General features: G+C 42.0%; 9 protein-coding genes and 1 non-coding gene across 15 annotated transcripts in view; 4 read left to right on the forward strand and 6 right to left on the reverse strand.

The window, feature by feature from the left end:
* Positions 1-1723: 1723 nt before the first annotated feature.
* mmp17b (matrix metallopeptidase 17b) lies at positions 1724-12782 on the reverse strand. The gene is made up of 12 exons (XM_046407210.1): positions 12730-12782; positions 9964-10183; positions 8673-8805; positions 8415-8568; positions 8127-8235; positions 7826-8003; positions 7250-7426; positions 5021-5114; positions 3953-4026; positions 3668-3817; positions 3085-3351; positions 1724-2526 (listed from the first exon to the last, which is right to left on the reverse strand). The coding sequence occupies exons 2-12, from the start codon at positions 10090-10092 to the stop codon at positions 2150-2152; spliced, it is 1842 nt and encodes a 613-aa protein (XP_046263166.1). The 5' UTR covers positions 10093-10183; positions 12730-12782; the 3' UTR covers positions 1724-2149.
* Positions 12783-16625: 3843 nt separating this feature from the next.
* On the reverse strand, positions 16626-16697 carry trnaa-ugc. Its single transcript has one exon. It is a non-coding gene; the product is annotated as a tRNA-Ala (tRNA).
* A 1298-nt stretch (positions 16698-17995) lies between these two features.
* Positions 17996-32933, forward strand: zgc:154054 (Alpha-1,3-mannosyl-glycoprotein 4-beta-N-acetylglucosaminyltransferase B-like). The gene is made up of 15 exons (XM_046406153.1): positions 17996-18206; positions 20385-20534; positions 21112-21252; positions 21519-21652; positions 22744-22790; positions 24041-24154; positions 24415-24490; positions 25108-25222; positions 25343-25473; positions 25760-25867; positions 26588-26781; positions 28474-28552; positions 30538-30613; positions 31328-31440; positions 32571-32933. The coding sequence occupies exons 1-15, from the start codon at positions 18116-18118 to the stop codon at positions 32586-32588; spliced, it is 1587 nt and encodes a 528-aa protein (XP_046262109.1). The 5' UTR covers positions 17996-18115; the 3' UTR covers positions 32589-32933.
* Positions 32934-34274: 1341 nt separating this feature from the next.
* LOC124068175 (short coiled-coil protein B-like) lies at positions 34275-39398 on the reverse strand. Its single transcript, XM_046406165.1, has 4 exons — positions 38958-39398; positions 38164-38232; positions 37985-38065; positions 34275-36956 (listed from the first exon to the last, which is right to left on the reverse strand). The coding sequence occupies exons 2-4, from the start codon at positions 38177-38179 to the stop codon at positions 36814-36816; spliced, it is 240 nt and encodes a 79-aa protein (XP_046262121.1). The 5' UTR covers positions 38180-38232; positions 38958-39398; the 3' UTR covers positions 34275-36813.
* Positions 39399-39745: 347 nt separating this feature from the next.
* mgst2 (microsomal glutathione S-transferase 2) lies at positions 39746-42352 on the reverse strand. Of its 2 annotated transcripts, none has more exons than XM_046406164.1 (4): positions 42217-42352; positions 40845-40944; positions 40077-40229; positions 39746-39976 (listed from the first exon to the last, which is right to left on the reverse strand). In XM_046406164.1, the coding sequence occupies exons 1-4, from the start codon at positions 42218-42220 to the stop codon at positions 39868-39870; spliced, it is 366 nt and encodes a 121-aa protein (XP_046262120.1). In that variant the 5' UTR covers positions 42221-42352; the 3' UTR covers positions 39746-39867. The 2 variants fall into 2 exon arrangements, with proteins under 2 accessions (XP_046262120.1, XP_046262119.1); XM_046406163.1 differs by lacking the exon at positions 42217-42352 and adding an exon at positions 41225-41473.
* Positions 42303-48906, forward strand: setd7 (SET domain containing 7, histone lysine methyltransferase). 3 transcript variants are annotated; one of them, XM_046406154.1, is made up of 8 exons: positions 42303-42436; positions 43328-43457; positions 44106-44307; positions 44524-44713; positions 45590-45671; positions 45795-45912; positions 46176-46333; positions 47007-48906. In XM_046406154.1, the coding sequence occupies exons 1-8, from the start codon at positions 42397-42399 to the stop codon at positions 47197-47199; spliced, it is 1113 nt and encodes a 370-aa protein (XP_046262110.1). In that variant the 5' UTR covers positions 42303-42396; the 3' UTR covers positions 47200-48906. The 3 variants fall into 3 exon arrangements, with proteins under 3 accessions (XP_046262110.1, XP_046262111.1, XP_046262112.1); XM_046406155.1 differs by lacking the exons at positions 45590-45671; positions 45795-45912; positions 46176-46333; positions 47007-48906 and having other exon boundaries at positions 44502-44705; XM_046406156.1 differs by lacking the exons at positions 45590-45671; positions 45795-45912; positions 46176-46333; positions 47007-48906 and having other exon boundaries at positions 44514-44705.
* Positions 48907-49594: 688 nt separating this feature from the next.
* On the forward strand, positions 49595-53616 carry zgc:113425 (uncharacterized protein LOC541425 homolog). Of its 2 annotated transcripts, none has more exons than XM_046406161.1 (7): positions 49595-49747; positions 49850-50128; positions 50416-50475; positions 51123-51254; positions 52020-52166; positions 52860-52917; positions 53053-53616. In XM_046406161.1, exons 2-7 carry the CDS (start codon positions 49964-49966, stop codon positions 53160-53162), a joined length of 672 nt encoding a protein of 223 aa, XP_046262117.1. In that variant the 5' UTR covers positions 49595-49747; positions 49850-49963; the 3' UTR covers positions 53163-53616. The 2 variants fall into 2 exon arrangements, with proteins under 2 accessions (XP_046262117.1, XP_046262118.1); XM_046406162.1 differs by having other exon boundaries at positions 53056-53616.
* A 1908-nt stretch (positions 53617-55524) lies between these two features.
* rab33ba (RAB33B, member RAS oncogene family a) lies at positions 55525-58379 on the reverse strand. The gene is made up of 2 exons (XM_046406158.1): positions 57869-58379; positions 55525-56597 (listed from the first exon to the last, which is right to left on the reverse strand). Exons 1-2 carry the CDS (start codon positions 58094-58096, stop codon positions 56097-56099), a joined length of 729 nt encoding a protein of 242 aa, XP_046262114.1. The 5' UTR covers positions 58097-58379; the 3' UTR covers positions 55525-56096.
* A 1517-nt stretch (positions 58380-59896) lies between these two features.
* On the reverse strand, positions 59897-63797 carry LOC124068172. 2 transcript variants are annotated; one of them, XM_046406159.1, is made up of 7 exons: positions 63519-63797; positions 63013-63218; positions 62146-62226; positions 61642-61709; positions 61348-61452; positions 61053-61157; positions 59897-60092 (listed from the first exon to the last, which is right to left on the reverse strand). In XM_046406159.1, the coding sequence occupies exons 1-7, from the start codon at positions 63636-63638 to the stop codon at positions 60076-60078; spliced, it is 702 nt and encodes a 233-aa protein (XP_046262115.1). In that variant the 5' UTR covers positions 63639-63797; the 3' UTR covers positions 59897-60075. The 2 variants fall into 2 exon arrangements, with proteins under 2 accessions (XP_046262115.1, XP_046262116.1); XM_046406160.1 differs by lacking the exon at positions 62146-62226 and having other exon boundaries at positions 63519-63796.
* A 3366-nt stretch (positions 63798-67163) lies between these two features.
* Positions 67164-67639, forward strand: part of hspa9 (heat shock protein 9) — a 10995-nt gene continuing 10519 nt past the window's right edge. Inside the window, exon 1 of the mRNA XM_046406152.1 lies at positions 67164-67476. Within this exon, the coding sequence (XP_046262108.1) occupies positions 67396-67476 (81 nt within the window). The 5' untranslated portion in view covers positions 67164-67395. The remainder of the gene's footprint in view (positions 67477-67639) is intronic.

Genomic DNA, 67639 nt, shown 5'->3' on the forward strand with positions numbered 1-67639 from the left:
TAATTCAAAATATGATTAATCAGCCATTTCCATCCTTCATCCTCAGAGTCTGATACCTACAACCACAGGATCCCATAAAAACAAAGACCGGATGCCACATGCAAAAATAAAAAAGTAGCCCATATAGAGAAGCCGAGACCCGCGATCCAGACTGGGATAGTGCAAGTTAATGTGATGAACTTGCTGTTTTTCTGAAGAGATGACTCAAGCCGAAGCTGGGAGATGGGACGGTGATGAATCCTGATGGATGAATTTGCACCAAGCTGCATTTTGTGTGTCTCAGTGCTCCGTCTTAACAAACCGATTATAACACCCAAAGATCTTATTCAACAACTCAACGCCTGCAATTGAATCTACTCTGAATTTAATAGGTTTGGGTCAAATGTCTCATTTCCAATCAAAATTTTACAAAGGTGGTGAAAAATCAACAGTGAAACTAAGGTGAGCATTAGTAGCTTTGCCCTCCAATGGTTTAAGTCCTGCCTAAAAGACAGCTAATTTTCTATGTCTCTACTGGTGACTTGGTCAACAATAAGGGTTATGCACTGTGGGTTGCCTCAATTGGCCAAGTCCTTTATCTCTTTAAAATGCTTTTTTTAAGTCACCTCATACATAAACATAATAAAAGTTTCCACTATTATGCAGATGACACTGATTTATTTAAGCTCTGACCCTGCAAACCATTTTTTAGAAAACTGAATCCCTCCAAAACTGCTTTCACGACATCCATACTGTAAGTGCATGTGTCTGGAACAAATGATGAAAGAACGGTGGCAAGGACAAGGTCTTGTTTCTCTTAACCTGCCGCTTGGAAAAAAAAGAAAATTTTTTTTTTCTTTCATATCATTTTATATTTTTAACAGAAAAGGAAAAAAAAACATTTTTGGTGGGCAGATGAGAGGTTAAAAAAAGATGGGACATGAGCCAAACTAAAAACTCAAAGTACACATTGGTTGACTGACAGCTGATCAATGCTCACAAATGAGTTGGATGAGTGTGTGGGTGGGAACTTCATGCATCTCTCGCTACTGTGCAGACTCTGGCTCCAAATGATGTCATCAGATGGCATCGCTGGTATTCAGGTTATTTTTCACTGTGCTTCTCTTCACACCATTCCCCTTTGGCCCAGATAGTGGAGACACGTCGGTCAGCTTTATACGTCAGGTTTTTTTTAATCTATCTATTCTGTTTTACTGTCAGACTCGGTACATATGGGTGACCATCCTTAAGAGCTGCTGTGGTCTACTTTCAAATGGATGTGGCTAGAATATCTCAGAAGGAAGGCTTCCAGGAGGCATCCCAGAACCACTTCAACTTGCACTTTCAGCACACGGGAGCAGCACTTCTATCCCTTCTTCAAAAAGGTGTTGAGCAGATGTCTGAGCTCCTCACTCACTTTGAATGGACTGAATGGAGAGCTTACAGGCTTTGCTGCCTCCTCATCACATCCGTGCCTGCATGGCAGCTGATGATCCTCAGAATGTGTGGCAGTTGGGTTACATATCCAATGACAGAGGAGTGCAGTGACTGTTAAAACCTGCTTCCATCTCAATTCATCATTTTATATTAGGTTAATAAGTAAATATGCAAATAATAATAATGATAAACAGTTTAAGAAAACATTTACTGTATAAATTGTCAATAAATATGACAAAAACACAGACTTTGTGCCTAAATGCAGACACATAGACATTTGATCCCCCCATTTCTTTCTTTTCTTTTATTTATAATAATAATATAATGATAATATTGGCTGGTACAACTTATAAATCCATACATTTTCTCAGTCGGTGCTGGTGTGCACCCTCTTGTGGCTGTCAAAAAGGAACTGCAAAAACACAGGAAAAACCAAGTTTGACACAAAGACCTCACATGTTCTCTCGTGATTCTTTTTACCTTGTATTGCTAGCACAATGGAAATCAAATGTTTGTAGACCTGCTTTTACTACTTTATTGTAGACTGACACTTTATGGATGAACAACAAGAACCAAATGTGATGTCACGTGATGTACGTTACAAGAATATTACAAAGACTGCAGAGCAGATGTTCCCATATTCACCTGACTGTGCGGCTTGAATATTTGCAGATGTGTTGCTTTTCACCTCCTGATTAAACCTGATAAAACAGCTTTCCTGTCTTGTGCAGCTTTAAATAGACAGAAGTGACCATGTAATCAACAGCAAGGCAGCACCAAAAGGTGTCCTGCTATCAAAGGCTCCATTTTGGCAAGTGCATTGTGTCCAGATGTGTGAACCCCTGTCCTGTACGTCTTTATGTTTGTGTCCATGTCTCTCCCTCCCACCGTCCCTCATCCTTCCTGCTGCTTCCTCCCTCCACCTCTCCCTGAGCTCCTGTCTTCCTGCAGTTGGGGACAAGGAGAGGTCATCCACCAGAGGTGAGGATGAGGAGGAGTCGGTGCAGCCCAGCCAGTCTTTGGATGAAGATCGTGGGTATCCGTCCTGCAGTGAGGAGCCTGGAAACGTGAACTTCCAGTAGGAGTCTCCTTTGAAGAGGTAGACGGAGCCTGGAGGACACAGAGAGATCAACAACCGACAACTTGCATGCTTTAAAGGTTTTGCAGCTCTGTAAAAAAATGTCCCTTTATTCTGATTAACAACGACAACAGCTTTAAAATGCTTGCTTAACCCGCAGTGTGTCTTCAAGTCTCTTTTCTTAACAGTAAGCAACAACAGTGAGTGTGGGTTGGGATCCGGGTGACCCATCCTGCAGACAGAGAACTAAACTTAACCTAAACTGTATTCTAAATCTATAAAATATACAATCAATCATTAAAGAAGAAAAAAGATGATACCAATTTTAACTCATTCTTGAATTATGAATGTGATTTAAAGATAGAGGCTTTAAAGCCCTTATCCTTTAATAACCTCAACTCATCCTCACTCACACTAACTTGATTAATTCCTAAATTCCAAAACTGAACCCTAATAAAAGCAAGAACCAACAGAATGTTCTCACCTCGAGGGATTTTCCTCATCCTTTTACCTTTGCAGGGCATTTGTTCCTTTTTGGAGCAGGTAGATCTAACATGACACACAAATACAAACATGATGCCCATACTCACCATCGCTGTCTGCGGTGATGCCACTGACTCCCTCTCTAAGCAGCTGAGTCCAGGTGTCCTCTTGCTTGCTGTCTTCATCAGGATTTGCCATGTTCCCCCACACAGGGCCTTCCTTGGGGTCCCATAACAGGCCCCACCTCGCTGCTTTCTTTTGCTCCTCCTCTTCCTCTTCCTCAGATGCTAAATTCACCCCCATCCTGAGGGCAGAGAGGGGCTGAGGGTAGCCTTCTTGCAGGGACAGATCCCTGAACAGCCAGAACTGAGAACCTGCAGTGAGACATGACTTGGAAAATGTATGGTTTTCTGATTAAATCAAAGAAAAATTAAGCTGTGGGGCAGGTGACTGGCCAATAATATTGATTTGGAAAATGTACTGAGTTGATCCAGGTGGTTTGACATCAGGTAAAAGTGGGTAGCAAATGATCAACTCAGTGACTAATTCATTTGTTCATTCATGCTTTTAATAATGTGATTAATGAGCGTCTGTGGCAAATGAAACCTCAAAATGCCTGCATGAGATGTGGCGCCATAATAAAGTAACATTCATACTACCACATAATTATGCAACATTATTGGAAGGTACCACTGATGAAGATGATGGCGTGATCTGACTGTCTCTCCAGCACAGCGTCAATACGAGGTAGGTCAGGTGGCAGAGCCCTCCACAGCATCCTGACAGAAGCCCCGCGAGCTGACACCAAGCTGCCGCCATTGACTCGCCACATCGTCCGACCTGGAGGTATGACAAACAGAAGACAGAGAAGTGAAGGAGTGGTTGAGCAGGGGGAATGGGACCAGAGCCAGAGTGCTTTCTTTACAAACTCCTCATTAATGTCTATTTTTAAGTCAGTTTCTGGTGTGTTCAGACCTTTGAAGAAGAAAGTCTCGCCGCGGATCCTTGCCACAGCATCAAAACTGGTGTTACAGCGATCTATGAAGGGGCTGAAGGGACAAAACACACTATGAAATTACCAGTTTGTTTTATTTCAAGCTAACCACCGGGAGCAGGCCTTCCACTGGTCGAGGTTGACAGATTAAAGTGACTATTCCAAAAACTTTTGGTAAAGATCAATCATTTACCCTCCAAAATATGTAATCACGGGGCCAAGGTTTAAAAATACCAAAATGTTTACTGTTTGCTACATGTGCTGTTAAAAACACACACAGCATTTTATATGGAAAACGTGGAGTTGAAGAAAATATCCTATACTAGCCTGCTGTACAGCACTTAGCTTAGTTATGAACATAACACAGTTTAGTACAAAACTACCACTAAGAACTAAACAAATCAGAGTCAGAGAGATGACAAGATCATGGATTGTTGTTGTTGTTGTTGACTGTGTTTTCGATAGGAGTTGGAAAACAGTATTTATTGAATCATGTTAGTTGCAGGTAAACATACAAGTCACAACATGTGCAATGCCTGGATGTTTGGTTTCTTTAAATAACATCAGATCAAACACCTTCTCTGGAATGCTGCATTCTTCTTCGCACAACCTGTATATTACCTGTAGCTAACGGTAACTACTTCTCTAAGCCTAAAATCAATGGAATTGCATCAAATCTTATTTAAAGCAGTTTTCTCAAGTTGGATTAAAATGGTCTTTTTTCGTCTTCACTAAAACAAGAATGTATCAGCTAATCTTCTGATGACAAAAATGTCCAGAGTTTTAGCTGACTAAAAATGGACTAAAAATATTTTAAAATTGAAGTAGCCCTAATATGTCTCAAACTAACATGGACTTTTGAATAGCTGGACACTAATCTAATGCATATTTTAAAGCTGTAAAACACGATGACACACTGACATGCTTGGGATTTGCCTAGAGGTACAGGGAAAACACTGAAAAGCATCGTGAAACAAATTCACAGACTGTGCGTTAACCCGAAGATAAGACAGATGATTTGTTAACATGGCTTATCTCGTGAGTCATACTCATATCTGTGATGTTGACGGTGGCCTTTGTGGTGCAACTGAGGCTCTGGGACAAGACGGGGAGCATCAGTAGCCAGCAACTGATTCCTTTTACCTAAATCAAATGCGGGCAGAAAAGATAAAGTATGAGAGTACTTCATAAGAAGTTTTTGCATTCGAGGATGATCAAGCTCATGAAAAGGTCAAATGAGTGTACAGACACTTCCACAAGCACAAGTACAGTCGGCAGGACTTGAAGCTCTGAAGTATGTCTGCATGCTGCTTCACATCCTTTTTTTCTCTCTCTGTCTTTTGATTTTGTAATGATGTATAATCAGACTGACAGCAATTTCAACATTGTCAAATAATTGTGTCACTATACTGCTCACAACTCCAGAAATGCTATTACATGGAAGCTATAAAAATAGGGAGGGACTTGATTTAGTCAAAGTATTAGTTTCATACTACTGCAAGTGTGACCTTTATCAACAGTTGTTAAATGTCAGAGGCAGAATATTATGTTTGCTGATTATAAATAATCACCAAAGTCAGGTTGCATCTGTTTGTTAAAAGAGGAACTTAAGCCTGATATTATGACATAATGATTATGCAGTATGATAACAATGAAACAAAGTTCTCTATGATTCTGGTGTTATCATAGGAGAATCCCAAAAAATGAGATCACAAACAATTGTTCCTTGGGATCCTGATACAGTAAAACTCAACCTAACAAGACGGACAGTCTGCTGTTTCTGAGACTGTACACCAGTGTTTTGGCCTGAAGCTAACATCATGCCATGCTAACAGCACACAGAGACAAGGCAGATATGCTGATGTTTATCACATTCAAGATCCCAGTTTAATGTTGGCATGTGACAGTTGGCAACGTTTGCCACTGAGCACCAAACACAGCACAGCTGAGACTGTTGGTCCAGGTATTCAGTCAAAACCAAAGAACTGGACAAAAAAAATGGTAACTTCACGATGCCGCTAAAAGGTTAAGAGATCAAAGTGATCGTCAAAGTGATGAGCCTACAATTCATCCTGGGTGTAAACCTGGATGTCTGTATCAAATCTGATCGTTATCCATTTATTGTTTATGGCAACCATTAAAACTTACAGGTAAAGTGATTAAAATTAATCTTTGTTCTTTGGGGAATCCTCGGATTCTGGCAATCATGTGGATGTTGTTTGACACACACCACCCACCTAAACAGTACAGACCAAATACATTCTCCTCCCATGGCAACCGCTCTTCCTGCCAGCAGCAGCCTCCCCCCAGCTGGACATCCGTTGCATATCGAAAACAGCTCAACAATGTCTCGTGGACCACAACAACGACCTGCAGACACCTCAGATCCCAGCCTGATCGGGAATCTATGGGATGCACTGAAATAATCTGAATTCACTCTCCCATCAGGTGGGGCTTCCAGGTGACCCCAACCGCAATGAGCAGGACTCTTAGGATCCAACATTCTGATGCCATTGACCACAAAATACCCCAGAGGTCCTGTGTCCCTTTCTCTGATAGGTCAAGTGGGGCCTCTAGATGGCCCCACCTGGTGGAAACATTCCTCTAAAACCATTACTGTCAACACAGTGTCGACACAGGTTTAGGGAATCACTAATGTCAGTAAGATTTATCTATGATTTTCTGTTCAACATTTCATGGCAGTACATCTAAGAGTCGGCTTTCAAATTATTACACTCAATAAATCTTGTCAGCTTCCACGAAAAGGAGCAACTGAGACAAAACTATGTCCAGAATCTGCAACATCAACCCTGAAGCCAAGTAGGAAGATTAAAACAAAGTAACAAAGCAGCTGCTTGGTGCTCATGGTGCATTTGAACAGAGGTTTGCATATCCAAGCACACAGATGTCTATCTCAAGAGCTGCCGATGGGCTGGAGTGAGCGTGCGTGACATTATGCAGAAGTGAAATGAATTAAGAACTTCTTTTTTTATATAATGCAGTCACATATTTTATCACAGAGAATTTCCTGATTTTGATCCGTTTATTCTTTACAATGCAAGGCTTTCACATGAGCATCTGAGCATAATGTGAAGGATAAAAGTGGCAACAAATGGTTATTTCTGTCTTTACTTCCTCAACAGCATAGCAGATGTCAGTCCAAGCAACTGTCAGCTGTCCATATTTACCCATCATGTCTTCCTTCTTTGGTATCATTATAATACTGTGGTTTGGTTCTTCAAATATATACATACATGTGATGAAAAAACACAGTCTACCATAGAGCTGAGTGATGTGCTCCAGATCTTGGACTCCCAGGCTGTAGTGGAGAGGGTCTCCAGCAGGACCCTGGTAGTAAGGTCTCATCACCGAGTGGCGGGATGAGGAGTGAGCAAGGCCGAGTGCATGGCCAAACTCATGGACCAGTACTGTGAACAGATCTGTACCTTCAGAGGCTGAGACAGAAGACGAGAGTAAAGACAGAAAGACAGAGAGATAAAGGGAAAGGCACCACAATCACCTACAAAAAGATGCAATGTTCATCACCCACTACACAGTGGAGCTGTTGGACAGAACAAACAACAAACTGGCAACGTTGTTCTGCTGAGAATGTCGCTGCAAGAACATCAGATGTAAAATATGACCTCTGGGTGCCACTACAGAATATTAAAAATGATACATCAGTGAGGAATCAGATGGACTCTCTGATCAGCATTAAAACAATGCAAACCAGGATGAAGATAAGAAGGTACTTTATACACTTTGTGCATCATCATTTAGTAGGCCATGCAAGACATGGTGGCCATGTTGAAGAACAGCGTTCCTGTGCAGAAGTTTCCTTAACATCACTCCACCTGGCTGTCTGAAGGCCCACTCCTCCTCTGCATCCAAATGGACTCCTCCTGCCCGGGCAGGATCTGATGGGAAAAAAGCATGGCCAACTGCACCGCCTGCCCCATCAAAGGGATAGCTGTCACCGTGGTAACCATGGAGGAAGTCTACCTGTAGGTCAGCAGCCTCCGGACTGCCCACCTGAAGACAGAGGGCAACAGAAAGGAGAGGCCTGATGGTGATACTTGAGGGCAGATTTATGTGAGAATGTGCAGTTAGAGATGGGTTTCCATCATCTTTCTCACTAACGCAACATCAGACAACCTCATGGAACTCCAGGGGTGTTGGATCGGCCCACACTCGTAGAGCATAAAAGACCAGTGATCGAATCGTTTCCTGGGACAGTTGGGAGGAGGAGGGATATGAACGCAACCTAAGAATGTGACAGAGTGCATTTGTGTGTGGAAGAGTGAGACAGATGAGAAAACTTAAGTAGCTACAGATGACGAGAAGCAAGTAAATGTGCATTTGTAAAACATTAAGTTCTCATGTTTGGTTCTGTTTACCAGGTCAGAATCTTTTATAGATTACAAAAAGTCAGTCTTATCCGACCTCCAGTTAATGTTCCTGCGTGTCCACGTGGCGATTGCCCTTCTCCTCCTTCTCTTCATGTTTGTCCCCTCTTGGTTGGACACTGATTTGAATGGTTCCTCTTGGTCAGGTAGAGAGCAGCGTGGACTTTTCATCAGCGACATTGTCTCCTCATCTGAACAAACAGAAGCCCAGAGGAAGCAGAGAAGACCCAAAGTAGCCTAAATATCACTTTTATGCTTTTTAGAGCTTTTCACAGCAAGCATCTGTAATGCTCACCTACAACTCCAGTGTCTTTGAGGCCTGCAAACCTCTGCATGGCCCTGACAGCATAAGTGACTGCAGTCCAGGCCTGCAGCTGACCAGTGGTGGGGTCTGAGGGTGGGAGGTAGCCATACTTTATCAACCAATCCTATGAACAGAAAAGAGCATAGTCAGCTTGAACGGTAAATCTAAAAACTTCAGCCCTGCATATGAACTAAGTAAAGTCTAACTGGTCTTAGCAGAGTGTTCGCTGCACATGCAAAATCTGCTTTTTCTGGTGATGTTTAGGTTACTCAAAGCACTTGATCAGTGCTGCAAATAGGGGTAGACGGTTGGGCAAAGCAACAGGTCTCTGACACTGAATCAAAACTTCTCTTCTCACACGCCAGACCAGCAGCAGTCCCTGGCAGCCCAGTCACCACAATGAAATGCTGGTATTGTGCATTTTTGTAAACCATGGATAAGTTAAATTTGTACATTTCATACATATTATATCGACGTTTTTACAACATGTATCATATCACATTCAGATTACATGTACACTTCATGGACAAAAGTATTGGGACAGCTGCTGACCCTTCACCAACAGGAACTTTAATGACGCACTCTAAATACACCCCCCCACCCCCGGAGCTGCAACAGCTTCCCCAACATGTTGGAGTGTTTCTGTGGGAATTTGTGCCCATTCATGCAGTAGAGCATTTGTGAGGTCACACATTGATGTTGGACCAAAAGGCCTGGCTCACAATCTCCGTTCCAGTTCATCCCAAAGGTGTTGGATGGGGTTGAGGTCAGGGCTCTGTGTGGGCCAGTCAAGTTCTTCCACACCAAACTCATCCAACCATGTCTTTATGGAGCTTTGCTTTGTGCACTGGGGCACAGTCATGCTGGAATAGAAAAGGGCCTTCAACAAACTGTTGCCACAAAGTTGGAAGCATAGCATTGTCCAACATGTCTTGGTATGCTGAAGCATTAAGATTTCCCTTCGCTGGAAGTCAGGGGCCCAAACACAACAAATCAGCCCCATAACACACCTGAATTCAGTGTGGTGTGTCCCAATACTTTTGTCCATGCTTTTGTCATCAAGATGAGGACAGGATGGTGATGAAGTGAAACCTAAGCAAAAAGCCCGCCAAACGAGAGACCACTGAGACTAAATCAACTGACTAAACTGGACAATTTTAATTTACAACAACAAAAACATGAGAAACATGAGCTTTTCCTAACCCTAAGTGAGGTAACAGATGTATCTGAAAAGTTTGGGGTTTTTTTTGCTCTTCTTAAATGTTCATGATGTTTATTTTACCACCAGCTGGGTGCTCTCATCTTCAGTGGGTGTCACCGGTGCAGAGGAGGGTGTAGTTGTTACATCAGCAGTGGAGGCTGTGTGCACCCACCCGTTGGTCAGGCACAGAAAGAAAATCCACATCTTCATCTTGGCTGCATGTTTTGGCAGGAATATTTTAATATTCTTAAAATCTCAGTGCTGCTTTAAATCCATGGGAGCCTGAGATGATTTTGTATCCCTGGAAGAAAAAACAAAAAAGTAAAATTTGGAGACAAATTGCACTTAGATTTGCACACACTGACAAAATACAGCAGTGAAAATGAGACCATTTAAAGCTGGAAAATGTTGCATAAGCGCAGCCAATATTTCAGCACCAAAACTTGTTAAAGTAGAAATGCAAATTATTCAGTTTGTTATGTTTATGAAGCCGCGTTTAAATGTCCATAATAATCAAATCATGTGAATTATAGCCTGAATTAAACCTGTAGCTCAGTGAACGTTCCATCTTGTCAGATACTAGTCAACCCTTTTCCAGCGTTGATATTGATAATATTTCAAATTTAAATTTGAGCTGTTTGAGCTTTTCGTCTCCAGGCAAGAGAACATAATTCAGTCACAGGTAACTTCTGGACAAGTGGGATTTTTGACTGACTGTGGCACTGCAGAACGGTTCATCAGGAGTTTTCCTCTGGTGACCATGAATGTCCATTTAGTGTTTGGCATCAACAGACTTCATGCTGCTCGTGTTGCTCCGCTGTGCTCACAATATTAAACAGAGCTGAAACTCACTGCAAAGCTCCATAAAGCTGAGGGGAGCCAAAGATTAAGATTATAATTCACTGTGGGCCCTTCACCGCGTGTGACCCACTTCACATCGTTGCGATGTTTTCACACTTTGTTCCCGTAAAAATCTTCATTAGAGCCACTTTAAACAAACTAAGTAAATCTTAAACTCAGAGGTGCAAGTTCTCGCAGCACCATGAATTACTTTTACATTTTTTCCTTTTTCTGGATTTCTGTAAATTCCCCTTCCCCTTCTTCCATCAAGTGTAAATCTACAGAGGATGCACTTGCAGTCAGTTCTCATCTCCGACGTCTTCATTAAATGGAGTGGACTAATAAATGTAATTAATGCCTTTGACTTGTTTTTTCTCTCTCTGTGCTCAAATTATTCCTGGTCAGATGGCTGAATTCTCTCACTGCAGAATCAGGAAACGTGGCATGACGTTCAATGTCACAACGCCATGAATGAGTTAAAGCTGTCAGTGAATGAAGTTGACGGGAAACATCCATCCTGTATTCCCACAGGGGAGACAATACAACCAGAGGCAATCAGAAGATGGAGGGAAATTACCATAAAACATAGAGAGGAGGGCACCAGTGACTGCTGCACAGGACACGGGAGGATGTGAGTGAGTGTGTCCGTGTCAGCCAGGGGATGCTTCATTTAATTATGTTAGAGGGTATACCGTTTCAGCTAAAGCATTGGGGGGGGTGGACAGACTGGAGGAGGAGAACAGTGTTAAAGTGATTAGATTACAGCAGTGAGTAGAGAGCAAAAGCCAAAAGGGGTGGACTGTTAAAAAGCAACAAACATTCTCCTTTAAATCAAAGGTAATATTAACCTAATTCTGTGAAATCAACTTTAATAATAATAATACAGCTAATTCCATTCCACTACTTTTATGTCATATCACACATCAAGTATAAGCTCAGGCTGTCTGACTGGTCGTGACTCAAAACACTTTTTTTTTTTTTTTTTTTTACAGATCCTCAGTCACTGAAACGAAAACTGATGAATCTCAGATTGAGGTAATTTTGCTTGTTTGTTTGTTTGTTTTATTGCTGGTTGGGGTTAATTATACTAACACTTTTTAAAAGTCAGTCAAAGAGGATGAAAGTAAAGAATACAGAATAAATGACTATATATTATTATTATTATTTTATATATTATATTATTTTCCATTTCTGCCCGGATGTCCTACGCACACTGGAGCTTCATTAGACCACATTAAATAAAACACTGACATGCACAACGTGGACTTTGTGCGAAACATAAACCAAGACAGAATGTTTCTGAGTCTACGTAGGGATAAAGATTATACTGCACAATGGGCTTTGACAAAGTGGTGAACCTCTACCCATCCTTACATCCTTACGAGCTTTTCCTGCCCCTGTCATAGCCTGTCCTGATCCTGTCACCTGTTACCAGGTAACCTGTTTACCCGTGGAAGCCAATCAGGTGTTTTTGGAGCAGTCTTTCTTTGCCCCTTTCTCAGCTCGTTTGAAACGTTTTGCTGGCTGTGCATTTAGAATAATAAAAAATCGATGTCACTGATGAGGTGAAACTTCAAGTATGTTGTCTTTCTCCTGTTTTCTGCTGGATACAAATAAGGTTAGAAAATGATCATATTCTGTAACATTTATGTTTTACACAGCATCCCAACGTAAATATTAAGGAGTTCCTTCCTCCAAGAGCTGAAATCTTAGAGCTCAACTAAATATAAAGTGTAAAATAGAATAGAGACAATGTATTCAAACAGGTAACAGAATTATTTTGAACTTGTTTTTGGTGTCTAGTGTAAATCTTCCAGGTTGGGTTGGGTGCACAATCTGCACATGCTACTAAAACTTGTGCTTTCCTTTTCCCTCTGGGAGTACGCAGCCCTATGGAAGTCTAGTCGCTGTATGACTGCAACACACCACAGAAACTTACTAATGTCAAACACACTGACTCCCATTTCTCATCCAGCAGATAAACTGATGAAGTATTTTCACGCTTACCTTCCTCCTCCTCCGCCTTCTCCTTCTTTGCATCCGTCCTCACTCTCTCTTTCTCTGCCTCTATAAGAACAGATGGGTCCTTTCTCTTCCTTTGCTTCTCCCCTCAAAGGCCAAGCTCCTAACCTCCACCCCCTGAAACCTCCACCCCACCCACTGCCACACTGCCATGACCAATGAGTGTCTGCAGAGATAGCGTCTTTCTTTCACTTAAGACTATTTACATACCCGCTCGCTTTCCGTCAGCTCCACGTCTCCACAGATACACAGCATAAATGAAAATAAAAGCTGTTTTTTTCTATTTAATTTCTCTGTTCTAAAATTAAAATAATTAGTCCTGGAACGGCATGTTCTGAATCCAGAATCCTGCCTTTGAACTGGGCAGGATTAGCGAGCACTGTGCAGCAAAGATGGTTTTACATTGTGTGTGTTTGTGTGTGTTTGCATGTGTGCAACATCTGCATGTTCATGTGTATTTTCTGTCACGATGGCATTAACATTTCACACACAATCCTCTTAATGTGCGGATTAAAACTGAAACTAAAACGAAGACGAACAGATTTGTTTCTCTCTCTCTCTCTCTCTCTCCATCTGTGTTTCCTTTTTCTTGTCTTCTTTCTTTGTATTTAAGCCTCGGACCAACTGTTGGAGGATCAACACAGCCAGCACTCTGACCTCTTTCTCGAAGAACAACCAATATCATTCCACTAAACTCTCTCAATTCATCCCATCCATAATCTGTAACAAGAAGTGGAATCACCTGTTGGAAAGACTGAAACGAGCTTAAGCGCATGTTGCACATTGATATGAGCTGATTCGTGTCAAAACTGATATTCTCTTTTTCTCCACTCCATTTTCTCCACTGTTCCTGTTAGCAGCTGAGGCATCCCGCTGGGGTCATTAAGATCCATCTAATCTGCTCTTTGTCTGCTGAGGGAGGGCGGCTGATGGTGGAAACACATGCAGGGCTCATGTGAACCTGATTCCTGTGCTGTGTTTCTGGAGCCGAACAGACAGATCGAGTGACTTACTGATGCTCTTCAACCAGCCTTCTCCTTCTCCTGGCTCTGCACATTTTCCAGAGCTTCCTCGCTTTGCAATGGGGGCCAAGAATCCTTTTTTTGAGTTCATCGCTCATGATTCGTTTAAGTGGAATCGCTTTGGCCAGCAGGACCAAATAGATGGTTTAACTGTATGTTTCTGATGGAGTATTGGAGTGATGATGGCTTTCAAGTGTAGATTTGCCACTGAGTTTTGAGTGGATTACTTGGTTAAGACTATATTTTGATTTTTAAAGATATAATATCGTACATTTATGAATCAAAGTCTAAAATCAACGAGAGCTTTGCTATATATTTTGCTGAGCTGTGTACTCAGATTATCGCTTTTGTACGCCTGACATCAGCAACGGTGGCTGCTTGACAATGAAAACAACTCCCATGATCCCACCCTACACACCTTTTGACTTGTTTTTACTGACTGTATTTTACATAAGCTGTAATAATAATTTTGAGCCTGATCTTATTCCACCACATCTCACAGTCTTCAGCACATGAAGCTGATTCAGTTGCCTTTCGTGCTTCACATCACACATAAAAGCCACTAAAAACACAAGGGAGAGAAATAAAGAAGGAATAGCAAGACACAAATGAAAAAAATAAAATCGCTGGTGAAAGATCAGCTGTGGAGGCAGCAGATCAGAACGTATTTTGGCTCTAAACCATCCAGTGTTTTATAAACCAGAAGTCACCACAATAAATGTTGGGAGTGTACATTTCAGCAAATCATGAGTACACTTCATTTGTATGTTTCTTGTCTTCTTAAGTTGTCAAGTTGTTCTCAAACTGTGGTTTGCTGCTTGCCATCCATCTCACCGATCTCGCCTAGTGATGCCCCACACACACACACACTTCCTGTTCCACATGAGGAACTTCACTGTCACTTCTGAATTGTTGGCATGATACAGACAAATGTTAAAATGACATGTTGTGACGGTCACACATTCATCACTTTGGGTAGGCCTCAAAGATACACACGATGCGTTTAGGTCAGTAACACTACATGTAAAATTAACTTTTATTTGTTTACAAGAAAATTTTCAAAGAGCAGCAGCATGGGATGCAGCACAGGCTTTTCCAAGTTCCTCTGGTAAATAGAGAATAAGTGTTTCCTCTGTCACCGTGACAACGGGCTGCTTCCTCATGCATGCTGCGGCTGGGACGGGTCAAAGGTTGCTCGGGGTGGCGGGTGATGGATGTCTGATCGGTGGCTTGGGTGGGGATCTCAGTAAATACATGAATGGAGCTGTGTGTCTGGTATTGTGTGGCGCTCATCTTGCTGTTGTCCATAGCAACAAAAACGGACTGCATGGAGTCTCTGTTAATTTCCCTGAATGACCTTCTTTGGAGTCCTGAGCCCATGGAGTCCCTCTGTGGACAGTTTGACTCGTAAAGGGTGCCAGCATCCAAAATTATCAAGTGTTGCTTTTTCCGAGATGAAATTCCCAACAACAACGATAATTTTGTTTATACATCACATTTTAAAATAAAGTTAAAGTGCTTTAAAATAAAAACAAATAAAGTCAACAAGATACAAAATGTAAGCTATAAAACAACACGCAGGTTGGATAGGAACAACATACAGAAATAAAATCCATAAGATAAAAGCAAGTCTTTAATGGATAGTTCGGGTTTATTGAGGGCACACTGCATGAAGTACTTAGCCAGTAATGTACTAATGTACCTAAAAAACTGACATAATTTTAAGCCTGTGCTATATTTCGAATATTTCTTTCCAACAAGAAACATTAATGTTACCTCACAGAACTCATTATTTACTTACTCTTTGCACTACTGTACAAAATATCCAACGCTTTATTTCCCCACTTGTGCAATACTTTTCCCCCCACAGTGAAATTCTCCTGTTGGAGATGTTGAATTAGCTAATCGTTCATGATACTCATGATGTTTCTTGAACTGCAGCCACCGTCTCTCTCTACCTTGATTGAGTATATGTATATATCTTCTATACAACTGCATATTTTTTGTCCTTTTAATATAACCTTGAATTTTTGTATGATTTTTTGTACTTCTGCACTGTATTGTCCGGCTAAATGTTGGCTGCCGTAATGACTAAATGTCCTCTCGGATCATTAAAGTCTCATCTTATCTTATCTTTAAACAGAGATGGTGGTCTGTCACTCCCACGATCAGTTAGTTTGATTGTTAAATGATTATTTATACCATGTATGTACTGAAGGTAATAAAAAATATATAAATAAATATTTAATCAAAAGAGCACACTGAGTTTGCATGGACAAGTCATTAGAATGGATCCAACAGACCAGCACACTGGACAAAAATGTTACTGACAAGGACTTGCCCTAAAGTTGGTGTGACGAAGTTGACCTGTGGTGGCTGGTGATGGGATGGTGTTAAACTGTCAGAGGAGCTTTGGGCTCCTGATCCACAAAGAGTGCAGTGTTAAACTGAGATTACTAATGTGGACATCAGAGCTGAGCTGACAGTGATGATGTGCATCTCTGTGGTCTTGTTTATATCATTCAGTTCTCAGTTAAGAATTACTTCAAATGGAATAGCATTGTCCAGAATGTCTTGGTATGCTGAAACATTAAGCTTTCCCTTCACTGTAAGTAAGGGGCCCAGCCCAACACCTGAAAAACAGGCCCATTATGAGGTGTGTCTGGATACTTTTGTCTACATAGAGTACGTTCAATGAGCCAGACGGGCAAAAGATTAATGGCTGGGATAAAGAACAAGGTAGCTAATGCATCTAAGGTGCGTACAGAAGAGACATTTACACTAAAGTTCGTTCGATTTGTTGTGGATGAATAATCACACAACTTGGCTGAGTAAGTGTAAAATGATGTGATTAAAAGCTGGAGATGCCGGGGATTGAACCCGGGGCCTCATACATGCAAAGCATGCGCTCTACCACTGAGCTACATCCCCGTATGAGCACAAGCCTAATCACAGGTTTATAAACATGCACACAAAACAACTTTCGTTCATTTTAAGGTATTGTTTAACTACAGCTAAAAGTTTGGTATTTACTTTATATTATTCAGAATAAAGGAAAGAGAGGAAAGTAGCGTTCGAAATCAATCTCATTTTAGTATGTTAATATGAATTGACTTCACTTCAACCCAAAATGCAAACTTCATTAAACTAACAACATCCTACGCTGTTTGTGATGTGCAGGAAAGCTAACAAAACCATTCAGCGTCAAAACAAACATTTTTCATTTTCGTTTTGTTTTTAGTCATTAAAATTTATTAAAAATTTGTGGACAGCGAAGTGAATGTTAAGTACAGGTGTACTATAAATTATCGCAACAACGAGGACGACGACGACAACAACAACAACAATAATATAATGATAATAATGATAATGATAATGATAATGAAGTATTGAGCTGTTACCTCATCTCATTAAATAAACCACAAAATAAAACCAAGCGTTGTCCTAATATTTAATGCGGAACTGTTTTGCGTTATTTTACGCATTTTCAAAAATAAGAGACAATTTTCTTTCCTGAAATGCGATAAACATTTTTTGTGCAACGCATTTCTTTAACCATTTTCTAGCAAACCTGGGAGATCGCGGTCATATTCAGAGGACGTGCTTTCTCTCATCCCACCAGCAGATGTCGCTATTGCTCTCACATGAATATTGAGCTTTGGTCTTGATGGACGACACGATAGGTTTAAGTCTAATATGCGCCATATTGGAAACGTCACGGCTCGCCTGTAAACACAATTCAGCTGACATTTCATCCTTTTATGGATAAAGAGCGTTAAAACTTTTCCCAACAGATTTTAATTGGTGTCATTGTTATAGTTATATATAATTAGACGGAAACAATAAATTGCCTTAATGAATTGTAAAAAAAAACAAACAAAAAAAAAAACTCGCCTTTGTCAAACATTAATTTGGTTTATTTGCCTTGGTGCGTCGTTGCCCCCCCCCACACACACACACACACACACACACAAGATTTAACGCTAATGAAATACCATCCCTGTCAAGGCTCATTTACTTGAAACAATATCAAAGCAGAAAGCACTATGGGCTTCCTGTAAGTAGCTGTTAGTAGTAGTTGTTGTATCGATCCAGGAGACGATCCTGCACTTTCGATTTTGCAGCATTTTGCGATGAGCGGACACTTCAAGCTGCGGGCTCGTCCCAAACGCGCTTGCTTTCGTGGGTTTTGTGTCGTTGATGACGTGGGGTCACATCTGTCCAATCCCATAGTGCACCTTTACCCGCAGCACACCTGAACCTCCCACATCACATCCACCTGCTGTCCACCAGGAGCCGGTGAGGAAGTCGGCACACCGAAACGAACGGGCTCCTGGTTGAGAAATGAAATGAGGATTTTCCACCGCAGATATGGATTTCTGCTGGCTCTCGCGTGTTTCGTGTCGGTCACTTGGATTAAGTCGACCCCCAGTAATGGAGGTAAGCGGTCCGTGCGACAGAAACGCCGTGAAAACTTTTTAATCTGGAGGGAAACTTTAACTCTCGAGTTTAACTCTCTGGTTCAGTAACAGCTGTTTTGAAATTTTAAATATTTATTTCATTGGCAAAATTTGTCGAACTCGAGTTAAACTTTAGTTTTTTAAAGAACACAACCGGTAGGTACACGCTTCAGGCAGCTTTTTGTGTTGACATATGACTGTGAGTTTAATTGAACTAAATTTCACCGGTGTACGTGTACGGGAGGGTTAACTGTACGCGATGTGAACATCCAGCTGTTAAACACAACACCCTGTTGCTGATCGAGCCTCAGACTGTCAGCCCCATGGGGGCTCCGGCCGATACGGACCCCACAGCGGGGCGGCGGGAGGGGGTCCTCCTAATTAACACCCGGAGGCTCGAGACGTTTGTTAACCCTCGCGTCTCGTGATAGTCTGTTGCGCGGCTGTGCTGCTTCGGTTAGTTTATAGCCTTTTTGGTAGTAAAGTAATTTTTATAAAGGGCACCAAGACCAGGACCCTGGCAATCAGATGTATACCTTTGCTTCCAACAGTGGCGGAAATACATTCACTGAAGTAGTAGTTCTACTTCACTTGAGTATTTTGATTTTATTCAACTCAGAGACAGACAGAGGAATCATGTGTCTCTACAGCGTCGTGTTTGTGAGTTGATTGATCCCGGAAGTTCCAGTCTGTCAGTCTGTTTCTGACACTGCCTAAGTGTCTCAGATGATGGATTTGATTTATGACAGACTGCAGACTTGTGAAACAAGATGCTGTGAGGTTTGTGAGACTTAAGTTTGCACTGTCATGGATTCATCTTGTATGCCCTGGAGAAATTAAAAAACTAAAAATACAAAAGTCAAAATATTCCAATGACCATAATTTTACGGTGTGGAAAACATAGTAATGAAGAATCAGGACATCAGACACTCAGTTTCATTTATTTTTGTTTTATTTTAGCTACGTTAAGGTTTGAACTTAAATTTAACAGCAGTACACTCATGAAATCTGAAAGAGTGAACTCGTGTAGAGAAACTGTCACTTAGCAAGAACTCAAAATTCCAGAAGCAGTTAGTTTATCAAAGCATCACAACATTAACATTATTCATTTCAGATGAAGTGGTCTTTTACAAACAACCGTCAAACTGTAACTCATCGAAACAGAGCATGCAGAGATCATTTCCACAATGTTATACACGTAGCAAAAAGACACTTCATGAAATAATAAGTATTAGAAATGATGCATGATTTTATGTATCGAATATGCTGTACTGTGAACGTATACGATGCACTTAAGAGTTTTCGCATGAGACAAATGAGGACTGTGTCTGTTCTCTGCAGTTTACCGTTTGCACAAAGTTTGCATTTTATTCAGAACACTAAACAACACTCAAATATGTCATTGCTTCTAAAATACAGTGAGCCTCTGTAATTCTGTACATTTACATTTCTGGATCAAAGCACGTGACGATGCAACATTTTGACAGAAATCAAAAGGAAAGAAGTCGAATTTCATTTTGCTTTTGTTCCTTTTTCACCCATGGATGTTATGAAGTTATGAACGGTTACTTCACAGCCTTCATGCTGTTCTGTACATGTAGGAATAAACACTGGATAAGAGGTATCTGTAGTCTGAGACCTGAACTAGAGACTTAGCGCTTTGTGTTTAAAGGTCACTGAGACTTTGTCTAAGTGCTTGTTCTGTAGTGTGTGTTTTGTATCAAAACATTTCTTGGTTACAGTTCAGGATACAATATTTAAGCCAAGGGAAGCGAAGATCTCCGCGAGTATATTCTGAGCTGTAAAGTCACTGTGAAGGTCCTGAAAGGTTACGGCTTTTCTTATTCTAATACTATTGCACTTCTCCTTCGGCATCAGTTTGCTAGCAGTGGAGAAAAATATGAGCTTGTGTGTCTGCACAGACTAAAGAAATAAATAAACACTGTATACCTGACTCAGAACTCACAGACTCACTGTATGCTTTATGGCAGTCAGGTGAGGGTTGAAGAAGAAAATGTAGACTTACCTGAAAGATGGTATGTGTCTCAGTTAAAAGACCTCTAAACGCGTAGGTTCACTTACAGGCCCAGTGGCTGCGTTTCAGCTTCAGCAAAACTACTGCGAAACAGCTATATAATGTTTGTTTCATTGTGTGCAGGCTCAGCAGTGCTGCCAGACCTGCAGACCCTGTACAAGCGTCTGTCGGTGGCTGTGGAGCTGGGAGTGCAGCTCAACAGGGATCTTGGCAGCATCCTGGAACAGCTGGAGAACATCACCCATCCCAACAGTAGCACCACCACCTCCACAGGTAGTGGAGTTCAGTTCAGTTCAGCCCCCAACTAATACAGGTTTTAGCATCTGACACTATTACATTATACTGCAACTTAGTGTTCCCGATGTGGCAGTTAGTGCTGTTACCTCGTAGGCAGTCCTGCATGAATCTGTTGGGCCCCCCTTCAGCTCCTTGGGCTACAGTCTACAAGGCATTTCAGAATTAAGATTGGTTAATCACTCCACCACTCTCAAATTTTTTTCCTGCCAATCTGGGTTCGGGAATCGAACCACAAGCCGCTTCTCCAACCTCTAGGCTACGGCTGCCCCATTGCTGGACACCTTAGCAGTGCACATTCTCAAAGAAAGTTTAAAATGATCAAATCAATTACCCAAAGCCACAGATTGGTTTGACATTGAGCCCGAGGATTCTGTTATAGTGCATTCATGTGTTTTTTTTTGGAGGGGGGCAAATTAAACCTTTAAACCAAAGCCACTGAACAGACATGAACAGAAGAAGTTGTGGTTTTTAGGTCTTCGCCCCTAAGCTATAGGGACACCCTATTCCTGCATATGTTAATGTGTTCAGTTGCCTTCTCCCGTCCTTTGGACAGAAACAGTAAAGCAGCCTACAGATGGTTCAGGTGGACAGACGATCCTTCAGCAGCCTAACGTTTACGTCTTCATGCCCCACCTCAGACAACATCCAGACAGTCTCCAACCCAACGTAATCCTTGGGCAGGGCCGACGTGGAGGTATGTAGCACTCCTATATCACACACACACACACACGTCCCTGCTATTATAATACTGTATGTACTGCATATATGCATTTCAGCTTTGTTTGAAGTATTCAGCCTTTCTTTTCAAAACCAAGCTGATTCGAAAATAATAGACGCCTGGAAATTTCAAACAGCAGAAGACCAAACAGCCAGAAAACAGCAGTTGTGACATTTATGAAGTGTACTTGCCTTTCCCACACTGGTGTGTGTGTGTATGTGTGTGTGTGTGTCCTTTCTCAGTGTCCATAGTGATGGGCATTCCTACAGTGAAGCGTGAGAAGCAGAGCTACCTGGTCAACACACTCAGCTCTCTGCTCTACAGCCTGACGTCCGTCCAACGGCGAGATCTCCTCATAATAGTCTTCGTTGCTGAGGTTACACATACACACGTGTGCACACATTGTTTGGCATTTTTTCTTGCCAAGAGTCACATTACAAGACTGATTCCACACCTCTGTTCACCTCTGGGATCTGAACATGAAGCTAGAGTTGGCAGGCAGTTAGCTTAGCTTGTTGTTTTTAACTGCTTGGTATCTTCCAGTTATTTGACTTTGAACTTTGACAGGCCAGCAGTTTCCATCCTGCTTCTCGACATTATGCTAAGCTAATCTAACACATTGATGCTGCATGATGATGCAACATGATGGTGCTGGCTTTTCTGAGGCAGTGTGTCCTGAGCATGTCACCTGGTGTGGGCATGGGACGTCCAATGACATTCTGAGATGTTTTAATAACTCTCTGGAGAGTTTTTCTGTATGCCTCTGTGCTGTTTATGTACCATGCTGTAATACAGTCCGTAAAGACTGTTGTAGTACTCTTGAGCGCACCACAGTAATTTCTGGTGTTGAGAACAGCTCACAGCCTCCCCCTCATATCAAATGTAAACTGTCTCTCATAAACCTGGCTTGTTTTTTTTTTTTAAATTCAGCTTCAGTAAAATAAACTTTGCTTTTTTGCCTTTACACATTCCCATAACACACCTGCATATGTTACCGGGTGCATACCTGCTCACTGTTGGCACTGAGCACAACTCATGTCACTGTTGTCATTTACCGTCATCAGCTGGGATGACGGTAAATGACACACATGACTTTGTTATGAGCCACCTCATGTAAACAAGGAAGCACCTTTACCCTTTAAAACCTGTCTATTTAGTTTGTGTGGCACATCATGCAATGTAGATATGCATGTTTAAGCTCATGTTGTGAGATGTGCCCTGGAGTGAATGAGAAACACAACTGGGTGAAATGGTAGAAGGTTTCATCTCCCTCTTATCAACTGAAACTGGTTATACGAGGTCTGGCCTTAGAGGGTTGAGGACAATGAGGCTGCGTCAAACCAGAAGACATCCATTCCTGGTTCATTGTTGCCGGAGCATTCAAGACCTCGTGTTTGGTATTAACTGAGCACATCAGAAATCCCCTATGTCACTGACTCCCTCTATTTTCTCTCTCTTTCACATCAGGTGGACTCAGATTATGTTGGCAGCGTAGGAGAAACCATTGAGAAGAAGTAAGTGACATGGAGCTGTTTCATTCTGATATCACTGTTGCTGTTTGTGGCAGCAGCCAGCATCTTGTGTCTAAGCTTTTGTGTTTTTGGCAGAAAGAGTTTTCAGAGAGGCCTGTTCAGGTGAAATGAACTTGTTTCCCTTGCTCACCCTATAACTGATTGCTTTTGTAGCCAGATTTGGGATATTTTTTTGCGGTCGTCAAGTGTGACCACTTCATGAGCTTCTGAAAAATCATTTCATTGTTCACTATTCTTCAAAGAATGAAGTTTTATTATTAATCTTGTTTATATTATTCAAAGCTGCCTTAAACAATGTTTTTTATTAACTGAGTGATGTGGAAGTTCCTGCAGTTGAGCCCACTGCAGGTGCTACCTGTCCAGCACCAAACACACACACAAAGTTCCAACTCTATTCTCTCTTAAGGTGTTACATTAGATGTCCAGACGCAGATCACCTGTTAAAATCAGGTGTCAATGTGCCAGCCGGTTTTCACCATCCATCCAACATGATCTGATCTGAATTTAGATTAATCGACTGGTGTGTGGATTTAGCCAAAGAAATACTGACAAAGCTTCATAGCTGCTGAATTACACTATATAGACAAAAGTATTGGGACACACCTCTTTATTATTGAATTCAGGTGTGGTATGGAGCTGTTTTTCAGGGTTTGGGCTCGGCCCCTGACTTCCAGTGAAGGGAAATCTTAATGCTTAATACTTTTGTCCATATATTGTTTTTCAGGATAATTAGTCTTTTGCAACTTTCATCAAGCTTTACACAGTGGATCAAAGTCATCTGAAATTTATGGAGCATGAGAGCTTGTCACACACGAACAAGGATAAGATGACAGAACTATCGAGCACAGCACTTCCTGTTTGCACATATTTTATTGTGTGTGTGTCCTGATATGTAACATCATCAGTTTTGACCCCACAAACGCTGATACATTCTGCACTACATACTGTATGTTTTCACAAATTGCAAGTCAGCATCTGAGTTTTTTCATTGGATTTGAGATTGATTGATTGAAATGATTATTATTTTGAAGGAATACTTCATCTGTGTTATTTAGACTGTGGTGGCTTCTGGTGTGATTCGCATACAGAGAAACTGACATTCATAATATGTTCATAATATCTGTGGTGCACAGTATTTTTGATAAGGATTATCACCTCCAATGTAAAGACTGCACTGTTTGCATATGCTCTTTGTATTGTCGTGGCGAAGTTAACCGACTGTTTCTTTGTAGTTTTCCCAGAGAGGTGCAGTCCGGGCTGCTGGAGGTCGTCTCTCCCTCACCGCATTACTACCCCAACTTCACCAGCCTCACAGAGACCTTCGGAGACTCCAAAGACAGAGTCAAGTACATTCGGCCTTTGTGCTCCTATTCATTTTGAAGTGCTTAAACTGTTGTTTGGCTAAATTTTGAAACATCTGGCTTTAATCCCATTTATGACCCATTCTTGTTTTGGCTGCTGCTGCAGTGGGATTTACTTACTTGAAGAAGAAAGATAAAATCTGCATTTTCAGTGCATAAAAGAATCTGATTTTGAAGAAAATTTGTTGTCTGGTGGATTAAATACTTAAATAAAAGACCTGAACAAATTCCTTGTCTGTTTGTAGATGGCGAACAAAGCAGAATCTGGACTTCAGCTTCCTCATGCTCTACGCTCAGGACAAGGGAACCTATTATGTTCAGGTAAGGGGTGACCTTTGACCCCTTCCCAAACATTACAGCTATTTATGTTCTGTAGAACTCCTTTGAATGGCCCATGGAATAAATAAGTGAATGAATTGGGAAAGTGGAGCCAAGATGAAAGATACTCAAAAGGCCTCCATGGCCAACCACGTCAATAAACACTTTATTATCACCACTATATCATTCAAACTTAACCAGTTATCTCCAAATGCTTTTACTCGGAGGATACACAGATCCTCAACAGGAAAATTCCTTCTTACATTTCCGGCCACTGCAGTTTCTTTAAGATGAATCGAGAAACGCGTGGGTACCTGTTATGTCCCGCAGCGTCCACCACGTAGGCTCCCATTTCCCACACTCGTTTATGACTTCAATCAATCAGTAGTCATTTGTAGAGAACTTCACAACACAAAACAGACCAAAGTGCTTTCCAGTAGGATCAAAATAAAACAATAAAGCAGTTAACAGACAATAAAATTTCATAGGATAAAATAAGGTACAGTAAGTGTCACTGCTAGGTGTTAGAAGCTACTCAGAATAAATAAGTTTTGAGCATGGATTTAAGGAGAGATTTAAATTGCTTTTAAATAATGCTGTTTGTGTCGGCTGATTTCCAGTTAGAGGATGACATCGTTGCAAAGGCAAGTTACTACAACGACATGAAGACTTTCACCACCAGTATGGCTTCCAAGAAGTGGCTCTACCTGGAGTTCTCCCACCTTGGATTTATAGGTGTGTGTGTGTAAGAAGTATTCAAGGTAAGGGTTGATCTACATGGTCAGCCTTGTTTTTATTTGTTTGGGTTTAGTGATAATAACGTGCTTGTGTGTGTGTGTTTGTCTAATCCTCCAGGTAAGATGTTTCGCACCCGTGACCTCCCAATGATTGTGGAGTTCTTCCTGATGTTCCACAAAGACAAACCCATCGACTGGCTCTTAGATCACATCCTGTGGGTGAAAGTTTGCAACCCAGAAAAGGACGCAGTAAGTCAGTTGTGAAGTGATCAGCTGGAATAAAATACTGAGCTAACTGTACTCTGTATAGTGTACATATAGTACATAAGGTACCAACAGGATACATTCCACACTCCAGTCCATTAAATAGCACTACTGAAATGCTGTTTGCCTCTGAGAAGAGTGATGCTACCAAGACGTTGCTCAGGCGTGTAACAGGCGTTAACAAAGACGCTGTTTTCGTTCATCGTTGAAACTAAAAGCACCGACCGTTTGCTGTGTAGTGACCAGCATGCTGCTGTGTCGTCTCACACAGAAACACTGTAATGAACAGAAGGAGCTGCTCAAGCAGAGGTTCAAGCCCTCCCTCTTCCAGCATGTCGGCCTCCACTCGTCCCTGCCGGGGAAGGTACAGCACCTAAAGGTGAGTGCATCTCCGCTCCGCGGGTCCTCAGCAAGTATTGACATCAGATGGAAGTTAACAACGTGCATTACAACGCCGTGATGACACATGAAACATTGACTGGAAGTATTTATATGACACAGAAAATTTCGGTGTAATTCTACTGCATAAGTTCAATGATATTTGATGATTGCAAAAATGTTGAAGATTGTGTAGTTTTTACTTGTTTTTATCAGATGCTGATAACAGTAAAACCTCACCTGATTGCAGGGACTCTATGAAGATAAGTTTATAATAGTGAAACCAACACAGAAACACAGGTGTGTTTGCTGCACAGGTGTTCTGTGCACAGTTCATTCTGTCTCCTGTAATAAATCACACTCAAGTCACCACACCTAACTTTAAATTAAAGGACTGTTCTGTCACTGAGATGTCAAAGTGATTTGCCAGTCAGTGTTGACTACCTTTTCCTGTCAGATCAGCTGACGTCAGGTGGGAGCCTCGTCAGACAGGATGAGGCTGTGGAGAAACACCTGAATCAAACGCAGCCGGTTTGCCCTGTTAGTTACTGCATTGCGGTGGGGGTGTGTTTATACCAGACATGAAATCTGATAAAGGTTGAATTAAAGATACAGAACCGTTTTTTCCAGACAAAACCATCGCAACATCCAAGGTTTTTTATAGATTCTCCCTCCCTCTTTCTCTTTGTGTGTGTGTGTGTGTGTGTGTCCTCCCCTCCAGGATAAGGACTTTGGGCAGCAGGTTCTGTACCAGGCCCACAGTAACCCAGCTGCAGAGCTGAGCAGCAGCCTGAAACATTACAAGCAGCACAGTCTGGACAGAGCTTACAAAGGACAGGACTTCTTCTGGGCATTAACCCCCACGCAGAATGACTACATCCTCTTCAAATTCCCACAGCCGATTCACATGTCTGGGTCAGTTTGAATTCCTGATTTCCTTTTAAAGTTTGGTAACGCAAATTGGGCCAATAAACTCACTCGATGGATCTCAGCTAACACGCTGGCTGAGGAGGGAGAGAAGAGCTAACGTGGACTCTGCAGTGTTTGATGATTTTTCACAGGTCATATTGTTATCACAATACTCAACAATGTAATGACACATCACAGAAGTGAAGTGACAGGTTGGAACCTCCCCTGTGTTCTGCTGTGTCATTCAGTAAAGAAGAGACACATCAATGAGAAAATGCAAATATTGACGTGACAGATTTGAAGCATTCACCGCACTGTCACAATGTGTTTGATGTTTTGTGTTGCTTTGCTGCTTGACTTTTTCTTGCATTGCATCAGTTTGTACACAGTGGAAACTGCTTCCTGTTCCCATCAACCAAACAGAGACAAAGACACAGAGTGCAGCTGCCATTAGATCAGCACACGTAATTTGCACTGATGACTTTGACAACTTTGACATTTCAGTTGCTCCTCTGACGGATCACCTCGCACCACCTTCCGTCTCCTCCCTAGACGTGACATCGAATGCTCGAGCTTGCGTTAATAATGGCTTCACAGACTGGCAGGAGGAGCTGCTTCAGAGCTTTTTAAACCAGGACAAGTGCTGGGCAAGCGCTCACCTTTACCTGCTTGTCCACGTAAAACTACTATAAGGTTTAGTTTTTGGCCGCTTTTGACCCACCACATTCCCCAAACGTTTGCAGACGTGTGCTTCAGTTACACAGTATCGCATCGGTGCAGATACTCACCGACACATGATCCAGCATTTGAGGCAGTATCGGCATTTCCAGTACTGGTATCCGTGTCAGAACTACTCTAATGATTGTCCACAGATGCTCGACTGATGTTCAGCTGCCCGTTTGGCGTGTCAGGACAGTAACTGTAACAACAAGGCAGCAAAAGGCTCACATTTCCTAATATCGGTTTATATGAGCTGCATTTTGTACTTGACACACACCCGTCGAAACAGCCATACAGACTATAACATAAGCTTTGTCATTATAGGGCGGCTCTGTGCTTCAGCGCTGAGTGAAAACAGGACGCAGTGGGGTGTGGATGTAGTCACTGAAGTGTTTATGTATGGGGTAGCTGCCTGTCTGTGAGTGTTTGTCGTGCTTCAGCTCACACATTCCCCCTGATATTTACAGGCTGTTTTCCCATGTTGAGGTGGCGGACTGACACACCTGCTCTCTGTAGTCAGGCCTCCTTCGGCAAACACACTCAGGCGATTTAAGTCAGTCAGTTAGCCACTCCTGTCTCTGGAGTAAAATTAAATGGATGAACTCGCTGCACACAATTTCAAAAGGGAAATTCCCGCTTGTTTTCTAAAGGGCGAGATGAGATTTCAAATGTTTGAGTGAAACCAGTTAATGAGGTGTTCATGTTGATGAGATGGGACACTTTTGAGATGGGACATTTTTTTGTTATGATGTGTTTTTCTTTTTCAAGAAAAGGTCAAGAAGTTACGATTTGATTGAAGTGACAGGGATGATATTGTTGGGTTTAATAGCAAGTTCAAGATTTGTTTGTCACTGGTTGTTTCATTCCCACGTGACAGTGGGAATGATTTCACATCTTTCATTATGATACACGTGCTGCCTGTTGGACCTGGCAGTACACTCTTTTACTGCACTGATTATGACACTGTCTTTATGGCAGGTACCTGTTTCGCAGTGGAAATATCGAAACCAGCGGAGATAAATTCTACAACACCACAGTGGAAGTGCTGCCCAGCAATGTGAGTAACCTGTCTCTCTGTGCGTGTGTGTGTGTGTGTGTGTGTGTGTGTGTGCGTGTCCATTGGCTTCATTACTGCCGTCAGGTGGGTGTTGGTTTTCATCTCAGGTGTTGATGCCTCAGGAAGGAGTAGCAAGGTAACAGGAAACACCCACCACAACAAGATATCTGTTATCACTCTGTTGCCTCCCTGTGGCTGTGTGTGTGTATGTGTGTGTGTGTGTGAGTCGACTCTTGTGTCACACTACAAGGGAAAAGTGTTCAAGCCTTGGGTGACCTTTGTGTAAAGTTAGACAGACGTGGAATCTCTGTGTGGAAGATAAGAGGGAAACTGCGTTACACAAGATGAGCTGAGGTCCACAGGCTTCACATTGCAGGTGAAACACAAGCCGAACAGGCCGAACAGCAAACCACATGAGAAAGTGACATTAACAAAATGGATTAAGTGCCTGACAAATTTCTGAGAACGTTTTCCTGAATTCCCTCGCCATTAGCTCCCCGAGTGTCCCTCGTTCATCATGAACATAAAGAACTTGTTAGAACCGTGGACAGAGACGGACCATCGCCAGCTGTCTCAGTAAAGCTCGTCTGTGTGGTAGCTGTCCTGGCCAGGGGCTTGACCCGACTGCAGTGCTCACCTTTGATGGCGTATGGCACACCTGGCGTGATGGCCGTGTCAGCAGAGTGTCCTGTGGTGGCTTTGGGGTTGTGGTTTACGCATGCACAAGCTACAGAATGTAGCTGAATGTGTTGCAGCCTGAAGCCCCTGGAAGCTGACAACATTGCAGTTCTTCCACGGCCTGCATACGGACCGGGAGCGTCGCCCAGCTGAGCGCATGTCTCTGGATCAAAGAGTACGACGCAGGGCTCCACTTCCTGTTCATATCCAACAAATTCACACAGGCACTGAAGAGGAGTGGACCAACTTTTCACAGCAACAACCAGCTCTGTAGCCTACGTCACTGCTTTTAACTGACAGCTGAGTTTTTATGTTAAAAACCCAGAAAATGACGTGGATTGAGCCGCCCTTTAAAATCTGAGAGACAAAGGGTTTTTTTGTCTTACAATTTTAATACCATGCCTGGAAAAATAGTCTGAAAGTGTTGGCTCATATCTTTGTTGGGTGCAATAGTAAAAGTTAATTTTAAATTGTTTTTTATGCTGCTTTTTATGTTATAAAAGGGTGCAGTTTAGCTGACTGCAGAGGTTATCTGAGCTTTGATTGTAGTGACATACTGTATATTTTTCCATGGATTTTAATGTCGTATGTAATGCATACCAAGACCTATTCATCTCCTCTCCTTCACGAATAGGATTCCTGAAAGTATTTGTACTGCCTCAGTAAGCTGCTCGTTGTTTTGTTGTTACACAGAAGAAAATCTTAAGTCTGCTTTCCAAGCAGCTTGATGGTGACCTGGGAACTTGGCCTTGATGATAACAGTTAATGATTGCATATAATCACCAAACTGGCATGTGTGAGAGCAGAGTTAAACCTTATTGTGTATTTACATTCTTATCTGCCACCATTTGATTCGATAGTGGCAAGGTCACCAAGCAAAACTGTAAAGGCTTGATCACAAACCTAAAATATACTTTGGGTTCGTCTCTCTAGACTTTTGTTTGACTTGACTAACGGCTGAACACTAATCAAATATAGTCAGTGTCTTTATGCATATTAAATGATCAGCCCATGAAGAATCGCCAACAAACTGCAGTTCCCTTCAGCTCCGTGGAGCTTTGTATTTCTTTAAGCTCATTGTTTCAGTTTTACATCCCACAAAAATGTACAGTTTTACAGTCTCTTATCATCCTCATTTCCAGCAGCAGCAGGCAGCTGTTTTCAGGGAAAAGAGAGTGAATACTGGCTTTTGGTTGCCAAGCTGCTTTGCTAACTTCTTTTCTCTGGCTGCTTTCTTAATGAGGTTGCATTTCCCGAAGGCGTTAAGTCGCAGTCTGTCTGATGTCTGTTGTCTTGTCTTCTTTCAGCCATCAGCACAACACAAACTATTGGCCAGATCGTCTCCTGCCTACCAAGAAGCTGATCAGGGATTCATCGTCATCGGTACACCAACCCACACATTCAGCACACACATGAGGCCTGTTGGGGGGGTCCAAAGGAAAACCCTCATAGCCCCATATGACTCGTAAAACAGTGACAGCATGGAAAATATTAAAGTAAAGTAAAACCTGCCAACTAACATGACTTGCATGTCATTCGGGTTCTGTTGCATGACTGAAATAAGATGTTGTTTTCAGTCTTAAAAGCATTTAAGTTAAATAATAATTAACGCTCTAAGCCACCTAACATGACCCTTTATAGGGCTTTGTCTGATTGAAAATACAGTTGATACCATCCGGAAATTTGAAGACATTAGCAGGACAAACCTTCAGGGTTTACTTTTTAGCCATGCTAGTTGTGTAACTGAAGTTGGGCCACTTATTTTACTTGAATTGTGAATTTTGTTTTAAGCAATTCTTAACAGTTTTTGTTAGAAATTGCAAATTTCCAGAACTGTCTAATAAGATTTTTTTTAAAAACATCAATAAAATCCATGTCATATTTTACATTTCCAAAGATTCTGTTTTGTTGTCTTCACTTGAAAGACTTTACGTTTGAGAAGCCAATCGATGTGATTGGAAGGCTGTAATATTGATGGCAAAAAGTGAGCCTTTGTGACAAACTGTAACATAACAGCATTGGAAAAGGAGCTTTGGTGTGAGATTGTTGTCCGTCTACACATGCACAAAAACCAATGACAGCGTTTGTGTGTTTCAGGGGCGTTTGAGGATGGCGTAGCTCAGGGTGAGATTGAAGAAGCGCTGCAGCCGATCTCAGCTTTGCGCCTCGTGGTTCAATCCGACGCTGACGTCTGGGCTCTGCTGAGCGAGGTTTGACCTTAGAACTTAAAGAACTTAGCATAAAGCTAAGCTGCAGCTTGAATTTTAATTTAATTCAATTTAATTTATTAATCCCAAGCTGGGAAATTACTTCTCTGCATTTAACCCATCACTGATTGAAACACACACACATGCAACATGCAGTGAAACACACAGGAGCAGTGGGCTGCATCAAGCGCCCAGGGAGCATATATTGGGGGTGAAGTGCCTTGCTCAAGGGCACATCAGCCAGCTAATGGGGAGTGGGGACATTATCACTCTACCACACCCAAATTTTTCCTGCCCGTCCGGTGGGAGAATCGAACCAGCAACCTTCCGATCTGATCGTATTTAATGTGCTGTTTAGCTGTGATAAGAGAACATTTCATACCAGGCGACCATGTTGAAAACGGGCAAGTGGAAAAAGGGAAGCACACGGTGCCATCCAGGCCATGCGAGAGACTGAGATTAGAACAATAGCATCTACAATCAGGAGTTGTTCTTAAACCTGCTGTGCCCATTAATCACACGAGTTTGAACATCTACCAGTCTCATCATGTTAGAGCAGGGCTGGTATGGCTGTGGGGTTGCTTTTTTCCACATTTCTGTAAATGCTTCATGATAAAAGCAGGAAGTGTTTATTTGTTTTACAATAACATTAACAGGTCCAACGAGAGTGGATCAAAGGAAGGCTTTGTAAAGTGTAACATTAACCTGCGAAAACCTGCCCAACCACACACTCGTCGTATGGGAACTGCAAAGTGGCACCCAAGACATATCTGATCCAGCTTTAAAGGAATGTGCAGAGCGACCCTGAGTCATACCTCCCTCAGTTTCCTGCTAATGTCACGACTTGTCAGATCAAGACAACCTTCACTTCCAGACAAGAGCGAGAAAACCTTCTTAAACTGAACTGCAGGTGGCACGTGACGATGGCGAGCTTCTCGTTAGCACCGCTGCAGTGATGCTTACCTGCAGTTAGGTTCGTGTGTGGTCGTCTTTGTGATGGAAGCGAAGCAGAAATCAAGTTGGTGATCAGTGTGGTTGAACTGTAAGCTGACGGGTCACACTTGTGTGTGTGTCTGTGTGGTCTTACAGCAGCTAAGGTTTGCTTAACACTCACTCTTGTTCTTGTCTGTCAGATACTCATCAAAGTTTGATGCCCACAGAGGAGAGGGAACCACACACATATCTGCCATCAGGCCTGGGGTTCCACCTGAGCAAACCCTGTGCTGGACTAAGACTACAGGGACCTGAAGAGTCTGAGCTGACTGTGACTGAGGTCTGTGAGGAAGGAGGATCCATGTTTATGGCTCTGAGCGAGACAAAGGCAGTAGCAGTTCAGCAATAATGAAACTTGCGGAGTGTAAGGGAATGCAGTAACCTCGTGAAGTGATCACACTGCTGGCACTGCTGACAGTTGCTGTTTAAAGAGTGAAAACAGGAGAGCTAATTTATTACTTTTTATTTTGTTGTAACAAATAAAGAAAAAACATCCCATGTCACCTTGTCTTTTGAGTATTTAACAACAGCTTGTTTTTTTTAGCTCTATTTACATGAAATACGTAATTGCAAAATAAAGTACCCATGGATTTATGTGACACTGAATAGACAAACAGGAACAACCAGCCAGACTGGTTTTAAGACAGACTTTGATTATCTAGTCACTGTGTAATGCTGTTTGTTTGATCTTCAGACATGGTTTGGATAAGAGCTGTTGTATTATTAAAAGGACAAGGCTGACAGTATTACATATCTTACTGTCAAAAATCTTAGGAAGGAACCCACAGACACGGTACTTAGAGATGGACAAGCACATTGCTGGTTTTCTGGAATTGGTTGGGAATGAGAAAAATATAAAATAACAACAGTGATATCCTTTAATATGGTGCATTTTGAAATTGCATCCTTGAACAGCCACTTGAACACCATTCAGCACAGTCTGTGTCACGTTCAGCATACATGAGCGTTTCAGCAGCAAAATGACAGGTGTGGTATCACAGCACCTTAACAATATTCAACCCTGCTACGAGGGCACAACGTCAGATATTTTCTAAATATTCCAATAGGAGCTTTAGTTTGGTCCTGACTCCTAATGAGGCCAAAGTCCTTCTCCTACACAAACACCGCAGGAGAAGGCAGAGTCTTCTGCAGTCCAAATAGCATTAGTGTTAATGCTAACACTGATGGATTCCTCACTCTGGTCTCTGCTCTTTGTCTTGACAAAGACTATAAGAAAACTGTCCTACCATCTGTACAGTAGGTTGTATAGTAATATACATGTTCACACACACACAGTCAAATGTATACTGTACAGGATTTTTCTTTAAAAAAACAAACAAACTATGGACTCAAACAAAAATAATCTCTCTCAATCATAACTTCTGATCCACTAAAGGTGGCCTCTTTCAGTTCTGTGGAGTTTCATTCTCACATTCTGGGTTAGTGGACTGTTGAGTGTCAATGAGACTCTAACATGAGTAATAGTGGCTAATAAAGTGTCAACATCCTGAGTCCCAAGACTTAAAAGTCAACTGTGTTTCTCCAGAATATCTTTAAAAAATCCTGCACAGTATGCCTGTAACATCCAAATCAACGCACATGTTGATATGAAGATGATCCTGGGAAACTACTGCACACACATTAGTTCAACACAGAGGGACCAGTGTCCTCAGTGTGGACACTCTGTGACGACAACTAAACTAAACTAAACCCAGGACAGTTTGCAGGTTACATTGAAAACACGGGGGGTAAAGCAGCGGGTCACTTGTCCTTGCGGGCACCCTTAGTGACCCTGTGAGCATGTGAAATATAAAACATCGATTAGAACATCAATGACAAACATCTCGTCAAAAAGGATCAGTACTTTATTAAACCACAGTCAGGTCAGTAACAAAAACAACATGTAAACAATGTTCAAATGCAACAGGATTAAGATTACTTTGAGACTTCATCAATGATATTTATTTCACATTTATGCATGAAATACAGTATATTTGTCACTGATTTACTGAAAGGCTAAACCAGGCTTTGCCAGCTTAACAGTAAGCACATACACAAGACTCTCAGTTCAAATAAAAACTGAAATATGGTCTTGGCTATAAACTGCAACAGTGACTGTTAAAGTCCCGTCCCTCCCAGCCTGCATGCAGCAGCAACGAAAAGTGACACCCACGTCTCTTCAGAGAAGTTACAAACTGTAGCAATAAAACCACGTTATGACAGCTTTACGGTATCTATGGCAGAGGCAGCAATACTGACTAATAAATAACAAAAGGAAAGAGGGAAAGGGAGGAGGTCACTGCTAACACCACTGCTGGGGAGACAAACATGCTTTTCCTCTCACCAGCTTCCACCCAGCAAACACTGAAAACTGTGTTTGACCAAGTTGGAGCAATTATGTCCCGAAGGAGAAAAATGTTAGTTAAACGTAAACATTTTGTGTTGGATGGAAGGATTTTTTGGATCTGGGCGGTGGAGACGGCGGAGGGGCAGTAACATCATGAGTTCCAAAGATCTCTTTGAGCCAATGAGCAACACGGCAATGAAAGAACAAGATCTGGACTGCAACAAGTAAAATATATTTTTCGTGGTAATGACGAGACAGATTGACTAAGAACTGACTCTTCAGACTGGGCTGACTTGCTGTCATTTGAGTTCACTTTGTATTATTAAGTGCGCAAACTGCAAAGGTCGTACATTAAAAATGTTAAATATCCCTCCAAGAGTTTATGCTATCAAATAAATATTGCAAGAGTTTGTCAGGCTCTGTGATCAGTTCTAGAGCTACTACTATAATAGCCACTTCCAGGTGTTACTAATACATCTTAGTTAATGCTAACGTTAACTAGTTTGAGTGTAAACGTGACCGCGTAGTCTGGATTAAAGTTATTACCGTTGCTACCAGCAGCCTTATCTCACTGGAATGTGTGGCAGGTTAGCTAATCAGAGCACACAGACGTCTATGAGAGGGTGACATATGACACAAAAACTTCACGGAAATTCCAAAACTCAGGTTGCACAATAAGAATTTTTTTCCTCAGCCAACACAATTAGCAAAAATATTTTAAAAGCTAGCAAAATTCGCCAGCTTAAAAACATAAAAAAAAAAAAAGCATATGTGCTTCCGGTGGTGCAGCAATTTTCAGTTAACTATTCTTCAACTTATTGAAACGATGAAAAGTGTGTGACAACAAAAACCAGCAAACTGATCTGCGTGCGTCACATCCTGCACTGCTCAGACCAGGTGGTCCAGAACCACCACCGACCGCGTCAGAGCGTGAAGCTGCGGCGCTTGTTAAGTCAATGACAGCCATTTATTGACGTATTATATATCAACTATAATTTCAGTATCAGACAACAGCCCATAATGTGAATTTCCACGCCGCATACGTATTGTGCATCTCTATGGAAAACAAATGCAGCACACAGATGAACCAGTCATGTTGATAGCCCGCAGCAAATTAGTTTTTGCTCTAAACCCTCATATACACACATAAGCTATTAAGAAATTGAGTTTTCTACCCGCTAGCATTCAGTTCTGAACCAAGTGTGACTAAGCCAGTAGTCCAGTTTTTAACCAACAGTTTACACAATGTATGTCAGACATAAAAGCACATGTCAAAGCTTTGTTAAACTACACTGTCAGACTGGCATGTTCTCCCTCGCGGCTCGGCTCAGCACTCGGGGTGCTGGGACTGGTCAGGCTGAGAGGGGCAGTTAGATGTGGATCCGAGCGTCTAAAACATGCCGAGTACATCTTTGCATACAGCACAGTACAACACTGTGTTTCAGGGTTGCCGCAGCTTCCACAATGCATTTGACTTGCAAAAAACCTGCGGCGCATATCTGCTAATAAGCTCGGCTTAAAAGGATAATATGCAGCAATTTCCTATTAAAAAAAAAAGCAAAGCTTCTCAGTCGTCACTTACTTCTAGCGGGTTGAAGTATGTGATGGTGCCTGCTGTCTGCTAGTATTTTCTTTGTACTTTGCTGTATTGGAACGTTTCTGGGTGTCGGCCTTTGTTCAGTGGCGTGTTTTCTCCGATTTTCTGCTCTGGTCAAGCTTATCGACGCTCTTTCTCTCGACCGTTAAGCCATGGAGGAGCGGCAGACGTTGAGTTGTGTGTTTACAAAAAGCAAAGCCTTTAACAAAAATGGGGGTCTTTCCAGTCACCTGAAAACGGGTTTCAATTCTCCAGCGTTCTTTTTTCTTAGCTGTACATTCCAATGCGATAAATGCAACACGGCAGCATCAAGAGTCCATGATGTTGATGATCAGAGTCCAGTCAGCTGGGACAAACTGGGTTCAGGTTCAGGTTCTGGAATGCGTGTGTGTGGGTGTGTGTGTGTGTGTGTGTGTGTCAGTGCTCTCCTTGGATTTCCTTACTTTCGTTTACTCTTGGTGTCGGTGGTCTGGAAAACACTGGAGGCAGACATGAGGTTCTCAATGTACTGACCCAGAACCTGGTTCTCCGACTTCAGCTTCAGGTTCTCCTCCTTGACAGCATCCACTCTGGCAGACAGATCTGAACACACAGATTCAGAGATGTTTTTTGACTGTGTGTGCTGCCACTTGTGTTTAGTTTTCCCCACATGCTGCCATCTTTACCACAACAAGTTATTCTGCCACTCACTTCAGCCTCAGCCCAACATGTTGTTTTCACTCTTATGTCAGTATTTCCATAATGTCGTGTGGGAAATGTCCCAGTATGTTGTATGTATGTTGCAGTATAACTTTTCCCCACAACCCCACAACTACTTTTAGTGCATTTTGCATCATTTAAGTGTTTCAGTGTAGAACAGATGTTGTGAGCTGTGACTCGGAAACCTTCGAGCGAGTTCAGGAGCGTCTTCACACTTACAAAAATAAAAATTGCTGTGTATTCATCAGTGCGCTGCAGTTTAGAAAACATAGAAACATCCAACAAAGAGCTACAAGCGGTCATCTGAATTTAAGGAGTAAAAAAAGCTTCATGTAACGAGGAAGTGAGTCGAAACTTTACATTTGGAACAGCTGCATATTGATCACTGACCATGAGGCCTGATGTTACAGCAATTTTTTTTTTCTTTTTTTTTGCCCATTCATGCCGCCGAGCAACAGTGAGTTCAGACACTGATTCTTTCTAGGAATGCAAACTTCAGACCTCTGCTCTGACGGTATCCACATGTGATAATAAAGGGTCAACAGATGCACAGACTGTGGGCTAATCTGACCACCTTCTCAATACTGTGTGCCATCACTGTTAGATAATCAGGCGACATTTGTCATTTTCATCGCCAAACTATCCACACTGGTTGCTGTGGCAACAAATCAAAAGAGCAAGTGGCAGTTTTGATGAAGTGCACACCACAGCGATGATAATGATGGAGGCTCAGGGTTTGATGTGTGCCACCACGTTTCACGCTGCAGTCACAAAAATCTGGATGTGTTAAAACTGCCTTAATGATCTGAGCTAATTTCATCTCAAATGGATGTTAAAACCACGCTTCACTGCCGCATCTGCCACATAGACAGTGTGACTGTCTGAAGTGTGTGTGTGTGTGCCTTTCGTACCCTCTAGAGTATGTTGAAGCTCCAACACCTGGTTGATGAGCCTCGTCTTCTCTTCCAGCTCAGCCTGGTTCTCCATGTCACCTGCAGTCATGAAAAGGGAGGGTCGAACACCATGCAGTGACTGACTGGCACATGAACTAAGGCAAGGCTCACTACACTACGCCTGTGTGTCGTCTCACCATCATCTGAGCTCATGGTGAAGTACTCGTCTTCCTTCTTGGAATGCAGGGCTGCGATTCAAAGGGACACTGCAAAGGAAATGCTTAGTATTCAATCAATTTGGCGTTTATGTTTACAATTCAAAACGTTTGGGTAGAGCTGTTTTTCCAGACCAGGAGCCACCGCGTTAACTACATGTTTCAATGAAAGCTTAGTGTAAAAATCTGCACCGACGCGTTTTTCTCTTTCTATATACACAGGTGTGCAGGGGCGACAAATACACCATAATAATAATAATAATAATAATAATAATAATAATAGAAACGTTTACAAAATACCATTTAATGTAACGCCGAATTTATCTAAAGCACATAGTGATTCACAAAACATAATGTCAATAATGTCATAACGTAATGTCATATAGACGTTGGGCATATCTGTAAAAAAATGAATTTATTAATGGAGTTAATGCACGTATGCAGCCATCGTCGCTTAACAATGTTAACAACTTGACACATACTATGGGACCGGAAAAAAATCTAATTAAAAATGCTTTACTGACGTGAATCAAAGCGAAAGCCCACCCATATCAGGTCTTCTGCTCGCTGAAGACCACAGTTAGCTCTTTAGCTACCCATGTTAAAGCGGGTGACGGAAGAGGCCAGCTGGCGAAAATCAAAACAAAACCGGGAGCCGCTGCTAACTAACTAGCTTGACTGTTAGCATGCTAACACACAGTAGCCGGATGCTGTTCGGCTTCAACTGCCAAACATAATGCTGTGAATAAACAATAACGTGAACTCGGGACACATACCTTGCGACGTGAAAAACAACAATTGCTGCGCCGAGGTGCAGAATTTCGTCAGAAAATGTCAAAGATTTGTGTAATTTCCCCCCGAGCCTCTGAACAACACCAGCTGTGTTCAGGATGTCCACTAAGCGTCCACCAGGCCAGAACACCAATACACCACACGGCCGCCAGGGGGCAGTAAGACACCAGGTGGAAAATAAAAGCGACACACCTACCTAAAAAGGACTTCAGTTTCTAATGCCAGGTGGCTCTTTAAACCTTTTAATGTCATAATGTATTTTAAATGAGCAACAGCCGCACAAGACATAGTTTATTTCACTTAAATACTTAGATTTGCTTTTATAAAATAGCAAGATCATATCACTGTGAGGGGGATTAATCTTGTAATATGGACTACATGACGAGCTCTGGATTATATTTTGTTAGAGTGAAAAACGAGATACCAAAGGTCAACAGTGTTCCATAAAGCACGTCAGGCTTTGAGAAATCTGCAATACGTAAACAACTAGAAGAATGTGTAATTCAGATGTCTCTTACAGAAATAACATTCACTTCACAGGCATACAAAATATTTATGCCTCAAACACTGAATCTTAATTACTTAAATAAAATTTTTATTTCATATTTTATGGCATAAGCTCAGTTCAGTGTATTAGTTAGTACAGGAAACAGAAATTCATTACTTTTGTTTATGTATAATACATAAACCATTAACACTTTAATAAACTCATTGTGTTTTTAAGCACAAGTCCCCCTCAATGTTATGACTGAATAACCATACAGGGCCGAAGTATGCTTGCATTAATTTAATCAGACTAAGTTATTTAATTTATTCACACTGACTCAGCATGACAGCAGAGTGTGTGTGTGTGTTTAACTGGTTGTTCTACACAATTAGGTGGAAGTGAACTCTTCACATATGGATGTCAAAGTACTTGTGTAATATCCCACGTAGAATTCCAATCAAAGCCAGCAGAGACATAGTGAAAAAGACAGCCAGAGTCAGGTAGAAACCAGGCAATCTGCAAACCAGAAAGCACTCAGTCAAAAAGCCTGTCAAAACACAATATCACGCCTTTAAGTAATTTGTGAAAACAACGTGGCATCGGGTAGATGAATCACCTGCTCTCGTTGGACTTCACATAGCCCTGGAAGTAGATTTGTCGGGCGACGATGTAGACCAGCCCTCCTGCAGCTGCGGTCACCTCGCTGAAGAACATGCCACAGGTCCACATGACGACCAGGAACAGAGGGTAACACTCCACACAGTTCTGACTGCAAACACACACACACACACCGCAGCACACATGCACAACGTTAGTGTCACAACGTCTCGGACAGGTAGGAAAAAGACACAAGATGACAGACTGACTGACTCTCTGAAACGGATCTCAGGCTATCATGGAAGAGCAACTTAATAAAGCACTTTGAGTGTACTGCAGGTGTGGGCCCTTCATCTTACTTCATCTTGTTAGCATGATGACATTCGCTAATAAACACTGAGGACAAAGAACAGTTGAGACATGTCATTAGTTTTGCACGTGTTTTGGTCAGAAAACCAAAGTATTGGTCAAATCAAAGTTTCAGCCTGATAAAAGTGACAGAAAACACGTTGAGGGATCACCAAAGTTATTGTAAGATTTCCCTTCCCTGGAAGTAAGGGGCCGAGTTTAACCAATGAAAAACAGGCCCATGCCACACCACGCCTCAGTAATGAAGAAACATGTCCCAACACTTTTGTCTATATAGTGTATTTTATAGTTACAGGGGTTGGTGTAAAAGCACACCTGAGCGTTCGTTAGCGTTTACAATACGTGACACCTCTTTGACAGATGTTTTTTAATGTAATTTCAGAGGTTCTATAACTGTTTGTTATCTCAGTCCTCTTACTGCGCACGGAAGATCCTCTCAAACTCTGGAGGTCCAGAGACAGAAGGAGGCAGGACTTTGTGGGCCAACCTGGACAAACCAACTCGCCGAGCCAAGTAGGCTGGAAGGAGAAATGATTAACTGATTCACACACAAAAAACAAAACAAAACACTGGAAACACGTTCAAACTACTGCTTTCAAAACTGATCTCAGCTACTCTGACTGTCTTATTGTTTTATCCGGTTTTACAAACTGGCGCTGCAGTGCGTCTCGTACTGCTTGCACTTAAAGTTTGGTCCAAAAACGCTCCTACAGTGATATCGCTATGTGCCAAAAGTATGCTCTGCGCCCACCACTGAAAATGTGTGTGTTTAGGAGGCATGCAGGCATTTTAGCTCACCCATGTGCAGGGCAGACAGAAGAGAGACTGAAGCTAACAACAAAGGAGAGTCTGTTCCCATTTCTCTGCCGAAAATACGACTTTACGCGCAGGTTGCCTTGAGTACAAAGCGCGTTTGGCCTGATAAGCAGGAGGCGCTTCTGTTCTGGGGAGAGAAACAGCTTCAGCGCGTCGCACAATAAGCCCTGCCTTGCCAGAAGGGAGGGCTGAACTGAGGTGCGTCAGCAGCGTACCTGCAACAGTTTGTCTGCAAAGTGCGCGTTAACTTTTAACTCCGTCCGTCCAGTGCGGGGGCGGGAGGCACGACGCACGAAAAACAAACAAAAACATTTTGAATCAGAGCGTGACAAATTATTCTAAAACTGGTTGTTGTGTTTTCATAATAAAGGTAACAAAAAACAGAAATGCCGCATAATATTACATCTTTGGAGGTTCAAGAATTTCCCTTCAGGGATAAATAAAGGAATTCTGATTCTGATTCTGATGCATATGAAAGGATGCTGTTCGAAATTCACCAGACTTCCTGTCACGTGGTGTTTGTCTGTGCTTTATGAACGGCTTACACTGCTTTAAAATGCTGACTTTCATGGGCCAGATGTGCACTTCATCTGTACGATGTTTTAGAAAAGAGACGGTCTTGCATTGACCAGTCTAACGTTTAATCTCTCTGCGGTGTGTTGGGTCTGGTTTTCATCCTATGAATCCAGTCAGGAGGGGTGGGGGGCACACAGGGTACAGGATACAAGGGGTACACAGGGAACAAGGGGTACACAGGGAACAAGGGGTACACGGGGTACAGGAGGGTGGGCTTTGTCCCTGTCTGGGATGGGGGTGAGGAGGGCCAATATTGTGGTTAACCTTCATGGAAACTAAGTGATGAAATCTGAACACGTGTTAAAATCACAAAAGAAACCCCGCAATGAGGTGCGCACCCCGCAACACATCAAATCGATACCCCCATTTGAACTGATTCAACGATTAAACTAACGAACCCATACTGGATCCTGTGCGCGCACCGCAGTGAGAAGGCTCCAGGTCAGGGTCGCCTTTAAAGTGAGACAAACACGGGGTCGCCACTGGTCACACATCGTGTCCTGCCCGTGACGCTCCATGGGTGACAGGAAAAGCAGCCTGACTCGCGGTGTGGTCCTCATCCGGCAGCCTCCTGCAGCATGGACAGCGATGATGAAAACGTAGAAGAGTCCGTGGAAGGCAAGCAGTGTCTCGCTTCTATTTTACCCCCCTCTTGTGACGGGATAAAGGCTGTGTGCGGTATTCCTCTGTTGTTTTGAGATCCTGGTGTCAGTTCTCCGAAAATCTCCATGAGTCAGTCTTTCTGAAGGCCCGCCCGGCGACTCAGGAGCGCCGCGGACTTTATTTCAGCGTGGAATCCGCTTGACAAGCGAGCGCAGGCGGCCCGGGGGGATATCAGTGTCCCGCTGCTCGCGTGGCTCCTGGAGCGTGAAATGATTACAGGTGTGCTCGCTCCTGTATTTCACGAATACAAGAATGTGAGCATGTAGGAGTCAGCCACGTTGCGCCGTTTGTGTCAGAAGTAAACTGATGAAAATGTGGTATTAAACACACTTTTTTGTGGACGAAAACCGCACCTGAAACTGAAACATGGGGAGTTTGCTTCTTTCTGAAATGTTGGCACCTCGTTGTAAGGGTCCACTGGTTGACTGGACATACCTGCGACTCGCCAGTAAACCCCTGTTTATTCACAAGATGTCCATGAAAGGCAACTTTTGTTGAGCAGTCACTCCTGCTTCACCTGGTAATGCCACAAATGGCCACAGGGGGCGCTCGAAACACAGTCAGAGACAAAAGAATGAGGACTGGCGACCAGATTTCACAAAACCTCAAATTACTGCTTTTCTAGTGATTTCTTTCTTTCTTTCTTTTATTTTTTTTTTAAATAAATATTCGTACATAACTTGTGAAACAGTTGTGAAGCAGTCTAACTAAAGATGCTTAAGAGAGTCATGAAAAATTCAAAACTTTATAGAACCAATAAGTATTTTGATATTAACAGTGAAAAAATATTATTTTTAAAAACCCATCAGACTCAATTTGCCCATGTGTGTGTGTTTGTGTTTTCAGGTCCCTTGGATGAAGATGGTCAGCCACATGGGTTCTGCACAGTAACCTACTCATCCAGTGATCGATTTGAAGGACACTTCAGCCACGGAGAGAAGAATGGCAAGGGCAAGTTCTTCTTCTTTGATGGAAGGTACTGCAAAGGAAAGACAGAAACAAACGTGGGCATTTACTTGTGCCACTTGACATTGTCTACGTCACCGCTGTCACAGTATCAGATTTTCACTACAGGGCTGTTGTTGGCAGAAGAAAGCACGATAACAACAGAAAATTTCAAACAAATTCTTTAACTTTGTTTAGTTTGTGTTTTGTCTCTTGGCAAGTGAATTACACTCTTATCTGAGAGAGATGGAGAAAGAGTCTGTCAGTGATGAAAGATGTATTCACATCCTTTACTGACATGTTGTGGAAAGCCTTCACAGAAGAGTGGAAGCTGTGGTCAGCTGGCCCAATACAATTTGATCAAAATTTAGTTATTATTTCATTTTTTTATTCACAAGATTACTTTTCCCAAAAATGTTATCACTTTTGTCTTGAAATATTCTAACTTTTTTCATGTAGGGAAGTACTTAGGTAAGCACAACAAGAAGTATCTGCAATATTTAATTACTATGCATTAGTCAAGTCCTGATACATGCTGACGAATAATTGCATGTTAACCCGGTTTAGGTCATTCTTCCACTACTGAACTTGTGTAGATCTGTGCAGTTTTATCTGACCCGTTTGATGTGATTGAATTTAACGGGAGTTTCACTGCAGTTTCGTCTCTCGTTCTCCACAGCACCCTGGAGGGTTTCTATGTGGACGATGCTCTGCAGGGCCAGGGGATGTATACATATGAAGACGGCGGCGTCCTTCACGGGACGTATGTGGACGGAGAACTTAACGGACCTGCTCAGGAGTTTGATGGAGAGGGCCGCCTGGTGTTCAAGGGCCAGTACAAAGACAACAGCCGATGTGGGGAATGCTGGGTTTACCACCCTGTGAGTCAGCTCAGTGCTCACTGCAGCTCAGTGGCCATGATGTGTGCAGAGATGATTCACTTACATACGTTTAAGCACTTCTGAGGCCATATTTAGTGTTAATCTTACCTTTAGAAGTTCCCACATTGCATAAGAACATAGTAGAAGTAAATGAAACGAATGGTATTTGTTCACTATGTCCTTTGTGCATGTTGGTGTGTACTGAGGTGCGTCTAGGATGGAGGCTGTGTGTTTGGGGAAGTGAATGAGGATGGGGAGATGACTGGTGAATCTGTAGCGTACATCTACCCCGACGGACGGACTGCTCTCTACGGAAGCTTTGTGGACGGGGAGCTAATCAAGGCTCGCCTTGCCACCGTGTCTTCCAGCGAGAGTGGAAGGCCGCACTTTGAAGTCACACCCAACAGTAAGTTCAGATGCCATCTTTGTAATGGGAAAGTTCAGGAACGTCTTGAGGGAATTTCTTCAAATTTGGCACGAACTTGGACTCAAAGTTGAACTGATGAGAATTTGGTCAAGCTCAAAGGTCACTGTGACCTCGTTAAGTACAATTCATAACAGAGTCAGAATGGGATAAAATGACGAAGGGATGATATTTTATATGAAGAAGGTTAAAGGTCAGCGTCACTGTGACATCATAGTGTTTTCTGTCCATTATTCAACAGCATCACTCAGGAACAGAAGGCAGATTGTGACCAGTTTTCACATCAGGTCACATACTGACTCGGTGACTCTAATCTTGAGTGTCCACCTTGAAACTCTCAGAATTTGTATTATTCCCTTGAATCATTTAAAAAATAATACTAAATTACACAAAATATCTGTGTTGACCATATACTCAGCATTGAATGAGTCTCTGACAGACATGGGTGTAAACTTCAACTTGACTATTTGGTGGAAGTATGGAACCACATGGCAGTAACTCTAGTCCCCATGTAGTTCAAGCAAGAAAAATTGTGAAAAGAAAGAAAAAAGTGTGTACACATGTACACAATTCAAAGGCAGTGATACAGTTTTCACTGTGTATACCACATCTAAGTAAACAATGTTCACTAGGAGTTATATATATGTTGTTTATCCTTAAGCCTGTGTCACATTTAACGAATTCATCATGTACATTTTGGGCGTATTTGGGTGTGAATCTTGGAGTAGTTAAATGTGATGTGCTGGAAACTGGATGAGTTGTGCTGCACTCGCAGTCCTGGTTTGTATTCTGCTTGTGTTTACTGGAGAGAAGCATTTGTGCAAACGACTGGACATTATGACATATTCCGTTTTTAAGGTCCTGTGTACTCGTACGACAAGTCAACATCCACCTGTATCGCCACCCACACGCTGCTTCCTGACCCTTACGAGAGCCAAAGGTGAGTAAGCTTTATGCTGACGGGTGACATCTGAGTTCACCGGCAGAATTAGGATGATACTGCGGCACAACCATGTGAGGACTGTGCTTCACGCTGCCGCCACGTTGTCTCCGTGTGTCACAGAGCGTTTGTGGCGGACTCCATGATCAGAGGAGCAGGACAGGGCCTGTTTGCCAAGACAGATGCTGAAAGTAACACTGTGATGGCTTTTTACAACGGAGTACGCATCACGCACACCGAGGTATGACCCACGTGTAAAGACAGATCGTTCAGAGCAGTGATTCATTTAAACAGTTCAAATAGTTAAAAGCAATGGTGGTTAAAATAGATGGCTTGGATAAGTGCATGTGGAGAGATGGATCAGTCATTGAAATATTTAGCTAAAATTAATACTAAATGAGAAAGTGTTGCATTTTTGTCACTGTTGACATGTATCCTTAGTTTTCTGTTTTTAAACTAATCATATTGCTGATTTGTTTTTTCGTGACTCAATGGACTCCTCAGGTGGACAGCAGAGACTGGGCACTGAATGGGAACACAATCTCATTGGATGAGGAGACAGTGATCGACGTCCCTCAGCCTTTTGACCAGATGGAGAAATACTGTGCCTCTCTGGGTCACAAGGCAAACCACTCCTTCACCCCCAACTGCAAATATGACCCGTGAGTATGAAGTGACAGCAGCAGAGGATGGGGTGGGGGTGGGGGGGCAGCAATGTTTGTTGCAGAGTCTTTTCCCACCTTCCATGTAGTGGCTTTCATTGCATCGCACAATCTTCCTCAGCAGACCACATGATTTGCAGGTGTTCAAATTTCCTGTTCTCTGAACGCTTACAGGACTTCGTGTCCATGCTACCTTAACTAAGTAACTAATCCAAACAAAAATATATTTCAAATCATATTCATATGTAACTAAACTTGGGTAAACTAAACCAACTTAAAATGTAGTGCAATAACTGAACCTAAAATGACTGAAGATAGAAGTCGTCTCCTGATTCAGATGAAAGAAAAATGGACTAAAGGTGTAAAAGGTGACTTTGTGTGACAGGAGCCATGTGGGAAATCAAACTCTGGTGACTGACAGTTTAGCTCAAAGACCCCACGAGGAAATAACCGATGATAAGCATTATTAGTATTATCAGAAAGCAAACTGACCACATGTCATTAATATTGAGTGACAGGTAGGTACGGGAGGAAACAACAGCATCTCGTGCAGTAATGATTCAGAGCTTATTACTGTCTGATCGCTTTTACATGCTTCTTAATGCCCTTAATGGACTGATAACGTACACAGAGTACACACAAACAGCAGATTTAATATCTTTTTTTTTGGCAGGTTTGTCCACCCGCGTTTTGGGCCTATCAAGTGCATCCGAACCTTGAGGGCTGTGCAGAAAGACGAGGAGCTAATGGTTGCTTATGGTTATGATCATGAGCCAGTGGGAAAGAACGGCCCTGAGGCCCCTGATTGGTACAAGCAGGAGCTGGAGGAGTTCCAGCAGAAACAGACGGCTTCCACTGGCCAATAAGAATACAGATTAATTCCTCTGGACAGTTAAAAAAAATCCAAAACCTTCTACCTGTGCTGCCAACTTACAAGACTCCTGCAGCATTATGACACCTGATATCCCCTGCAGCTGCAGACCACATGGTGGATGTTTGAAATTCAAATGGGATAAAGCTTGAGCAGTTCAGTATGAATGAAGGTCTTGGAGATCCAAGGCCTCAGAAGGGCAAATACTATGCAAAAAAACCAAATGTTATTGGAGGAGACATGTCTCTGGCTTGAGGTGTTGTTCTGCTGTTCTTCAGCATTTCTTCTTCATTAGTGTTCGAGGCAGGTGGGTTTTTCAATGGCTGATGGCAATGTCTTTCTTTTTTGCATCTGATGAAATACAATAGATTAATAACAGCAAATGACACACAGAGTTGCTGAACTTAAATTAACATTTATTTAACCCTGATGTCTGTGTTGTTTCTGTTTGTTTAAGCAGACATGCACTCTGGCAGAAGAGTACATATTTTTGGCTCAGTAGAATACTGCCTTTTAAGATGAGATTTCTGTCCCGACATCTAAATAGTAACATATAAAAAATACTACATCAGTATTTGGCATCAAAAACAAAACAAAAAAAAAAACAAAAGTCATTCTATGCACATTACAATCTAATATATGTGGTTATTTTAGCCAGTAACATGATGTTTTAGATTCAATTTTTCTTAATTAATGGAAGGAAAACTGCATTATTCTATACATTATAACATATTTAATACAAGCCATATTGATGGTCTTAGATTTGCTGTCATTTAAGCTGGAAGAAATGTGCTAACATTTAGAACAGACAATGGAGACTGAGGAAATTCGGGCAAATATTTGTGGGAATTATAGTGTAGGCCTCAAAGCTAATTTTCTCACCATCTTCCCAAAACTGTCCTGAAGCATATTTTGCGTATTTCTGTTTGTGGACAGACTTGGTCATAAGCAAAATAGCTAATCTAAGCGATCGAATGCATCAATAACTTTGTTCACTTGCATTGCACAGCCTGATCAGCAGGGACAATCGCAGAGGAAGAGAAACGTGCACATAAGCTCAGATGTGTCTGCAGACATTTTAGTTTAAATTGGCCTTGTGAGCAAAGGCAAAAGTCATGCTGATTATCACAAAATGCCAAATATCAGCCTGACTAATCAGTTTAGCACAGCTCCTTATCATACATTGTTCATATGGATGCCAAGATGTATGTGCTTATGGAGGTTATAAATTTAGGATATGATGAGAAGCTATTGCATTTTTTCCTTAGTTCTCACTATTTTCACTTAACTGTGTGTCAGCCAGTTGCTTTAAGCAGTGGTCGTACGGCTTTCTCTGATGTGTTGAGTTAAATAACCCTATCATACCACATTTTATCTGTTAAAACAGTTTTTCACTCATTATTTAAAGTAATTCATATGGCCCGATCCATAGATAGAAGTGTAACATTTTAAGCCTATTTGTTTACTTTATGGTAGGCTGTATGTTACATTGATTGTTTATAATATCTGAATTTGGTGAAGAACTGTATTTCCTGAGTTTTGTAGGGGTGATCTGTATTGGTAACACTGGTAGAAAATAACAGATGTTATTACATGTTATTACATGTATTACAGGAAATACTACATTGACCTGGTTCCACTTTTCTAACCTCAAATCTGTGCTCATACCATACAAAATAAAGTGCAACATGAATTAAATTCATAAACATGCCTCACTTATTTGGAATTAGAGTGTGTTTTTGCCATTTCTGCTATTTCAAACCACTATTCTTTTAATAAAGATGGGATAGTTTTTAGGGCCTCAGCTGAAATTCTTTTAGAAAATCAGCCATTTAAATTGGGCTTCTGTGAAAGACATCGACTGTACATACTGATTGACAAGGGAGCTCCCAACAAACCAAACCTAAACAACTGCATCGCCCCCTGGTGGCTGGCTGCTGTACATGTCACATGTATATATGTCAAAGGTAAAAGACTATAAAAGGTTTTATAAAAAAAGTTCCTGGAAAAGCAGTTGCACTAATGCTAGTGCTGCAAGTAGGTTGCAGGTGGTAGTTTGATTCACAGGTACTTTAAGATTTGAAGATCAAACATGTTTGGATTTCGTGGATATTTTGCACCTGATGATGCAAGGGTGAACTTGGTTGAATTTGGCCAACAATTTATTCTGAAAGTTAGAATTTTTAAAACACATTTATTATTCAGTTCATGAAGAACGTTGCTAATATTTGTAGGTCAAGTACCTGGCAAGTCTATGGGGTATGTTATTTTACCCATTCCACTGGTCAAATGTATACTACAGGTTTTGAAGCAGAAGCTATTTAACTTAGACTCACAAATCCATATATCTGATTGAGGGAAACCGCATCCTCCTAAATGTGTATGGAGGGGAGGGGCGGGTCTTCACCGCCTGCGAAACCAAACTCTGGGCGACAAATTGCTCCTCTTCCCTCCACCTGCTGCTGGTCAGCCAGGTTAATGCATAAACTGCTAGTGAAACCAGCCCGCAATCCGGAAGATACACGGCACTGGAGACAAACAGTGTAAGTGCGGTTTTCTGGAATGAAAACAATATAATAAAATATCGCAGATTTCAGAAATATTTGCCGCTGTTGTCACCAACGAGCCTCATGTTTTTGACACAGAAAGCCCACAAACCAAACCGAGCATCAAGCGAAGTTAAAGTTTCAGCCACAAGCTGAACCGTGGAGGGATACCGTCTGGTATCAGTGGACTTTCCGGCGGGATAATACCTGGAGATGGACCGATACAGGTACTTCATTTTCAACCAGAAGAGCGTGCTCGTCCTCGGTATCCTCCAGATCGCTTGTGCTGGTCTTTGTGTAGTGTGTGGGTTCATGGACGCTGTTTTCCGTAAGGATACCCCGCTGAGTACCACCAGGACACCGGTCTGGGGAGGACTGGTGAGATATTGATCCTCTTTCATCAATAGTTAATCAATACGGGTTGTGTAAGCAGCATCAGATCATATGAACTGACTGTCGACCTCCGTGTTGTTCTGCAAGGGAAATAACGCGTTTGGCAGTAAAGTCGACACAATACTGAATGACTACTGAATGGAGTTTGGTGTGAACCTGAACTGAATGTGTCTTTATTGGGACCTTTTTTCCTGTTGAAACCTGTTGAAGCTGCTTGCTGTGTGTTGCCTTTGTTCCTGTCATTCATTCAGGCCGCTCTCGTCCCCCTTTAGCTCATGGTCTCTCCAGGTGTTCTGGCGCTGTTTGCCTCCCAAAAGAAAAACTCAGTGCTGGTAAGCGAGATGGTTTTTCAACTCCTCCTGCCTTGTCAAGGCAAGGTATCTCCAAGTTGCTTTTGGTTTTCCGGTAGAAAGAACAGTATCCCTTTGTGATTAAGGTATGGCGAGAATTAGGGATGCAATTAACAGTTATTTGAATCCCTGATAAATCTACTGAATATTCTCGAACTTGAATTGAGAACCTTCTCAGTTGCTGTGAGGCGACAGTGCTGCCCCTCAAATAATTGTTTAGTATATAAAATGTCAAAAAATTGTGAATAAATGCTCATCAGAGTTTTCTAGGACCCAGAGTGACGTCTTCATGTTGCTTCTTTTGTCCAGTCAAACCCAAAGACTCTTCAGTTACCGTCATAAATGACAAAGAAAAGCACAGATCCTGACACTTAAGAAGCTGGAACCAGCAAAAGTTTGACATTTTTGAATGAAAAATGCAAAATAGATGGCACCTAGTCTTCTTTCGACTGATTAATCGACTAATCATTGCGGTCCTAGCCAGAATTTAGTTTAAAACCAAGAAACAAGTGTTGATGTTAAGTCAGATATGTATTTTTAGTGTTTTGCTGAGATAAATACTCTCTTACATACACATACATTGTCTTTTTGTTGTTGTTGTTGTTGAACTTGTCTTCCTGTCTCTGCAGGTGAGTGTGATGGTAGTGACAGCAGGCCTGTCCTGTGTGGCTGCAGTGTTTGTATCAGGTTACTCCGGTTTGACACTCACCTATGGAGAGGAGGATCAAGAGGTCTTCCACCACCACCACAGTCCTGAAGTGGTAACCACCACACGCGCACACACACACACACAAACACACACCTTTATGGTCGGAGTTTGAGCTTGGAGCTTGAAGCTTCGCAGCATAGTAGTGGGGCCTGACGATGTCATGCTGACTGAGTCCGTCAAAACTACTGACGAGGCTGGCATACATAGATTTGTATGAATATTCACGATATGCATTGATTATTCGTAATTATTGTTGTGACTCCATAATCCACTGGTCCTCAGTTTTCATGACTGAGTGTCAATCTAGACAGCCCGTATATAACCGAAGGCCCCACGGGTCCTCGTACCCATCAGCTCGTCTGAGGATTGTTATTGTAATGCCATTCAACATTCCTTTAAATTCCTTTGAGTATTGGTATTGGTAAAGTAACAAAATTACAACGTAAGCTTTTCAAGTCATTCATCTTTTCTTGTTATTCATGTTTCGTGCTGCACTTCAGAAAACTATGACCTGATCTTTCATATAGTGCCAGATTGGCGTTTGTTCTACACTTTGGTCTGTATTGTGAAATCTTGTCTGGCAGAGCTAACCATGCACATGGAGGGACATGTATGAATACATGGAGAGTGGGAAGTGCAAGAACAGTAACATCACAACTATGACTACTTAATACAAGTTTTATAAACTCTTTGTCTTAGCAAATTAATTTGTCTTTAACCTGTAAATAGTGTACTGTAATGTGCTCTTTTATGCAGCCTCTGGCACAAGAAATGTCCTTCAGGATTAATAAAGTTCTGTCTTATCTTATCTGCTCAGACGTTTGTGCTTCATCGGATGGTGAAGGGAGCCAACGCCACCATACTTCTGTCCTGCACCATCAGCTTGGTTCTCTCCTGCCTCATCGCCTTCGTGGGCTGCCGTAGTCTTCCATGTTGTGGCTGCTATGATAGCAGAACTGGATTGGTAGGGAAGAACACAGTTACCAGGAAATGGCTTTGAAATTGTATGTTTTGATGTTCCCACTTCTGTGACTTGCGGTCGCTTCATCTGTCAGTTGTGCTGTCCTCACACGCCACATAAGCAGGTTCCACCAGTAACGATGGCAGATTGACCACCCAAAACTCAACACAATGACTCTTTGATTCCAGACAGAGTTAGACAACAGCAGCTGGCTGTCAGTTTTGTTGGTGGAAATGCGAACTCGGTTAGTAAGTAACAAGTTTGCCTCTGGAGTGTTAAACTTTCCCAGGTGGAATAGAAAGCAAGACGGGGCCGCTGACTATTGTAGTTAGCTGATGATATGATCCTTGTCCTCACTTTGTTAGTGTTAGGCCAGCTGTGCGTACTAATGGTAAACTAGGACAGTTGTGACTGGCGGTCCTCTCAGACTGTGTACTTCACACAGCATAACCAGAGATCAGGACATGCAGTGGTGTATAACCTTGGTGTCAGATAAGAAACTCCAGTCTGGTGTTTTTTAATGTTTTGCCTCCACTGAACCAAGCAAATTGTGTTGATTATTTTTAGAGCAAAGCTTGTTTCTTTCAAAGAATAATACTCACTTTGTAGATTAGAGTGACATTGTTGAAAGACAAAGATGTGATTTTTTTTGTGTGTTTTGTTTTGTTTTTGTTTTTGTGTGTGCGCATGTGGCAGGAAACACTGGTTCCTCAGTGTGACCCTGGGGACACCGAGATGGTTTGTACATGGCAAGGTAAGAACTGATCTCAAACATCGTCTCTAGGCTCATCCTGGCCCACAGCTGGTGCTCTTACTGCTGTGTTTTTGTAGTGTTGTGGTGTCGCTCGGCAATAAGCAGAGCTGTGATGTAGTTCTCTTCTGCGTCCAGCAGGAGGTGACGACAGGCTCTTCAACTCTCCGGCTCAGTCCACTGACTGTGGCAAAACAGAGGAAGAAGAGGGTCCCTCCAAAGTGCCTCCGTACAGTAGACTGACCTGACATACACCCTCATTAGAGACCTGTCCTACACATTTCATTTTGCATTTTACACATTTCAGAGAAGAGGGGATTAATTCTAGGTTGTATTTCCTTAAAGTTGTGCCTATGCATTTCTCTCCTTTTTGGGGGCGTGGACAGAGAGAATGAACCTCAAGTGAAGCCGAAGTCAAGTGGAAAGTCATCTAGAGATTTTTCAGAGATATGGGTTGTTTTTCTCTTATCAGACAAAGCACTTTGGACTATGACAGTGTCTTTATTTGCTCTTTGACCAAAGATTTCTGTCGCCAAACTCCTTTATACCTTGCCAAAGTTGAATACCTGCAAACTCTGTGACATGTCAAGACTTAAATGCTTCATTCCCTGCATGTTGTGTGAAAATGAGTTGTGTTCTCAATATGTAAATGCTAAGACATTTTATGTGTATTTAACAAATAAATCCCAACAAGATGTTTGAGAGAAGTGATTCTGTACACAGATGGCTCCACGTTTTGAAATGTTCCAGGTGTTTTATTGCAAGGTTACACATGACAAAACCATTGCAACTACATGTTCCCTGTAGTTTATTTCATAAGTCATTTTGTGAGTTAATACCATCCTGTAATTGACCATTCTTTCTGGGCATTTGCAATAAGAGATACAGTAGCATTATTTGCTGTGCATGGCTTTAATTTAAAAAAATTAAGGCAAAGGAAATTACAGTAGGACCTGGTGTGAAGGCAGATGGGGGGGGGGGGGGGGGGTTATCAAAAACAAAGGGCACTTAAAGAACGGAAGAAAGCAGCAGCCAAATGTAAAATAATACACACACATGGTGTCACATTGCTGGCAAGCCACAGAGATGTTCATGTTCTTGTTATTTCTGTCACACGTGCATAGCTTCTGACCATTGAGTCCTGAGACAAAAGACTGAAAGTCCCCATCTTTCAGTGAGACGTGAATGTGCACCATAAGCTGGAGGTGACCAGCATAGGAGCCCCAGGACCAGCTGTGCCCAAAACAAACATCCAAATCCACTAAAATGCAAAGCCTCTAACTAACAAAATGTAAGCTCTATGACTCTTCATGACACATGAACAAGTAAAGAACATCGGCATTTATCATACAGTGGTTTGCGAGACATGCTGAATATTGCAGCACAAGCTTACACACAGTGGGTGTAGGCATTCATGTCCATGTGGAGGAGCACGTTGCAAAGCCTTACACACACCAAGTGGTTGTCTATTTGATTCGCTGGCTAGCCTACGCAGTACTACACTCACCAATCTGGTTATTTTGCAACTCTTCATACACAGAGGAGAAAACAGGCAAAATGCAATTAACAAAGACAATTCTCTCTAAAGTCCATTTACAAATTCCTTTGAGGTTCCCTTTGTGTCCTTTATCATGACGTTAGCAGATACATTCCTACTTCCTTTTCCCCATCTTTGAGAGAAGGAATTAACAACACTCTCAACACGTATAGCAGGTGTGTTTGGTGCAACGTGATTTTAGATATTCACCAGCAAACATCACATGCTGCCAATATGGAGTGTTAGCTGTTGCATGCTAACAAACTGAGCTTAACAAATATGTCTTCATTTAAACCTGTGATAAATTATTATTGGTCACTTTCAGGCAGCGGCAACAAGTTGTGATTCACTCTGAATCAAGACAGCCCAGTAAAACAGGCAACGGGCCCCATAGGGGCCCCAAATGCCACTTGTTCACCAATTGGACAGTTGGGTTTTCTGTTTCTTTGGAACTATCAAATATCAACTAATTTTTGACTGAATATATTCTGAACAGAATATTAATATGAAATAATTTCGCTCAGGGTGCGATGCACATTTCTTTTAAAGAAGGTCATCTTTGTATTTAAAATCAACCAGACTCAAATTTACCCTGTGGAGCTTTTGATCACTTCTAGCAGCTACTATGGAGCAATGTTTTTATGAATGGGTCCTTGATTATGTTGTGCTAGCATGTGCACAATGCTCACACAGCATGTGTTCTTGTCGACACCATTCCACTGAGATGGTAACAAATGACAAATGTAGTATTATTAGTAAAGGCAGGGAAGGAATATTAACACAAAATGTTGCCTATAGAAATGTTTTTTGAAGAAAGAAAGGCATTCAGTGAGTTTGCTATGCTTTAAAATGCATGTGAAACACACCAGTGTAAACTCCACATGGCATCTTTGACGAAATTCGTACCAAATCGACTCCAACCAGAGGAAGGGTCTCACAGATGAAGTGAGAATCCAGACATGAACTACAAGGGGGGGGGGGATAAAATAACTCAAACATACAATACAGTCTGCACTACATTACAATGAAAACCTCCTGAGAGTCTGAACACAAACACAAATGCAATGGCACAAATTGTATTACAACGTGTTTCGTGATTGTGTCCGCCCTTACAAGGCTGCATAAGGGAATCAGATTCTGCTCTCCTATCAGGTCACGGTAAAGGTGGTTCGTAAAGGAAGACGTTTTTATGGCACTTCCCTCTGCAAAACCACTTATCTGTTAATGCCACCGTGTCTCTGAGTTTTCTGTTGCCAAGGAACCCATGAAGACAAAAGAATGAAGATTTCTGTGGCTTAAAAATTAAATCATCATTGAAGGAGGAGAACTGATTTGGAATCAGATTTTTGGCCCCTTGTTCAGGATAATTTCCATGAGCCAGTGATCAATTTTGACTTTTCTAAACAACAACGGTGAACACTACCTCAACACCATATGAAGTCATTTATAATATTAAGCACAAGCATCAGAAGAAAATGTATCCTTTTCTAATGGGGGCATCCATCCACGTATTGTGCTGATTATGAAGCCATTTTGCCGGAGCCAGTCTTTCTCTCTAGACTTCCACTCTTTCCGTCTTCAGCGTCTTCGGACTTGTGCAGCATCAGGTTGACCACATGTCCCTCTTTCCCTGCATTCTTCTCCCTCAGCAGCTGCTGCAGCCCCAGCTTCTGGCCCCATCTCCCCTGTCATCCCTCCCCCTGCTCAGACTGATGGTAGCCCCTGATCCCTCTGACGGCTGGCTCAGTACCAGAGGCTTCTGAGATTTTAGCTTGTGGGCCACCGTCATAAAAATAGCCTCGACGTGGTCACTGTTTCCTCCGCCATACTTTCTGTCTCCCTGACTATTTGGGTTCTTTGCAGACGTCTCAAACAGGGGCATGGAGTGGGAGTCGGCAAACTGTTGCGCCAGGTCTGTGCCCACCCGAATGGAGTCTTGGAGGTCGCACTTGTTTCCAACGAGGATCCTCGGCACCTCTGTGCCCAGTGCGTGCTGCTTGCACTCCTCAATCCAAGCTGGGAGGCTGCGGAAGCTGGCAGCGTTGGTAACATCGTAGACGAAGACAACGGCGTGCACGTTGCGGTAGTAGTGTTGCACCATGGACTTCCTGAAGCGCTCCTGACCTGCAGTGTCCCACAGCTGGATCTGTTGGGGAAATGGATCAAAGTCTCAAGCCAACCCTGAATTAAGCTTTTACCCCCCACGTCTATTCATTCTGTCTAAACCCAGTATTTCTAACTAATACATTAATACTATACATTAATATGATTAGTTTTATATTATTTGTTGAATTAGATTCTGGTGGTGGCTGCAAAGACTGTTTTGCAACTTGCAACTCCAAACATTCCCAATAACTCCAGAGCATTGCAAAGTCAAAATTTATTTCAAAAAGACAGATGTAATAATGTTCGAAGTTCACAACATGTTTTTATACAATGAAATAATCTGCTTCAGTCCATAGCGGTTGGCGTTTAGCTTTTCAAAGTCAACATTTTCGCTGTGTTCAAACTGGTGTTTGCTCTTCCACTTCCTCACACACCTGTGATATTAACGGGATGGTCTAACAGCACCACATATTACATAATCACAACAACAAAAATCTATTTCCACTGCTCAGTTTCCAGCCTGTAGTCAGGACCAGAAGAGTTTAACCTCCCTCACCTTCCCTGAAGTTGCCAAACAATAAATACAACATTCTCTTTAGGCTTGAGAAGCTGCATCCATTAATTACTGACAATCAACCCCGTTTAGTCATCATGGGGATGACTACACAGCGCGTGACTATGGTTTTAGGAGGAGTTTTATCAGGTCTAAGACAACAACTGTGATGATCTCATCAGCGTGATCTCAGACTGCACTTGGACTAGGATTCAGCTGAAAGCCTGTGTTACAGACTGGACGGTGGAGGCTTTCACCAGACAGGGGAAGCCTTATTTCAGATGCATTATGGGTACTGTATGATCTGGTGTTTTTGGAGCTTGAGGGCTAAATTCAGGGTATCTCAAGATTTGCTAGATTTATCTATTCTATTTTTTAAATTGTTTCTCTTGCAAGCCTGCCAGCTTTACTAAACACTAACTTGCTGGGACCCTGCCAGCTTTTATTTGCCTCCAGATGAAGAAGGTGGTGTTCCAAATGACTTCAGTGGACTGCACATGGGAGGAAAGGCGTCCACAGACCAGAAGGAAACTGACACTCCCTCATTTATTACCACTGACGTGCATTTAAGCAAGACGAGCAAAGCTACTGCTCATTGGCTGATGATAAACAACCAAACAGCTGTGAGCCGTCAGAGCCCTCTTGTTATGTTTATCTTAGGGTACAGTAATACGTTACACCTGTCCCTGCTCTCCCCTGTTCAGTCTGGATTATTATTATTATTATTATTAACAGTGAAATGTGTCTTCAGAGCACACCTTGATTTTCTCGCCGTCAATCTCGACCAGCCTCTCCCTGAAGTCCACCCCGATTGTGGCCTCTGTTTTGTCGGGGAACTTTCCGGCACAGAAGCGATACGTGAGGCAGGTCTTCCCGACACCCGAGTCCCCGATCACGATGATTTTGAAGATGCGGGTCCTCGGCGGCGGAAGAGTCGAGCTCGTCAGAGAGCCGGAGATTTCAACCGACGAGCCGCTCTCCGCCATATCAGATCAACGGGGTAGATGATCAGCGGGAACAGCCTACTGTAGCTCCTGCACCGGCAGTCTGTCAAGCTAACAGAGCCGCAGTAAAAAGCCTCCACGGGATTGGCTACTGCTCTCTGTCGACATTCAAAGACATGTGTGAAGAATACAGTTATTGGACGTTCAGATATTGTCAATATACATGCAATTTCTTTCCTCAAGACAAGAGCATCCCAGTAAAAACTCCCAGAATCCCAGTCTTCGGCTAAGAAGCCACGTACAAAGTGCTCAAAGGAAGTCTTTTCTCGCGAGATAAAATATTGTGGTATTCACTGGCCGCGTGGGAAGGTTGTAAATTCCCGCTTCGGTGACATAAACCTTTTTGCCCCGTGGTTCACCCCTAGCTTTCAGGTGGTTAATACTGCTCACACCTCAACTTTCAATTCGCGGATCACGAATAGAGAATATTATTGACATTGGTAGCCACCATTTCAAGATTCGTCGCTCGAAGATTCGTTTCAGGTGAGATTTAACGGGCTAATCAAATATCAGAATCCAGATGACACAACAAGGTACCACCATCAAAATAGATAGATAGATAGACAGACCCTGCGCTAAAAATACTCATGCGTTCAACAGCGACACCTGCTGGTATTATCACTGTGTCACGATTATACGTTCGACCTCTGTGAAGATTGATACAGGAAAAAGGGAATTTAATACCCCGTAGTTCATAATCAATTGATAAAACTGGTTTTCGGTTTCGGTTCAATTTTTTATTTTTCATGACCGCAGTGTTGCAGAATCAGGGGCATTTCGTCTGTTTAAACTAGTGATGCTGTCACAGCGCCGCCTGTTGGCCACAGGACACCAGATATCATAGTTTCAAATAGGTTGCAATAGCAGAAAGTGTTCAGACACAGAACTGACAGAAAGAATGTCTGTGTCAGTTTTCATAGTATCTGAATGAAGATTCATGGAGACACAGATGTTAACTGTCTCAGCTGTGGGAGTCTTGTTAAGTTACTGCTGGTGAAAACCCAGCATCTCCAGATTGGTCAGTCACTGCTTTCTACCTCTGGTGGATGTCAGTTGATCAGTTTTCCTTTCTGGTGCAAATGGTGTGGTCAGCATTGTTGTCTCACAGCAAGAGGGTTCCAGGTTCGAATCCCGGTCTGGGTCCTTCTGTGTGGAGTCTGCATGTTCTTCCTGTGCTTACGTGGGTTTTCTCTGGATGATAACAAAATCTCACTTTGCATTCAAACAAGCATGTTTCTCCCTTACTTCCTTTGCCACTGTTTGCATCCTTCCTTATGTACATCCCCCATTTTTTTCTTGTTTCCTTCCTTACTTTTCTGCTTTGGTTAATCTGAAAAAGGGAAAATCCACAACGAAAGTTTTCTTCTGGACAATCAATATCATCCCTTTGGGTACTTGGGTACATTTTACTTCTAAAACAGTTAAGTTAGTGTTCAGTAGATTGTAGCATTATTCTTTGAGATTGAAATGAATTTTTAAAGTTTAAATCTTTGTTGTTATTGCTGTTGTGAATATTCAGAGGCCTGTGGACACTGAGTATTAAATTGCAGGTTCAGTCAGCTTGTTTGACTGGTAAAAGTCAATGACTGCTGGAGCAGATCTGTGAAACATCAGACACGACGGGCAGCTCTTTGTCAGTGTTGTGTAACTATGGTCATGCCCCTAATGCGTAGGTATTGGTAGGATTATTATTATTTATTAAATTATGTATTCATTTAAAAAAACAGAAACATTGCAAAAGTGTACTTTTGGTTTTTGCACAGATGATCTAAAGACATCTCATTGAACACCATTTGTCTTTATTGCTTTACTCTTTAATGAATTTTCAAATTAATGTTTTTACAAAAGAATACAACAACAGATTCGACAATAGTGAAGTCATGAAAATAATAACTGTCGTCCTAATTTAGAGTTCTGTTAGTGGATGTTCTCCTGTCGTGATGAGTCAGACTTCTTCTCTTCTACACAGGACACAACTCTGTAAAACCAAAAAAAAAGGGCACAGCTGATACATAACAACATCAGTTTAGTTAATATGAATCCCAAAATCAGGTCCTGGCAGCAGCACATGGAAATCAGTTAAAGTTTATAGAGAAAATCTTTTAGTTAGTCCGCTGTTAGCATGGATGCATTGTCGGTGCACCATGTGGACTACAGACGAGCCATTTCCTGTGAGTGAGACGGTGCAGCTGATCTGCCCGAGTCCACGTGTCACCTGCAAAGGTGTCGGACGTCCAAAAGGCGGTAAATACTTTATCAAACATGGTTATTTAGACAAAATGTTAGACAAAACTGTCCTTGATAGAAATCTCTGCATTACAGCACTTTGATTAAACTGTACTTATTAATATCACTCAAATATCTCACACAAGACCAAAAGGCAAAATCTGTCGGAAATATGGGGCTGTTATACACGACAAACTCTGTGATATGCACCTGTATTTGTGTGTGCACCATAATAAGTGTGTGGTATGTGTGTGTGTGTACTGTGGTGAGATAATATGTGTATTTAGACGCCACATTTTATGAAAGTATTTCCAGATTCTGTGGAGAATTAAGAAAATGAAATATCTGCATTCCTGTGGTCGTTTCATCTGGACTTGACCACATTCAGTATATGCCAAAAAAATTCTGATTATGCATTTGAAGTGGTCTGGATCCTCCAGAAAATCTGGATTAACAGCAATTCTTGTACAGTTACACATACAGTCTGCCATAAGTACAATAATTATTCTAGAAAAGTATTGACATGACACAAGGTCATATCTGGTCATTTGTGTGTACCGCATTCACTCGTTTGTAAGCTGCTCACTGGGTGCCTGCAGTGCGTTCATGCAGTGTTGGCAGGGCAGTAAAAATCTCATCATTCCAGCTCAGTGTTTATTATATTATTAAGTCATGTCTCTTTTAATTAAGTGGAGAACTTGCAGCGTCTCACCTTTGTTGGGGTCGTAGTGAAACTTTGCCGGCTGGGGAAACTGGAGGCATGCAGCTTGCTGGCTGAAAGTCTCCAAGTCGGTGGCTGCCAGAGTCTTATTCCTCCCTGCAGAGATCAGAAGCAGTCAGTCGTTCTCATTGTCTTTCACAGAGCAGCTTTTACTGGAGTTCAGTTGTCTCTTCAGAGATCTCATTCATCATTAGGCCATAACTGATGTGAGCAGTAACAGCTTTTCTCACTTGGTTTCACGGGCTATAATGTCTTAACATTTTGCTCTTCTAATCTTCACACTCACCAAATAAGTACAATGCTTGGTAACTGTTTTCTTTGGTGTAGGCGTGCATGAGCAAACAGTCATGGCAGGTCTGCAGGAACTTGTAGTTGGTAGAGGCAACTTCCACTAGACAACACAAAGCAAAGATGAGCACCATATTCTTGACACACTGACTATGTGTAGCTCAAATACAGCTCTGTGACAAACTGTACTCAGCCTCAGGTTAAATTTATGATATCTGAAGTACCTGCCTTTCGTTATCCTCTTACTTGTAACTGATGTGATTATTATCTGTCACAGGGTGAAACAACTTACAGCGGACCTCTAAGGTTTGGTCATCGACAAAGGTGACGTTGTGGGCAACTCTGAGGCATCTCCCCTTTCTGAAATACGATCAGATCAGAGGAAACTTCAGCGAGCCTTATGGGGAAAAAGAACAAACCAGAAAAAGGAGTCTACAGCCATGCTAAGAGCTCCACGAGGAAGCTTTTTGTGTGTGTTTGTTTTGGAAACCCCTCTTCTGACATTATGGTGGCTGCGTCTGACCTTTTCTGTCACTTTCCAAGTCTGACAATGTGGCTTTCATGCCCAGTTCACACTGTGATTGGTCACCTGTGCAGAGATGTGGGCTGCAAAAAGTGTGACTGATGGAGGTGCCTCAGTAGCTCAGCTGATGGAGCACATGCACCACATACCAAAGGCTGAGTCTTTATGGAAATGTAAATGACATCTCTTTGAGGTGTCTCTTCACACTTCAGTGGATGAAACACTACATTCGTGGGGCACTTATGATCCATTTGGCTTTCCGTAGAACCTCACATCAGGGGTCCATGTCTGATTCCTTCCCTCCTCGGCATGTCACTTGTTGTCTCCCCATTTTCAAATCTCCCCTTCCTGTCACTGTTCAAATAAGGGCAAAAAAAATCATCAGGAGCCACTCGTGAAGAAAGAGCTCAGTATGATCAGATGAACTAATCATCACCTCATGATTGATCAATAGAGGATCTCCCAGTGTGTCCCATAGTAACTCACCCTTAATACCACACAGTACTCCAACTTATTAATGAACCATCAGTTGTCAAGTTGTTCTTCATCCTCAATTAACTTAAAATTAGCAACTTAAAAAAATGTTAGGATTCATTAACTGAGGGTTAACTAACAGGAAGTTCCTCATTTGTTAACATTTTGTGGATTTACAGCCATCATTAATGACACACGTTTGCTGTGTTACATACTAAACAAAGTGAAAACTCTGTGATGTTATTACCGTAATGGAGACATCGTAATGACACTTTAATTGAGAGGATCGTTGAATGTGGTTTTCAAAATTAACTAAAAGTTATGTTCGCATAAATATTCAGCATAGGGGTTACGAAATACTTTTTTTAGAATAGTTGTTTGTGAATTTTTAAAAACTTACGTTTGGATTATTTGTATTAAATCAGTACCAAATACAAATTGTTTTCACGATATTTCATGTAAAACCACAAATGACAACCACGTGATAAACGATAGATGAAACGTCTGGCATTGACCAAAGTCATGCTGTGGGGACCGTGAATGTGTGCGCATCACTTCAAGTCAGATACTCAGTGCAACAAATGCGAAGAGGCCGCTGAAGCTTGTGACATTATGGTGTTGGACAGACGGACAGACAGAGGAAATAAGTGTGATAGGACGACTCACGCTGATGTTTGGCGATGCGGGGGCGGGTTCAGGTGAGCTGCGTTATGGTTGTGTCGGGTCGGCAGTGGGTTTGCTGTGTCTAACAGCAAGGTGCTGTTATCTGCTGTCGTGTTCAGCGACATCCACATGCTTTCCAAGTTCTCCAAGACGGAGTCAAAAATATCATTATTGGAAAACCCCCCAATAAGAATCCACCTGCCCAAAATCTGTTAGACACAAACAACTCAGGTTCAGCTTACATTTGCTTTCACTCCAGCTGCGCTGTTGCTCCGCACACGCACATTACGCACAGCGCGTAGGGCACCAAAAAATCAGGCTCGTGAAAAAATCATCACAGGCTAGGTACTAGTAACGATATGGCACCCAAATGGCAACGGCGCTGCACTCCAGCGTTACCCACATGCATCCACTTAACATTTAGGTATTGGGGGAAGTTTAGTTCTCATCTAAACAGAATAAGCGTCATACAATGAGACAGCTGAGCTCGGACAGTAGTTGATCTGTACCTGAGGAAGCTCGTTTGCTGTCAGAGGTCGGATCAGGTGACTGCAGTCGTCTTGTGTCGGTGCTGCTGCGCTGAGGGACAGCAGAGACGCGAGGACGGAGGCCAAGTGCAGCACAAACATGGCAGAAAGCAAGCAGGTCGACACGCCAGCTCTTCCCCTCAGAAGTGAAGCATCTGAGATTTATAGGATGGCTGTAAAGCAACACTTGGTCGGGTTCAAGGTGACTCGGCTGCAGGGTGAGCAGTGGTTCATGCTGGGGTGTGAGGCAGCTGGAAATTCTGGAAATTTCAATTGTGCAATCTGTTGGTGATGTCAAACAAACAAGGTACAAGGTACAAAGTTAATTTATTTGTCATTCTCAGACACAGGGGTATAAAGAAACACGAGTTGCAGCATATAAACGGATGGATGAATCACTTAATGGTGGAGGATGAGTTCAGGAGTCTCGCAGCCCGGGGAAACAAGCTGCTCTCAGCAATATTGCTGGTGCTCAGCAGAGGGGAACCAATGATGTTCTGGGTGGTTTTGATCACCCAATGTAGAGCCTTCCTGTCCCTGCCAAGTTTCCAGTCAGGATGCTTCCTATCAGTCATCAGTAAAAGTTAACAAGAATGTCAGGTTCTCCGTGATGTTGAGTCCCAGAATTGTTCATTTGCTCCACCTCAGCTCCACTGTTGTAGACAAGGGTGTGTGTGTGTGTGTGTGTGTGTGTGTGTGTGTGTGTGTGTGTCATTGGCATGTGGCCAGAAACTTCACTCTGGAGTTTCCACCTCTGGGACTGCAGGGATGGGCATCCTGTCCTGTGGGGCTTGTCGGTTCAACATCAGAGTGGAGGACATGCGACAGCCAATCAGAGCTGTCTGGGGTCTGTTTGTGAGGACGTGCAATACCCAGCTGCAGAGACAAGGTGCTGGTGACTGTTAACAACAGTTCCAGATCATTAATATAAATACTGATCAGGGTGGGGCTGAGGTTGCAGCCCTGCTCCACCCCTCTATAGGAAGAATTCTTTTGACATCCAGTTTTCATATCTTCATTTAATTACATCAGTAAACTTCGCTCTGTACAACTTTCTGTTATTTTAAAAAGTAACCCCTCATGCAAGATTAAATGAAAAGTTTTTCTTTGGAAATGAAACAAAACAAAGCATGTATACATTCTATTTATTTGCTTCCCACTTTTTCTGTTCAGTGTTCAGAAGCATTTGTTCAGCAGTTTCATCAGCAGGCTGTTCTGGGCAGAATGTGCGGAGTACATTACAGAGTTTAATGCTCTTCTTCCAAAATAAGCTCAGGCAGTTGGGCTCAAGGCACAATAACAGTCAGTGAGTGCTGAATATGCTGTAAGTACGCTTCCACATGATGAACACACAGCTAGTGCAGAAGTCTGCCAAGAGGCACACCAGCAAAATCTGGCAAATGGCATAAGAGTAAGTTTCAAAGTCATCCTGACGTTTGAGTGCAACCAAAAGTCCCAGGTGATATTACAGTAGCTGTCAGCTAATGTTACGTGTAGTCTCTGTGGTGTTTATGTCGTTACATGTCAGATTCATTGTTACTGGTCACATATGGGGATGTGAGTCACGTGGTGGGCGGTGCCAGCAGGTAATAGTAATATAAGCTGTTCTTCACCTGGCGTTTTCTTTTTGAATGAACTGAGGGGGTTGCCTTTTGATTACGCTTATACCACAATTGATGTTGTTAAATATTGTTTTTAAACTTGGAAATCGTTTCACTGTTTGTTTTTACTTGCAATAAATCTGCAAACGTAACCGATCTATTGGAGCGATTTTTTTCTTGATAGGCCAGCGCAAGTAAAGTTTTCCCCTATTTAGCCTCTCTATTTTTTTGCTTTTTGGAATAGTCGCTCTACAATTACAACAAAAGCAAAGAGCTTCTGTTTGTTTGAATGTGTGCCCATTTTGAGTAATTGGTGTATTTGATAAGAAGAAATGTTTGTACTTTAAAATTATTGTAAAATGAGTTTTGTTCACTGGCAATCCATTGAATTCCAATTAAACATATTGGAAATATATTCTTCACATGTGGAAATGTTTTGTATGCACGCTGATACTTCTCTCCAGTCTTTTATAATGTAATTCCTTCATTAATACCACTTTGTGTTTCCATGAACGACTGACAACATAAAATTCATTGATAAATAATAATACAGATAATTGTTAAATTTTGTTTGTAAATCCAGAAAAACTCATTTCATTTGTCATTGTTCTGAAGTCAAGGAGACGCACTTCCACGTTAAGGGTCAACAAAAGGTGCCATATTTAGTGGCTTTGCTGTGGTTGATGTCAGAAGATGTTACATATGGACTTCTGTAACTAATCACTACTGCCAAGTGGACAAGATGAAGCTCACATCACTGGTTATATGACTTCTCTATGAATTTGAATTTGTACAGACATCAGCGATGTTGCAACTGTAGTATTTCAGAGATTAAAATGCCTCGACTTGATTCTCTGGTAGGTATTATAATTGCCTCCAAACTTGAGAGATGTTCACAAAACAAATGAAACCACTGACCAATCAATTGATTGACTGATCAGCAGACAGTTATTTAGCAAGTGTTTTGATATTAAATTCATTGCGTGTCATGATTATCAAACATTCTCCAGTTCCAGCTTTTATATCGTGATGGTTTGCTGTTGGTCTTCGATGACGGTAAACTAAATTTCATTGGTAATTGTTGATCAGATGGCATAATGCAAGACTTCACACTGAAATTTAGGAAACTGATCAATTGAAACTGATGTTTTTCATTGTTTTATCACATTTAAATAGCAGATAATTCTTTGAGAATGTAACTGCTGCAGATAAATTTATAAATAAAATAATTGTTTGTTGATGCCCCAGCACAAGGGCAACAAGCACCATCACACTCGCCTCTGACAATAATGCAGACTCCTTAGACTATGTGACTAAAACAGACTGACATTTGTTCTTTCTGAAATGCAGGATAATCAGCTTTTCAAACTCTGCTTTCCTCTTTTGAATCCTTTTAAGTTTCATATGATGTGCTTGGTTGCCAGTCTTTGCATTTGTCCAATATCACAATATATACCAATATCACAGTGAGTTAAAAGGCCGGTGTTACTAAATGTACTACAGAGTACATAATAAGTACATAATGTACTACAGAGTAGGGCAATGGAAAGGACTGCTCACAGCTTGAATTAAAGTTTCACTTTACTCTGTTCAGATGTGGATTTGTCAGATGTTTATTGATATGAATGTGGATTATCCTAGCGTTATATGCACGTAGGGGCTCCTGCGTAAACAATAATAATCGTATTTCACAGCCCTTCAGGTACGTTCATCAGCAATCAGCATCCCTGACGTAACACACGTGAAACTCACGGTGAAAGCCTGGCGTACTCTTCGTTACATCATGACCTTCACATGCCCACTACGTGTGTCTGTCCAATCCTGTCCATGATCACAAAAAGACAGCAAGTAACAGGAATACGTTTAGATTCGACATCAGAAACATCTAATATCTCATTTATATAATATTGTCAGCAAACAACTTATGGTATTTCCATAAATAATAATATAATATTTTGTTAAATGTTTAGAAAACATACAGGCAGTAATTTAGCAACCCTAACAGGGGTCCTTCAGCGATGCGTGGTGCAACATGTGTTGGATAATTCCAGAAGAAGCTTCGCAGTTCCTTTGCTGTGGCAGTCCAAAGATAAGCGGTTCTTCCTGAGCTCACACCGTCTGGAAGCCTGAAGACACCCTGAGATTTTACATCTTTAGTTATTCTTTGTTGTTCAACAGTCCGAAGAATCTGTTTCGGCACTTCAAACGTCGCGGACGTTTTTATTAAATTTCATTAGCCTGTTAGCTGAGTTGTAAAAATGTTGAGTGTGGCTAGAAGCGTTTCAAGGACTCTCCCGACAAGGACCTGTACAAGAAACGTGTCCTCTTTAATCAAGAAGGTGAGTTTCAAACACACGCACGCAAGTAATTTATGGTTATATTGAGCGTAGTTATGACATTTGACAAGCAGCCGGCTAGCTTAGCATGCTAATGATGTTAGCTTGAGGCCGGCATACTTCACCGAGACGTTCAACATATTATTTGTAGTTAGCTACCAACAAG

Source organism: Scatophagus argus, chromosome 12, assembly GCF_020382885.2.
Source record: "Scatophagus argus isolate fScaArg1 chromosome 12, fScaArg1.pri, whole genome shotgun sequence".
NCBI lineage: Eukaryota > Metazoa > Chordata > Actinopteri > Scatophagidae > Scatophagus > Scatophagus argus.

Excerpts from the sequence above, each read along its gene's own strand:
- mmp17b (XM_046407210.1), bottom strand. The coding sequence starts at position 10,092 with ATGAAGATGTGGATTTTCTTTCTGTGCCTGACCAACGGGTGGGTGCAC. Across the intron at positions 8,569-8,672 it reads CAAAGACACTGGAGTTGTAG|ATGAGGAGACAATGTCGCTG; the intron begins GTGAGCATTACA and ends CTGTTTGTTCAG. Across the intron at positions 5,115-7,249 it reads GCACATCACTCAGCTCTATG|GTAAAAGGAATCAGTTGCTG; the intron begins GTAGACTGTGTT and ends CATTTGATTTAG.
- zgc:154054 (XM_046406153.1), top strand. The coding sequence starts at position 18,116 with ATGAGGATTTTCCACCGCAGATATGGATTTCTGCTGGCTCTCGCGTGT. Across the intron at positions 21,253-21,518 it reads TGGGCAGGGCCGACGTGGAG|TGTCCATAGTGATGGGCATT; the intron begins GTATGTAGCACT and ends GTCCTTTCTCAG. Across the intron at positions 24,155-24,414 it reads GACTCCAAAGACAGAGTCAA|ATGGCGAACAAAGCAGAATC; the intron begins GTACATTCGGCC and ends GTCTGTTTGTAG.
- LOC124068175 (XM_046406165.1), bottom strand. Across the intron at positions 36,957-37,984 it reads GCTTCAACATACTCTAGAGG|ATCTGTCTGCCAGAGTGGAT; the intron begins GTACGAAAGGCA and ends CTGTGTGTTCAG.
- mgst2 (XM_046406163.1), bottom strand. The coding sequence starts at position 41,285 with ATGGGAACAGACTCTCCTTTGTTGTTAGCTTCAGTCTCTCTTCTGTCT. Across the intron at positions 40,945-41,224 it reads TCTGTCTGCCCTGCACATGG|CCTACTTGGCTCGGCGAGTT; the intron begins GTGAGCTAAAAT and ends TTCTCCTTCCAG. Across the intron at positions 39,977-40,076 it reads GTGAAGTCCAACGAGAGCAG|ATTGCCTGGTTTCTACCTGA; the intron begins GTGATTCATCTA and ends TCTGGTTTGCAG.
- setd7 (XM_046406154.1), top strand. The coding sequence starts at position 42,397 with ATGGACAGCGATGATGAAAACGTAGAAGAGTCCGTGGAAG. Across the intron at positions 43,458-44,105 it reads TTCTTCTTCTTTGATGGAAG|CACCCTGGAGGGTTTCTATG; the intron begins GTACTGCAAAGG and ends CGTTCTCCACAG. Across the intron at positions 45,672-45,794 it reads GACCCTTACGAGAGCCAAAG|AGCGTTTGTGGCGGACTCCA; the intron begins GTGAGTAAGCTT and ends CGTGTGTCACAG.
- zgc:113425 (XM_046406161.1), top strand. The coding sequence starts at position 49,964 with ATGGACCGATACAGGTACTTCATTTTCAACCAGAAGAGCGTGCTCGTC. Across the intron at positions 50,129-50,415 it reads CACCGGTCTGGGGAGGACTG|CTCATGGTCTCTCCAGGTGT; the intron begins GTGAGATATTGA and ends GTCCCCCTTTAG. Across the intron at positions 51,255-52,019 it reads ACCACCACAGTCCTGAAGTG|ACGTTTGTGCTTCATCGGAT; the intron begins GTAACCACCACA and ends TTATCTGCTCAG.
- rab33ba (XM_046406158.1), bottom strand. The coding sequence starts at position 58,096 with ATGGCGGAGAGCGGCTCGTCGGTTGAAATCTCCGGCTCTCTGACGAGC. Across the intron at positions 56,598-57,868 it reads TTGACGGCGAGAAAATCAAG|ATCCAGCTGTGGGACACTGC; the intron begins GTGTGCTCTGAA and ends TTTCCCCAACAG.
- LOC124068172 (XM_046406159.1), bottom strand. The coding sequence starts at position 63,638 with ATGTTTGTGCTGCACTTGGCCTCCGTCCTCGCGTCTCTGCTGTCCCTC. Across the intron at positions 61,453-61,641 it reads CCAAACCTTAGAGGTCCGCT|TGGAAGTTGCCTCTACCAAC; the intron begins GTAAGTTGTTTC and ends TGTGTTGTCTAG. Across the intron at positions 61,158-61,347 it reads CCAAGCATTGTACTTATTTG|GGAGGAATAAGACTCTGGCA; the intron begins GTGAGTGTGAAG and ends TGATCTCTGCAG.